This window comes from Amblyomma maculatum, chromosome 11 (genome assembly GCF_055883805.1).
Source record: "Amblyomma maculatum isolate TAMU_Amacu chromosome 11, ASM5588380v1, whole genome shotgun sequence".
Lineage (NCBI taxonomy): Eukaryota > Metazoa > Arthropoda > Arachnida > Ixodida > Ixodidae > Amblyomma > Amblyomma maculatum.
The window spans coordinates 74,076,309-74,148,397 of record NC_139354.1 but is presented as its reverse complement, the minus strand read 5'-3'; the positions used below and the strand labels follow the sequence as shown (position 1 = coordinate 74,148,397).

Sequence of the window (72,089 nt, the reverse complement as noted above, 5' to 3'; positions counted from 1 at the left end):
TTAAGGTTTTCAAGCTTTAATTCCAGTACAATTGCTGTCTTGAAGGTGGTTTTAAATTTGCGCTTGAAATATACCCATGACGCAAACCAGATGTAAATTGGCAGCAAAAGCATTTAGGCCTGAAAAATAAACGCATGTATTAATGAACGACTCATATTTAACTCGAGATTAACTCACTTTTGATTATAGCGGTGAGCCACCGTCAGCAAATATCTCCCTGAGATTAGGCTACCACCGTACATCCGGGCCAGTGGTTGTCGGACTTCAGCAGCGAAGAAAAACCTGACAGGTGCCTGAAAAAGAACGTCACAAGTGGTTTCTTCAAGGCGATTAGTAAGCATTCAGTGCGATACTTCACAAAACAATGTCGGAAACGTGCCTGCTGTAAAACAGCTTCAAGTGCAATGAATGACAGAAGATACTTTCTATACACACGATAAATGCTTCTTATTCTTAGAGTAGAGGCAGAATACACGCTATAAAGAGGCCGCAACCCTGAAGAAATGAGTTGAAAGCTTTACTTTTGTGTTTTTTTTAACAGCACATTATTATTGCTAGAAAGCGAAAATTTGTCTCGCAATAAACAAAAGTAAAACAATTATTCGCCACGCCGTGGTGCTTGGCTGCTGTGCTTAAGGATGCGTGATCTGCCGCTTTTCGATGGCGGTGAAAAACAAGGCGCCCGTTTGGTCAGTACGCGTTAAAGAACCACAAGACGTCGAAATTTTCGGAGCGCTCCACTACAGCGTCTCTCATAGACTTAGTCGCTTATGATGTTTATTCTGGCGAAATTATGAGCCCTCTGAACGCGAACACTTTAATTAAACCCAGGAAATATTCGGACTGTCTCTCATCCCAATATTTGCAGAAGGAAACTCATTAATTCGGTGTTTTTTTTTTGGCCACCAATAAAGAAATATTAGTAGCGGTGCCATTTTTTACTTGAATGATAACTACACCAGAAATTGAATTATACAGCCGTCGCTTCGACCTAATCAGCAGAGAACTGCACGCCACATTTTTAAGACGTGATGCCCTAACTACGGCCATTTTTTCTTACTTTTTCTGCTTTTATTTGTTCATAATTATACTCTCGCAATAGTGTGACGTTGAACATTTCCAATTTTATTCATTTTGATCCCTACATCGCTTGCCTGTTCCTTCGTTATGCCTCTTGCATTCCCCCACTCTTCGAAGAAAAAAGAAAAAAAGAGGCGTCGCCACTTTCGAAACTGAATAAAATATCTAGCTATATGCCACGCTTTATTTATTATTTCGGGCCCTGAAGCCACTTGCAGCCGCACGTTTTACCTGTCTTTCAAAGTTAGAACATGCCCTAAATTTCTTCTATATACCGACACCCAGTGTTGTTCGTACACCTCGTAGGGCTTAATATATACAGGTTGTAAACAAAACTTTCTTTCTCGAATGTATTAACGTTTCGGACGTTTTTTTTTTCAGCTCGCTCTTTGGCACCTTGGCTTCCAGGTCACGAAAATCTGGTAGTCTTTGTCGATATAATATACGGCCCAAGGGATTCGCTTCCAAGCACTGTAACTGGGTCCTGTTAGCAATACTGTTATATAAAGCTTAGCTAGAGAAGAATGAGGTTGAGATTTGTCATCTATGACATTTTGAAACGCTTGAGATGAGTTACGAGCCCCCGTTTCTGGGCTTAAAAGAAAACGTTCTGGGCAGTATACTTTAGCAAAAGACTGTACATGTTGCCTGGCACAAAACGGGAATTTCTCCGTGTAAAGGTTGTTTCAGCGACGTGATGTAACATTAACAATTGTGAAAAAAAATAAAAAGTTGAGAATTATTCAAATATCAAGTTTTCCTTAAATTTAATGCAGCCACCACTTCTTTTTTCATTTCGTAGAGAGGAGGCTTGTGGTGACCTGTGCTCATCGCAGCGTGGGTCACATGTGTAACGGGATGATTTACGTCTGGTCCTTTCACGGAGCTCTACCTTAGGCGCGCAGCACACAGGCAAAAAGTCTTGCTCCCTGCCAAAAAGATGTTTGTGCAAGACTGCATATTAAACATAAGAAAAGTATTGTCTCAGTCGTGGAACATCGTGGACTACGCTGTGCATCGCTTGTTGTAAATGCTGCTGGAACGCGCTAAGGATCATACTAAGAGCTAATGCGAACTCAAGTCACATAAAAGCTGGATTGTGGCCGCCTTTAAAATTGACAGTAAAATCCGTGCTACACGAAGGTTATTTCGTAAAAGGAATGCATGGGTGCTTTCCGATGTTCCTTTGGCATAGAAAAGAAGTGATTGTCAGGAAACTTAGTTGCTGTCGCGCAGGACAGTGAGCAACGAAATAGAATCACTAAGATAACATACAAAGTTTATGCCGGTTAAATAAACGTGTCGTGAAAAGATATAATAAATACAATATGATCTTCTGGTAGCGGCTTCAAGTGGGTTATTACAATATTAATGGATCATATCGTCTTAGCAACTTAGGTGGCAGCTAACGATTGGGATATGCGAAAGGAAAAAAGAAAGGTAGTTCGAAAATGTGAACCTAATTACCGGATTACAAGACTACATTTTAGAACAGTGGTGCCATCTGGTGGCATTCAAGCAATTCAAACGATATTTCGGTGCACGTTGGGTGGGTCACATACCCCCGCTTATCTAGGAGTAGCAATCCATGGCGCGCAAACTATAACAAACTTTGGCCTTCGCGGTTTCTTCACCGGCATTAGCAAGTAAAAATCACTACTCGCAGTTCTACTTCTTCAAGTGACACTATTTTTGAGTAACGCTTACGAGAACACACTAGAATTTTCAAAAATCCTCTGATAAACCGTGATTTGATGGAATGGCTAGATACCTCGGTTGTTAAACCATGACTCAAAATGGGAACAGATATGTTGGAGTTAAATGCATTCCTGCTTAAAAAGGAACAAAATTTGGGTATGTTTCTGTGTCATCGTATATCATTTTCGTACACACAGAATGACAACCTCGTCATCGCATGGCATGATGCTTGCAAATGTTCCATGCTTGTGAATGTACCTACCTAATCGTTTACGTGAAGCCACCGTTACTGCTCAAGCATGCTCGAGGTTTTACTTCTGTGAAAGGTCCCACTTGAGACTGAATCTCACAGCAGGTCGTGGGGTCGAATCCCAGAAAAGGCATTAGTGTCGAGCCCAAAAGAAGGTCTTGGACTCGTGTCCGAAAGAAGGTCGTGGATTGCCGTGGAAGGCCGTGAATGAAGTCCTGGGCTCCAACCTCTCGCACGCGTCGTTTTCGAGCTATCAAAAAGGCATAGCGCGAGCGATCATCCGCCTTGGTGAACCTAGGTGGTCTTAAGTGTCTTGAAATTTTTGCAACGATGAATACGGTTATAACACCAGTGTGCCAACCGAAGCACATCTACTATATTTTAAATTAGTAGGAGAATATTTAGCATATTGCAACAGTACTGACAAGATCACAATGCCATCTGCTACAGATATTCCTAGGTAAAGTGAAGAGACGAAAATCTCTTCCCCCACTTCAAGCCAAGAGCATCATGAGCTAGGCTGCTTCGAAGGACCCAGAAAGCGGCCTCTGCTGAATGGAAATTGCAATGCAGTAAATGCAATTAAGCTTTCTTAAATTTTTAATAAAGGCTCTGCCAATGTAATTCAGATTTCCCTAATAATTGAGATAGACCTATTGTCTTCACGCTGTGTTATCGCTTTATGACACTTTGCCCACACGTAAGAGTATAATCCGCTTTAAATTCCTCAACAGCGTAGAATGCTGTCATTTTGGTTAATGATGAGCTTATTTAAATGGCATATATTATTTATCAACAATTATTCAAAAATTAAATATATTTATGTATAGTTAGACTAGCCATTAGCCATTTGGCTAGTTAAACTTAGGCTAGCCACGTTTTATCATTTCGTACCCATGAGTAACAAATTGGCAATAATTATAAATACTTTGATATATAGCAAGCTGCATCACCCTCCACCAGCGTGGGATATGCTGACACTGTCGATAAGGTGATTTGCAAGAAATTCAAAACACCTCCCCCCCCCCCCCCTCTGCTTTGTTACCTTGATCTCCGTCTCCGTTTGTATAGGGTAGTTAAATTATTTTTCTGGAAAGCACCTCGCGCTTGCTTCCTTCCCAATGTTTTGGAATCTCCGTTTTTGTATGGTTCTGGGGTTTCCGTTCGCTTGAATCTATAATGGGTACTTCTGGAAAGATTCATTCGTTGGTTTGTGGGGTTTAACGTCCCAAAGCGGCTCAGGCTATGAGAGACGACGTAGTGGAGGACTCCGAAAATTTCGTCCACCTGGCGTTTTTTAATGTGCACTGACATCGCATAGCACAGCACACAGGCGCCTTGCTTTTCGCCCGCAGCGAAAAGCGGCCGCCAAGGCCGGGATGCGATCCCGCGTCCATGGGAACATTAGTCGAGCAGATTTTATGTAGGCCGCATGCAAAGATTTTGTGCAAACATTGCAAAATCATTTGTAGTGAAAATTGGTTTCGATGATTCGGTTGATACTTAACAAAGCCGCTAAAATGGCGTATTATCAATTTGCTAAGTATTCCACTTTCTGAAGAAGCACATCTTAGTTATATACGACAATTACAAAATAAAATTTTTCACGTAATTTTGTTGTTACATCAATTTGCAAGTATTTTATAGGCCTCGATGTCTTTTGTTGCTTGCACAACCCACAGTATGTCTTTAATGCCTGTATATATGATCCCTGCATTCGCAGAACGTACTTCTTGAGCAGAAAGGTTCGCATTGTATGCTTCTTAGGGTATTTACATATCGATTTGTTTATGTTATAATTGTAACTTGATTTTGTCGTTCCCCCTTGCTATTCCGGCTTAAAGCACATAAGTAGAGAAGACAATATTGTTTTCACCCGACCACTGATAACCTTTTGTATTTAATAACACCTGAATATCGCAAGTTTTAATGGTAATATTATTATTTTTCAGCAAAAAGGGATGGAAACAACTCTTTTATTGTTGAGCTGAATGCAGTCGCACCATGTTTTGCTAGTATCATAAAGTTCTAAATGTTGAGAGGTGGTCTTGTGAGCTCGATACGATTATGGGGGTCCATCAATTTTGCCATATTCTATGTATACCTATATCACTGGCTATGACAGAGGGTGTGCGCATTTCTGTTGACGTGGTAATATTGCACATGCTGTAAAACCTACACATGTCGAAGTAAATTTTCCTTTTTCATTGGAGTAAATGTTAAAAGGTTCGTTCGTGTTCGAATTTCGTCACTATTCTTCGATGGCCTGCTCTTCTGCTCAATATCGCAGATATTTTGCGGACGCTAGAAATTCAAGCAATTTCACATAGTGTCGCCTTGTTTGCGATAGTGAATATTTGCTTTTTATTGAAGCTTTCCTTTACTTTATCCTCTGTTATATTATGCTGAGGTAATCTGCTGTTTTGGTAAACTGCCTGCTTGTGCAGTGAAAAGTATGATTTAAAAGGCGATAGCCATTAATGGTTCATGTTCGTGGTTCGTGTCCGTCCTTCCGTAAGGCTTCCCAGTCGAGAAAAACTACAGAAAATTTTCTGATGTTACGACAGGATTTCTGTGCGGTTTTCGACAGGAATCCTGTTGTGACAACAGATCATTCTATAGTAACATCAAAAATTTCTGTAGTTACAACAGATAAGTACTACAGAACTACAGACAACAGAAATATACTACAAAAAACCTACAGAACTACAGAAAAATTTCATGGTTACGACAGAACTACAGGATATTTTGTCGTATTTCTGACACAGTTCTGTAGTTTTTTCGACTGGGTTTCGTAGCGTGGGAGGCAGTAGCCTCCACGGCCGAGCACAAACAGGACGTAAGGCTTCCCGACATTACTTTTGGTAGGAACTGCCAACTCGGGCCTCTCCCTTCATATGGAAGGGTGATATCACAATCAGCCTGCCAAGACCTTACCCCGTTATCCTTAGGCCACGCAGGCACGTTCATATGACTCTCTAAAGCGGGGCTCTATATGTTGGCTGGTAACATACGCTATCGCGTCATCGCGAAATTTCGAGCGAAAGCAGAGAGAAAGAGATACCATAAAGGAAAGCTTCGGACGACCTCGCGCTATACTCTTTCGCCTCATCGCAGTTTAGTGATTGAAAGTGTCCCCTAGATTTTTAAGGCGAAAACCTTCAATGACTCATACTGTCGTCGAAAGGTCATCCTCATGAATAAAGGTTTATGAATGACTGAATGAAGTCGTTGACAAACGCTGTTTGCGTGAGCTGTACACCTGATTGGCTGACAAAGAAGTGACGCCACCAGCCTACAAATTCGAAGCGATCAACCTGAAAGCTCGTCTTGTCTAGCGTCCCTGCCATCTGCAATGCCACACTTGAATGCCACACTTTCCGTGCCAAGGAAAGGCACGGGAAAGGAGCGATGTTGTACCGTACAAAAGCACACTTGCTGGTAATTGTGTGACAGATACTGCGCCTTTCTTCTCCTGTGAACAATTATAATTACATGTAGCACTGCAACGCACGCCGATAAAAGGCAAACAATGAGAGGCAAATGGTAGGAAAGGTCTAAAAGGTAGGAAAGAGGCGTCTAAGAGACCCTCTGATATTCTTTTAACACCATCTTTTTTAGACTGCGGATACTTTCTGGCATCTATGTGCGGAATATGTAATTTTCGTTTTGTAACCCACCACTCAAAAACGCTTTTTTTTTTGTTTCAGGAGGTAGTACGCAAAATGTGTACTCATATCCTCCAGGCTGCATACTTGAAGACACCAGTCGGAACACAGAGGTTTCATTCAGGTTTAGGTGGCGTCACACAAAATATAACATTAGGATTAAGTAAAAATTATAAGCCATTAAAACATTTGTTTACACTCTCGCAATCAACGGTATCTCATATTGCGTAATTGACTTCCCACCAACGATCCTGCTTAATTGAGATGACACACCGCATCCTGCAAAATAGGACCAGTTGTTAATGCAGTTGTAACCACAAGGATATCATATTTCGATGATCACTGGGAGGCCTCTTTTATGAATGAGGAAGAGCAAAATTAACTGCACCAAAAAGGGGGGGGGGGATACTGATTCAAACGTTTTAGCAAGCATTTGCCAGAAAAATAAAAAAAAAAAAACATCGACATATTTATGGCTTTGATGTGCTTAGAAAACGAAGAAAGTACAGTACAAAGAAAACTAGATAAGTAACCGCGGCTTTTGAATTGAAAGGAGTTTAGTTGGTTTCATTTCTACATGGCTTACCGAGATACTGGTACATTTACCGAGTAGCGCATTTTGCTGAAACTGAATATTCCTATAATGCTTATTTTTCGATATTCGTGGAATTCATGAAGAATATTTTATGTCCTCCGAGAACGCATCAATAGGGCTTCAGTCGCAAAATTAATTACTAAAGACGCAGTATAGTTAAATTACATTTGGCTCTCTGTGTTTCATGCAGGACAGGCTTTTTTATTTAGTTGCAAAATATATGTATCGTGCTATCAAGAAGGGTCGTTATATAACCGGGGATTGAGTATACAGAAATAATTAGCATGAGGTCGAAACAATTGATGCTTTATAAGCGTCTTCGTCGTAATTGAAAAGTGCATTGTGTCCGCTGGAAGCGTCAAATATCGGAAGTTATTTGTGCGCTGAACGCTTTACGACGCGAAACATACGGGTGATATATGATGTCGGGCGTATGGCTTGGGAGATATTGTTGGTTTGAACAATTAGAGACTTTCAGCTAGCCAGTTGACAGAGGGCCTGCTTGCATTCTTTTTGACGCACTTTAGGAGCGGAATGGCTTACATGTCTGCCTTTTTTTTTCACTCTTTTAAGAAAATAGGCTCTACACCCAATTTGGAAAATCTGTCGAATGGACCAATAACGTTTGTCATCTTTTTATCAGTGCATCGAAAGGAAAGTGTGTTTAAATTTCATAAACAGGTTCGTGGTGTTCGCGCGTCGCAAAAAACAAGCAGCAGTATGAAGGCTGCTAAGTATTTTATTGAGCGGCAGCCCGGCAGCTTTCAGGCTGCGCTCATGCAGGTGCTCCCTTTCTGTAGAGCCCGTACTGACATTACTTGGCGTGTCACTTATCACGCCGTTAAAAGATTGCGGCTCCACGGGACAATGTTGTCAATCTACTTCTTAAGATCCAAAAATATCTACTTGAATGTCTAGGAATTCTAAGAATAGAAGTAGCATAGCTATAATGTCACCAGTAAATAAGTAACTTGTGTTCATTTCATACCGAAAATCTTTTGATGAGAACATGCACCCTTCTTTGTCTTGAAGAAATAGTGAGAGTTTAGTCAATTTCGATGGCGCTATTGGCATGTACAGCCTCGTAAACTTGTAGCTATAACATGGTCACTGCATTCAAAGCGCCATTACGTCTCAACTGTTCGCACAGTAAAGTTAACTGGCAGTCCATGTGAAGCAGCACTTCCGGTTCCCGCTGTGCTTGCATCACTTTGCATCGATATGCACCTAGGTTGGACGTAATGTTGCTTGGAAAGCAGTGACCGTGTTGTAGCTAGAAGTGGATGATCCTGTACAAATCTCGGGGCGTAAAAAGAAGATGAGAACTCTATCTAAAATACAGCATTCATGAGAAGTTGAGCAACGATGAGCAATAAATTTGTGCAACATAGTTATCTGATATTTACCGAATACTTCTAAGAAACGCTACATTGCTGCATAAGGATTACGGTTTATTTTTATAGAATTATTGGCATGACAACGATGGATATTTTGTTCGGACGTTATTGTTATGCATCTTTAACGTTTCATGTGCACTTACCCATCTCTGCACAATTTATTCTTTTATAGTTAGAGATAGGGCTCAAATCTCAAACCTACAGGCTTCTTTTAGTAATTAGATAGACATATTTCCAGGCGGAGATAGCAAGGTAAGTAAAATTAAAAAGCCCTCAATATCATGTGGTATGACTGGCATCAGGATGCTTTTGTACCTAGGTAACGAGCTCTCGATGTTGCAATATTTTATAAAATTCTCGAGAGATTATAGCACAGCTAAATACAAATCTGAAGTGGGAAAAGGGTGGGTTATGACATGTGCATTTGGGACAGTACTGAATAGGTTGTCTAAAATAACGTGTTTAAGAGGTGAAATGATTGTTACTAATCTTGTATTGAAAAAGATGGCAAGTGAGGATAGACATGAAATGGGCTGTTCATATCCTAGTTGTGGGCAGTGTTTCTTTTTTTTTTTTCATTCTGATGCAGTAGCACTTATGGTCAACAGGTTATTGTAGGAAAGCTGTAAACTTGAAAAGCGCTCTTGTGCTACTCCGCGCCGCGCCTTGACTGGCTCAATGTTCTGAGTCCGATCTTGACGCATTGCACCTAGGATTACACTTTTTCCATGGAACGACTAAAAAAGATCAATTTCACACTCTACTTATGGAAGCACTGCTAACAGGCTAAAAATTGGCAGATGTTAAATGCTGCACAGAAATAAAGCCATTTTTCTCATAGAAAGCATAACTCAGATACACTTTACTATAGAACTTGCATGCAGCTGAACTACTGTTTCGTGTTTATGCAAAACAGAAAGACCCATTATTAGAATTCTTATTGCAGCATAATGAACTGATAAGAGACCCGCTTAAATACAAAACGGTAACTTTCAAAATGCAACGGACAGCTAAAAAACATCAATAAAACATTTAGATCAAATCACGATTATTTACAGCATTGATATTGCCTAAACAGAAACTTTTCAGAAAGTGCAGAGAAATTGGATTGTATAACAGCACGTCAAAGAGTAATTCAAATTTAAATTAGGTTCACACAAGTGGTAGATTCTTGCGTATCGTTGCCAAACCGCGTTTGCGTGTAATTGTACGTTTTAGAGAAGACCAGTCGTACAGTTCGTGTTGAATAGTGTAAGGGTTTTACTACATACACAGCATTCAATTAGAAAATCGGATCGTGCAACCTTGACCTTTAGATGCCGTAGCGCCAGAGGCGATGCTAAGAACAGCACATACCAGTGTTGATATTGCAACTACGCGATTCAGCTGCATAAAAGAGTCAAAAGGCACCGATCTTCTTGTTTGCAAAACACACAATAGATATTATTAGAATAAGACGTCTTGATAAGTATCCCAAACGTACTTAATAATATCCCGAGTTATCGCCCATTCTCGCTTAGGCGAAATATCCCGTACGTCAAAACCATCAACAAACTACATCGACAGCTAGGCGTTAATTGCAGCTTTGCAATTTCTGAGAAGGAACACTCCCCAACGTCGCGAATGCAAAAACAGGAGAGACAGAAGTTAATAGAGCACCTTTTGTTCGCAGCCTTTTTGTTGTTTTGAAAGGGGTTTTACTGAGTGTTTTAAAAGGGAATATAGCTCTCTGTAAGCAGCACGGCGAACAACACGAGAACCCAGCCAGTCTAGGCACACACAAGCGAGCTTGGCAGCGCAGCGGCACTTCGTTGTTCTCATCCTCCTCATCCTGATATCCTCTCATAGTTCCCTACAATTTTCTTTTTTTCTCTGTTCTCTACGCAAATTGCCTCATGACGTCGCGCCTTTGCTAGATTAAAACGAAGAAGCCAATCTCTGATGACTCTTGCCCGACTGCTTATTTTATTATTTGTTTCTAACTTTACTTCCACGTTTTTCGTTTCTGTTTGTTTTTCTCACTGCGTCCATTCCTGGTGCAGGCTGATCGCACTCAGAGCTTCGAAATGTGCTCATCTGGAACTGCCATCGCGCGACGCAAGCAGTATATTTCACTTTATATAGTACAATGGTTGCCGCTGATTAAAGTTGAGTGCACGTCTTGTGAAGTCAAACAAAAAATGCGCAACTTCCAGCTCTTCATTTAGTGCACTACCAGAGACAGGCCCACCCCTCTTATTCTATCAACTTGAGGTGGCGCAAGAGTAAGCGGCGACTCGGATTGTTACGATAGGGAAAGCAATAATCAAATAAAATGTCTTTAAAAATACGGAGAGGTCACCACAGAAATAACGATTTCTAAATAACCAAACAAACCAGCGATCACTGCGTTTCCTTCCCCCGTACATTTTACACTATACAATTCAACGCAGTGCGACAATTCAATTTCATAACCCCGAAAGGCACGCATAAACATGTCTCATCCCTCAATTATAGCCTAGTTGCGACAGACTATCATGAACCTAAGAGGAGTCACTGATGTACCAAAACTTGACTGGTGTTAATTATAAGAATAAAACTTGGACCATAGCTAGAACACTAAGATAAAGGACCTTTTTTCGGGTATTTGTCATCTTGGCCACTTTTCAGTCTTCTGGTAGCACTCGTAATTGCCCTAACTGCTGAAAACTGTGACACAGCATTGCATTTACAGCGGTTTCTGTGTGTTTTAGTGCCTTATTGTTGATGCTGTCAATACAAGATAAGAATGTTACCTTTTCGAAATTGAATAGTTCGGACAATGTCAGAAGGATTAAAGCTTATGTCGGACACGGCCACTTCATTTCAATTAGGAAAGTCTGGCATAATTTTAAACAAGTTGCTTTGTGAATCAAGAGCAAAATGCGCGGTTAAGTTGTTCAACTGCTTCGCTCTCTGTAATCGGACGGCTTTGATGATCACACAATTGTAATGCTCGTGAGTGCTTTCTGTTAACTGTATTCAGAAAGCGTTCAGGATTAGTTGTTATCATGTTTGGAAGACCTTCAGGATAAAATTAAAGCTTTGATTTATTAATGAGTGATGTGAATTCTTGTTTTACCAAGTGCCTTGCAGGTTAGTTCGCATACACAGGAAAATAAATTGACAGTGCCTTATCTCAGCTAGGACAAGATATACGTAGCGATAGGTACTTTATCATGGTTTAGCTTTGTGTTTGGCTGTACCGGAAGCACAATTAAAGACAATTGCTTATGGGTATGTTCGTAAGGCACAAGCCTCGTGATTCTTCCCGTCGCTCTTGTTCTCCTAGGGGTTCGGCATCGGCTCGACGCATCTGTCGCACCGGACCTGTCCACGCAGCTAGCATGAAATAGCAGTACAAGATTGGTCAGCGAATAGGGTCAGTGTGCGCAGTCCACGAACCATGTCACCATGAAGCGTAATATCAAGTTGTCAAACGTAGTGCTCCTTCCATATTCGGTAAGCGTAGTTTTCTGCACTGTAAAGCTTCCTTTGAATCACATGATGCCGTTGGCACGAACCTAAAATTTAAGAGTACAAAGGCTGAGACCTTCATATGATGCGGCCATATTATCTCCGCGTAAAAGACCTCCGATTTCGGAAATAGTTTCAAAATGCTTGCTTTTACGCAGTAGTGGAATACTCCGCTCTACAGACACTTCGGTGTAGGCGTTGTCGGCGTTAGCCCAGTCGTAGTCGTTAGAGAAACATCATGGGCATGGATCTTTAAGGTGGCAGCTAGAAACTGATATGGTCAGGCGCTCTTTGGTGATAGGATATTTAGACATGATGCCAGCACGTCAAATAGCCTACTTGGCAAGGGGTTTCTACATTGACTTCTGAAATCAGATTAGGGACTGAAGAAAATTTCTCTTTCAAGGACCCTGATTCCGAATCGGCTCGTTACCTTAGGCAGCTCAGGTACCTTAGTACAGCTTGGAAAGGCGGAGATTTATGCGTCTGTCGGGTAGTGTACCACTATATATAGTGTCTCAACAATTTATGCTCGAGATAGTAGAACCGAAAGGGAATATGGATTAAGGTGATTTTAAAATTGCATGTACGTGAAGGGAGCATAGAAGGGGAGCCGTTAACGCTTTCGTGCCATACGCTCCCCATACTTCTAGGCGAAAGGTTTTATAAGCAGTGTCAAGAGTATATAAGCAGTGTTAGCAGCATCTGGGTGTTCGCAAGATGTGTCCCTGAGATTGCGAAAGATATTGGTAGGGTTCTGACTAACTTTAAGAATGAAATCATCCTCTACCGGGAATCGAACTACTACTCTTCCGATCACCAACAGAGCACGTTAAGCGACTACGCCACACCATGGATTTGAGAAAGACATCATATTTCTCCTTGTCAAGCGTTCCTGACGTCTTCATGCCAACGTAGGGGCACAACGACGACGCCTTCAACCCGGTCTCTAGGAGGGCGCGGGGTGCACGCCATCCGCCGCTAGCTATGAAGACCAAGTGCCGCAACGAGCTTGCGCCATCGCGCAATGAAGCTGCTCAAATGGAATCCGGCACGGAAGAAACAATGTGTGATTGAAGGGTTTCTGGTAAGTAAACGCTACCGTAGAACCAACCTCAAATGATTTCGTTTTATCACTTTTAGGGGGTCTTAACGACCTCAACAATATTTCTTCTGGATTAATCAGGAGCGCTCTGTTCTTCTCATACCCGAAGTACCGATTGTACCTTTAGAACGTCCTCAAAGGTTCGCCGACTGAGAGCCCTACCTTTTCCCAACTTCGACATTGTCTTTGTCAATGTTCAAAAAATTTCACTGATGTATATGTGCTCACTTCTTTGAACATGACCTTTATTTTTATAAAAAAAGAGACATATCACATCTGCTTTGTTTATTCAAAACAGATTATACCATGCAAAAATGTCGTGAATAATATATTGTTGCCTTAATACATGTTCCCCATCGAAACAAAATATGCAGCGGAGAAAGGAGCCGACGTCTCGACCAGGGGAGTCTTAGGAGGCCGAACAACGAAGAACAAGTAGTGAGATTCGAAGAGTGCCGAAGAGTGAGTGCGAGTGTCTTGTGGGCTTTGTTTTGACCGTCACCAGCAGGGCAGTGACGGTTCGCTTGGAGGCAACACATGGATAAAAACGTTTGACGCGGTTTTCAAGTGTACGCGAGCACCAGTGCGCGCTTTCCCCATACCTAAAGACTCTCTTAAGCAGAAAAACGGCACCAAATGAGGAAGTGCCTTACCTAGGCATTCATAATAACAAGTCCGGAAGAAGAAGAAGGGGTTCGGTTTATGGTTTATGGGGTTTAAAGTCCAAAAGCGACTGAGGCTATGAGACATTTTTACCACTCAGGGTTTTTAAAGTGCACTGACATAACACGTAACATGGGAGCTTTGCTGCTCGCCTGCATCGAAAAACGGCCACCCCATCCTCGGGCATGGAAGTCAAATGCCAAACACTGTACTACCGCGGCGAGGATTAAAAAAGTACTTCCTATAAAATGTCAGAAAAACAGAAAATGGCAAAGCTCCCATCTTTTGGTATTTAAAACTTTTTAGGCAAGTGCTCAGAATTCCGGGCGCCTATAATTGCTATTAGCTACGCCCGAGTTCGGTGATTACACTATTGTTTGGCACGAGCGACTCAAACGTTGTCACATGGGTACGCTTGATATTGACCACAATAAATTCATCGAGTGGATCACATTTTCACACAATATATATATATATATATATATATATATATATATATATATATATTCAGTTTTTGTTCTTTGAGATAAACCTCTAGGTGTATTTTAGATCTTAAAGGTTGGTTGGAATCCTGACGTCCATAACAGCGCAGTATCTTCCCACGATTGTATGAGAATAGCCTTTTTATTCACCTTAAAATAAATGTCAACTTCATCATCCGCAAATAAAAAATGAAATTCAGAATATTTGAAATAATATTTGGCGGTCGGGTACAAGAATTTTACAGTCAGAACTGGGCATGGTCTTACTGATTGGTTTCCAATGGAGAAAATAGTGAGACAAGGCTGCATAATGTCACCCTGCCTATTTAACCTATATGCTGAGTGCATCATGAGGAAGGCCGGTCTGGACGAGTCTTCAGCTGGAGTGAAGATTGCTGGGAAATGTAACAACAACCTTGGATTTGCGGATGATACCACTTTAATGGCAGAAAGTGAAGTGGAACTCCAGAGACTTCTGATGCGCGTACAAGAAGAGAGTGAGAAGTTTGGGCGTAAACTGAACATTAAAAAGACAAAGCTTATGGCGTCTTGCCCTATCAAGTCCTGGAGCATCAAGGCACAAGAAGTGGAAGCTGTGACAGAATTTCTCTTCTTGGGCTCCAAGGTTACCTCGGAAGGAGACTGCAGCCATGGAATTAGGAGAAGGCTGCTTCTGAGAAAGAAAGCCACGGCTAGCTTTGACCGCCTAGTAAAGAGCAGAGACATTACACTGCCAACCAAGATCCGTATAACTCGTGCTATGGTCTTTCCAGTTGTGATGTATGGATGCTAGAGTTGGACTGTGAAGAAGGCTGACCGCCGAAGAATTGACGCATTTGAATTGTGGTGCTGGCGGAGACTCTAGAGAGTTCCTTGGACTGCCAAATTCTACACTTAAAGCTCAGCTACTTTGGTCATCTGATGAGAAGAGAGGAGTCGCTGGAGAAAGATTTGATGTTGGGAAAGGTTGAGGGGCACCGGAGAAGGGGTAGGCAGCGAACGCGATGGTTAGATGGCATCCTCGAGTGCTGGAGATGAAGGTATGTGATGTTAGCAAGATAGTGAGTGACCCGAAAGCGTGGCGTGATATGGTCCATAAGGTCACGAAGAGTCGTACACGACTGAGCGACTGAACTGAATTGAACGAGATTGTTAACTCTCGCTTTCTCTGTCCGCTTTAAAATAAATAATAATGTTGGAAACTTTTTTGAAGTTTTCATACAAGGACCAGCTAATTGCCGCCACCGCATCTATAATATTATGCTACTTTTTATTGTCCTTGTTTCTAGGTTATCCTCAAGAATGATAAAGATTGAATATGCTTTCCTATTCCTCTCCGTTTGTTCATACATATGGTGTTCTGGATGCTTTTCGTTTCATCTTTATTTGTGTGCAATAGCTGACATGGTGCATGTATTCGACTATGTGTCTTTGTGACACTTGCTAAATCGCTTTGTGGTTAAGGTCTATCATAGCCTGATTTGTTTTGAGATCTTCAACCCATAAACCCTACCGAACGCGGACATTTTATTCTCTCTGGCATTGCGTTTATAACCTGGATTTCTTTCAATTTTAGCTTATCAATTGTATTTCATTTGAAGATTCCGTTGCTGCAGTAATTTACTAATTCAAAAGGGTAAATTTGGCTGCCGCAATTTACAGGCCACGCCTTTTTTCTGCTTGCTTAGTTACACCCGTGTAACCTTTTAAATAGGGAGGACATTGCATAGAACAATGAAACCTATGTAAAGCCGAATACGAATACTTTTTGTGATTTCTGAACACGACTTCACTCTATCGGCTGACCCTGCTGTTTTTTTTTTTGTATTGCTGCCTTCATCGTCCGGCTCACAAAAAAGACCTAAAAGGTGCCACAAATAACAAATTCACGGAAATAATGTAGGTTGCTCGAGGAATGAAGATGGCTTATTTTGTTGTAATAATATGGAGCACAAAGGGCATCATTAAGGGGTGCTCTTATCAAAGATGCAAGAGGTAAACCAGTTTTGAAAATGTTTTAGAACGGAAGCCCTGCTCTACGTGTGCTCTTCATGGGGCTTCTCCTCGCCTCTTTCTTCATCTTAAGCCTCTGAATGATGATAAGGATATTTTCTACGAGAGCCCACCTCGTCTTGTTCTAACGACGCAAAGTGGTGATAAGGATATTTTAGAGCGGAACTTCCTAGTTTGGTGGAGCTCGGCGAATGAGTTTAAAAGTCTCGCAATGTGAAACTAAGAATCTTTCTATATGGAGGCGATTTGGCTGGTCTGCATGTAGGGTTTCATGCTCAAAGCAAAATACCATAGGAGCAGATTCGAACCTGACGGGTTCGAACTCAGGTTCCCGGGTTCAGTATCGGAGTGTCTCAGGCATATAACCACTGTGGAGGGCGCTTCCTCTTGGTATTGATTGGTTTATATAAGGTTAAACCTGGACCATTTTCATTTTTCTTAGAGCCTTTGAGAACCTTTTCTTGGTACTTATTTTATTTGCTTCCTGCTTTTTTGTTTCATTGCGTCATCTTCGCTAAGGTGCTTTACTCTTCTGCAGCACTATATAATTTTTGCGTTAACCTTCTGTTCTGAAGCAATTTGTCTTTCCTATCCCTACTGAAAAACCAAACGTTCTACGGGGCAATAACCTCATAAAATCGCACCTAATGGCATAGACTCTCATACGGTGCACATCATTATCATAAAATATCGTACATAATTTATGATAATGTACAAGAAGCTATGAGATCTTATGCAATAATATGCGACTCATTTGTGATTTGTTATGTGAAGTGAGTGAGATTGTGCGAGAAAATGTGAGGTTATTGCCTCATACAATTTTTTAAGTAGGGATAGTAGCCATTTTGAGGTTTGGTTACGACAGAGGAAGTAGCCTTTAATTTATTTTTCGTGAGGAATGTATATTACAATGGTCTTTTTCTTATGCATATGAATAACGAGATTTTGAATCTTTTTCTCTTGATGAAGAGTTAATTTTCTTATAGAAGTGTATCTTGTCACTACGATTACATTTTTCAAGACAACACAGTCTTGCAGAACCGAATTGGTGCAAAGAAAAAGATACTCTTTTACTCTTGTTCTCAGTCTCTAAAACTCTGCGTTATACATATTGTTTCTCGCAGAAACGTAATATGGCAAGTACACTGCACATAAACCTGCACCGTCGAAGTTTGTTACTTCCAAATTCTTGCACAAATCTTGAACACACAGGCAAAAAAATATAAGCAGCCTTATTATGTGAATTGCCGGCCTGCTGATGGGCCTGAGATCTATAAAAACAATGACCAGCTTAACAAGATGTTCGTGCATTGTATCCTCATAACATAAAACTGACTTTCGGCATAATTATATGTATTAACTGATCTACGCGTGCTTAAAATATTGTTGCGATTTATGCGTAAAAACATGCAAGTGATCAGCGGCAGGTAATATTTACCAGAATCCCTATGACCGGGGGAAAACAATTTCGCTTTTTTATTCACTCAGCGATCAGTATATTACACACTTTGTCTAGCGTGGAAAGTAACTTTCAGTTCGGCATGTTCAAAAATTTCAATTCCACAGCGAAATCAGGATCGTGCGGCCACATTGAATCGATACGTGAATAGAAAACGGAAGAAAAGCAATACAATAGGTCCAGAGGAGCATAACATGACATTTCGTGTTAGTCCGAGAGTGCTCAGAATTAACAATGCGCCACTCACCGGCGGATGCAACAGTAAGCAGGGAGAAACCGCCTTTTCCAGCGTCTACAATTGAATCTAAGCAGGGACCTCTGGGAATCTACTAGTTTAAACGTAACACACAAGGTGAAAAATGGTGCTATGCATTTGTTTTCACCTTTTACAGACTTCTTCATAGGAAGGGGCCAGGGGAAATGTATCGTTCACGATCGATGTTGTTTTCGTCGCACAAAAGCGCTGCCATATATATCACTTGAAGAACGCGTTTTTTGCTCTTCTGGTGTTCGCTAAAGTTTTATGACTGTTAAAAGGAAGAAACGATAACTAAAGTTTTGTTGCTGTACACAGAAAAAGGCAAGTAACAGGTGGTACAAGGTGCGCGTTTTTGTTTTGTTTCCCTCTGAGTGAATCATGACAGTGACAATTCTGGAAAGTTTGTGTTTGAACAAGGAAATCACTGAACCAAAAATTGTTTTTCCTTTATTCAGCATTCTAGAGCCCATAGAAAAGGGTTTTAAATGAGATGCTTAATATATGGACTAAAAACGTCTGGGATGTCTTTTTTCGTATAGCAAAAAGTACTATGGTAGGTATCATGAACGTCCGATAAATATGCACCTGCATGATGGCTTCACGACAAGAGATGTAACGACATCTCTTCACACACAAGGCATGAGTAAAGAAAAATACTATGGAGTTCTGTCTACCTGAGTAAGGAGGAAGCTTAGAAGGGCAGCTACATTGTGTTACTCCGAATGCTTCTTTTATCGATCATCATTCATTTCTGCAAAAACAGTAATACCCCCTTCAACCTAGGATGTTGTCCAATTTTCTTTGTTCCGCCGCTCTGAACAGCTAATCTATTTGTTGAGGTCACAACCACACATCCTTGAGCGGGAAATAAAAAACTAAGCTCAGTACAGCAGCTCAGACATGAATCTAATAGACCGATCTTTCAACTTCACCAACGAGTGATGGAGCGCATCTTTGACCGTTCATTGACAAAGGCCAGTGCTCTCACACTAACAGAAAGGCAGTTACAGGCATTTAGAACACATTCGATTAGAGTCCTGGTAGTAGGGTTTAGTAGAAACGTTTCTTAGCGGCTCAGCTACACTAATATGTTCCTTAATGCCAATTTCGAAATCTCATTTTACTAAAAAAACTGATTCGCCACAAAAACAAGACATGACTTAAAAACCAATCCAGCCTCACATCAGGATGCGAAATAGCTTGTGCTCGTTATTACTCCGCATTATAGGAACACTGCGCATCTAACTCTGGAGGGACATGCGCGCCAACCTCGGCGCCTAGCGCTTCCCTGTCATGAGGGCTAGGGCAGACGACGACGCCCGCAGTGCTCTGCCCTGCTGTGTGCGCTGTCACGAATGAGCTCTACACCTCTTCCTTTATCACAAATGCCGCATAAAAACAGCCTGACACGTTGCTGTGTTGTCAGTTCAGTTCAGTTCAGTCGTTCAGTCATGTCCGACTCTTTGTGAGCCTATGGACCATATCACGCCACGCTTTCCGGTCTCTCACTATCTTCCTAACATCACATAACTTCATCTGCAGCGCCTCGAGGATGCCATCTAACCATCGCGCTCGCTGCCTACCCCTTCTCCGGTAACCCTCAACCTTTCCCAACATCAAATCTTTCTCCAGCGACTCCTCTCTTCTCATCAGATGACCAAAGTAACTGAGCTTTAACTTTAGAATTTGGCTCTCCAATGACCAGTCAGGGTTTATGGCCGACAATATCGTCCAAGGAACTTTAAAGAGCCTCCGCCAGCACCACAATTCAGACGCGTCACTTCTTCGGCAATCAGCCTTCTTCACAGTCCAACTCTCGCATCCATACATCACAACTGGAAAGACCATAGCACGAGTTATGCGGGTCTTGGTTGGCAGTGTAATGTCTCTTCTCTTTACTAGGCGGTCAAGGCTAGCCATGGCTCTTTTTCCCAGGTGCAGGCGTCTCCTGATTTCATAGCTGCAGTCTCCTTCTGTGGTAATCTTGGAGCCCAAGAAGAGAAAATCTGTCACAGCTTCCACTTCTTGTCCATTGATGCTCCAGTACCTAATAGGGCAAGACGCCATGATCTTTGTATTTTTAATGTTTAGTTTAAGCCCAAACTTCTCACTCTCTTCTTGTACGGGCATCAGAGGTCTCTTGAGTTCCAGCCCCGCCGGGGTGGTGCAGTGGTAAGACGCCCGACTACTGTGCCGGAGTACCCGGGTTCGAACCCGACCTCGGCGGCTGCGTTTCGATGGAGGCGAAACGAAGAGGCGTCGTGTGCTGTGCGATGTCAGCGCACGTTAAAGATCCCCAGGTGGTCGAAATTACTCCGTAGCCCTCCACTACGGCTCCTCTTTCTCTCTTTCCCCTTTATTTCCCACCTTCCTCCCTTCCCTTAGAGCGCGGTGGAGGTGTCCACAGAAAAAGCAAGTGAAACATTTACCGCGCCTTTCCCTTCCTATAAATCAATCAGTCTCTCTCTCTCTTGAGTTCCACTTCACTTTCTGCCATTAAAGTGGTATCATCTGCATATCTAAGGGTGTTGATACGTTTCCCAGCAATCTTCACACCAGCTGAAGACTCGTTCAGACGGGCCTTCCTCATGATGCACTCAGCATATAGGTTAAATAAGCAGGGCGACCGTATGCAGCCTTGTCTCCCTCCTTTCTCAATCTGAAACAGATCAGTAAGAATATACCCAGTTCTGACTGTGGCCTCTTGCCCTTCATACAGGTTCCTGAGGAGACAGATGAGGTGAATTAGAACTCCCATCTCTTGGAGAGTGCTGCGTTGTAGTCTGCTGCAATTGATAATGAAGTCGCCTGCTGGGACAACATTTTACGGCTTTCGAACGCGACATTCGGAGATAGAACGACGGCAGAGTTCACCTTGTTCGTCGCGAAAAGTAAGTTCAAGCTCCGTTTTTTACGCACATGTAGCTCTAGATGTAAGCGCTTGATGAAATCTTAAAATGAGCAAAAGGTACGTTTTTTGATATATGCCATGCATGCTGCCCCTGTAACAATATGACGTTGGAGAAAGGCGCCGTTGATTAATCATTGCATGCGCGTAGTAGAGTGTTCTGCTTATTTGTTTTTATGTTGACCTCGGCAGCGAAGATGGGAAGGATAAAGTGTCTTCGACGAAATCCAAGGTATGCAGCAGTCATTTCGTGCGAAATGTAAAATGAAATGAAGAAGGGCATCGGTCCTTAGACACAAGTATTTTCCCTTCAGTCTACAATAGAGCCAAGTTCCCCCATACCATGGAATTTCAAATGGCGGACGTCACGAAAACGAGCTGACGCCATAGCGTGGTGGCCATAGACTGTGAGAAATTCCAACGCATGAATGGCGTGCAAAAAAAAAACAAAACAGTTTGCTGGGTACAGATCCGTGCTCAGAAAGAAGATATTTGCTGGAATAATAGTAGTTGGAAGGAAACATAAACCTGTAACCAGGTTGCCATGGACATCGTGCTTTCGCATCGTAATCACCTTTACAGAGATAGCCCCTGTCAATCTTTGAATGCTCACTTACTAGTTCCTAGAGATAAAAAAGCTCGAGTTTACCATCATACATGTTTCCAAGGCTTCAGACTGAGGCTTCAAGTAATCCTCGATTGGTGACGTTTCCTGGTGGCTGTTGCTCGGACGCGGTAACGTTCGTTTACATTGGGAACACAGTCGAAAGAAAAGATAAACGCGCACTGAAGGTTCATTGCAAATAACTCATATCGCGCATTGTTTGCGGCTACTTTGCGACGTCTCACTTTTAAATAAATGTATGTTTTTTGAATTCTGGAACTGGTTCCGATTGTTCTCCTCTACACACTCTCATTAAAGAGCATTGCATTTTATATATAGAAATAGTATAAGGGGTTGTCAAAATATTTTGAACAAAAATGGAATGCTCCGAACGACGTGAAACAATGTGAAATGAATACATATCTGAACATATTCGCGTCCCGAAAACTTTGTAGCAAAAACTGACGGCGCTATCAAGAACGAGAGGATAAACGAAAAATTTATCATACCTTCGCAAGTTTCGTACATCTTGAGAAGAGCCCTGCATGGTTCCGAAACTGTGCTTAGCTGCTCCTTTGCTAAAGGAGGTGCTCATTTAGGAAACTAGCCGTCGCTGATGCAGTCAAGCATTGTGATGTATGCATTATATATTTATACCTAAACTGCACTTCCAGGTTAAAAAAACAAGCACGGGGTTAAAACATTGCATTTATTGCAGCTGCGTACTTCAATCTGCTTTCGCTTTCCTTCTTTATGGTTCGTTGCTTGTAATGGTCTCGTTGGCTGCGACGAGAAACATTTTGCAACGTACCAAACACCCTACAACATATGGTGTGGGGATGAAAGGGACCAACTGGTACTATAACCACAATGGCCATAACCGAATAGCAGTGGGAGACTGCTGTCAAGCCCCAGCCTGGAGGATCAGCGTAGTCAGGTCAGCCGGACTCGGGAGATGGCTCACTTCCACGGCTTCCTGAAGTGAGGAGACTGCCCACCTAGGGCTGAATATTTCACGCCTGCTCATAATAAATGTTTTTTTTTCTCTCTCTCTCTTTCGGGCGCTGCAGTTGGGACATAGTTTGCCACACAAATATCATTTATGATATACGAGAGCACTCTGTCAAGCGCAAAATACTAACTATATCATGGACGATCGAGTTCGGCATTGTTTACAGTGCCTCGGAGTAGCCGTCGGAATCGAGTGCTGGGCGAGTGCTTAGCTCTTGCTTCTACAGAAAAAATTTATTTCCGGTCAGGAAGCGAGGTAAGGAAGCAAGAATCCAGCGTTTTACCAGCTACTAGAAAAATAATGGCCAAGAGAGGCCTTTATATCGATTCCTAAAAAAAGCGTGTTTTAATGAAAAGCGAGCTGTTGTTATTAGGATCTTATTACCACTGAAAGTGTTCCTAAAATTTGGCCTTAGGACAAACTATTAAAAATCAATGGATCTATGGATCTATGGATCGAAACTATTAAAAACCGAAATAATACCTGAACCAAAATTGGTTTTAGTTATTTTTGTGCAGTAATATCGCAGACTTTTTTAATGTATATTTTGCTTTCCCAACTAAAGTAAAAACTCGCGAATAAGGACGCTGTGTTAGAAACTTGATTCTTCGTTTCAAACACTCAACTCTCGCTTTTGTCTCCAGACCCAGTTCGAAATACTGAAAGAGATGATTTTTGTTTTCAATGAAAGATAAAGAATGCAAATAGCGTTTGAATGAAGTCGCCATGTTCATTCTTTATTCACGACTTTCTCTGGGCACGAAAGCTCAAAACAAAGTCGGTTTACCCTTTGTGCTCATTTCGTTAGGCTGCACACTAATAAACGTATTTACGTTGTTTTTTGCTGTGCTGAACATTTTAATTCTCGTGATATACTCTCCCAGTGGTGGCATTTACAATAAAGGCGTTAGAAAGACTGCCTGGTTTTCATACTCTGCAACTAGATTGGTGCTGAAGCAAAACTCAATATCAATACACTTCATCGCTTGAGGGGAGAAAGGGGTGGCAGGCGAGCTGAAATTTCGATGTTGTTATTCAACTATTATAAAGGGGGATCTTTAGACGCCGTGGATCTGGTATTGAGACCGGTAGTTCATGATTACAGCAGCCAGCCGTCGCGATTTCATTGTTTGCATTTCACGTGTGAATGGTGAGCTGAAAACCATTCAAACATCAACGGTTTGCAGGGGAATGCAGGTGGGCAAATATTGAAGTGCAGTTTTAACGGTCTTTTATTTCAGCTACAGTCTAATATACTACATATATTCCATCATGAAATTAGATGGAGGTTGGTTTTTTTATCTATGACGTGCTGACAGGTACCCTGATCTACCTACTGAAGTAAGTTAGGGGGATAAACGAATGAAAAATAAGGTAATGAATGTTGCCTTCAGGCATTATACTCATATCGAACTTTTAATGTTTTTCCTTAGCGTCCAGTACAAGTCTGAAACTTATGTACAAGAGTTTTCCAAGATGTTCTTATTTGATTGAACTCTCGCAAAGCGTATGTGTACTGACACCCCCAGCTCCGAGCTTCCAACTGTATATTTTAAAATTCGCAAGCAAAACTCTGACATTGGCGCGAAATACCTCCTGGCACGCCCCGACGTTCTGCCAGCGAACTACGTCAAGTGAGCAGTAAACCAAATTACTGCTTGTCTATTATTTCGGGGTGTCAAAATGAAGTAATCTCCGACGGACAGCTTACTTAGATACCAGGAAGGGTTCTGTTGTGCACCCGACGCTTTCCAAGCGGAATATTTAAAATTAGGAACATTTGGCAATCGACTGAGTATTATAATAGATTCGTGATAATAATACGAGCATGTTTTCTATAGTACTTGAGTATACAGAGTATTGTGTCTCCACGCCATAAACCTACCACAACAAACCGATTGTTGGTTACGCGAAAGTTTTTATCAGACACATCAGTAGAGCTGTGCGCAGATATAAACTACACAGTAGAACAATGGTATATATAGTGGAGTGACATATAAGAAATTTGAGAATCGTCAGTTACTGTCGACGTCTGGTCTACCTCTCCTAATGTTTTAGATCTAGTTATTTTGCTGTCATCACTAAAGGTTAGCCGTATTTTAGGCTGTAAACTTTAATGCTATCCGTACTAGCTAAAATATTATAGTAGCTAAATAGCTATTTCATGTAATTTTACAATGCGATGTTCACACAACTTGCATTCTGGTGTTCATTTCCGATGATTAGAATTACTTATAATTGACAACTATCCTAAGCTCACGAAACGTCACCAGCTACGCCATACCGTATACATGCAAGCACAGCTAGCGTTATTTTGCCAGCGCCAGAATTCGCAGTAACGCAGGTAGTGTAATATTATTTCACTTCTTCGAGAAGAAACGTCTCTTAGTTTGTTGGCAACTATACAGCTATCCCTGATCGATGGGGAACCAAAGGTCGGCAGAATCCTTCCTGTTTCTGCTCCCTTTGGCTAAATTACAATCATGATGACATCATTGTCTCAGTTATCAGTGCATGGGGACTCGCATTCGGATCATGCCCTGAGTTGTGAATGAGTCCAGAGCCACATTAGGGACATAATATCAGTTTTGAGTGAATGTCGATTTATTTTCAAATCATTATTTGAAACCTGTTTTTGTATTCTCTTTGAGATCATGAACTGTGTCGAAAGTCAATCCAGGCTCAACTTGGTGTCATGATCACAGTCATGGGTCCGGATACTCGTTAAGATCATGATTTGATTGATGAGCACGGCATCGAAATGGCCGGTGTTTTCGTAACGACTCATTTAGTGGTAATAAAGGGAAAGGAAGATTGCCGCGACAAAGCACGCTTGTAAGCCCGGTGTCTTCGCAATACCTGTCAGTGACCGGGAGAGAAAGGTCTTATGAATTACAGCCTGTTACAGCCCCTTATGGTGGCTGACAGTATTAATAAATGAAATGAAATGAATTCCTTAGCTGCCTATGCTCCTTTTCGTATTTTGTGCATTTTTCACATAAATACCACTGCCGCTGACATACATTTTAAAGTGGATAGAGGCCTAGTCAAGGGTTTCCAAATTGTTGTTTATACCTTTTGACAACTTATCGTAATAAACTTTCCTTGCATGATTATTTAATAATCATCATGCTGTGATTCACTCACATGTAAAATGGTCAGCCAATTGAAGTAAGAAAAGAAGCCTCCGACATAAACATTATTGTTTTGGCCAGATCCACTTGGTCTAAAGATATTACTGGCTCAGTGAGTCAGGTAAATCTTGAGTCAAAGTGAGTGAGTGAGGCCAGGTGAGTCATAATTCGAGATTGGTGAGTGAGTCCAAATTCTTCTTGACTAAAGTAAATCAAAATGAGTGAGCCCAGAGGAGGCATGAGTCTAGATGAGTGAGTGAGTCGAAATGATTGATGAGTTGAAGTGAGTCGTGAACCAAATTATTGAGTGAGCCCAGATAAGCAGGTAGTCAAAGTACATCGAGAGCCCCAACTAGCGGTTGACTTGGAGTGTGAGCAAGACCCAGTAATTTATTCTAAATGAATTTATGATTACTAGTTTGATGAGCCTGAGCGTGTGCGGGTATGAATTTGAGTGAGCACTCATCTTGGGCAAAAGTTCATGAGTGAGCATGAGTGAACAGTCGTACCTTGGCCGAGGTTTGTGTGAGATAGTCGTGTTGTGGGTATTTTATCTGGAGAGGCTCAATATGCCTTACTACCTGTGCTTTCTCATTTGTGATAACAATCAGCTGAAACCTGACGCGGTCATTGCCTTTCATCTGTTCGAGTGAATGAATAATGTACACCGATGCCCTTCGGCAGGTTGCTACAACACAAGTGCAACAGAAGCAGTGCATGTCTCTGTTTAGTTCACTAAAGATAAGATTTTTTTTATTACGCAAGCGTGCTATAAGGCATACTATAAAAACGCATGAAAATTATTTTCCGTATGGAACTAAAGGTAGTAGTCATATCAAGAGGAATCCATATAAATGTTATTATCTACATCATTATCAGCAAGATTGCATCCTCAGCATGGGAAATCACTTTACTAAATTCAATATTTATCTCAGTACTGATTCAAGGGCATCCACGTATTATTTCAAAAATCTAAACTCCACTGCCCCCTAAATTTCCGCCACTATAATTGTGCTTCCCTGCGTTTATATATCTGTTCTTTTAAAATTGCCAATGCGCAGACATCTTGCCTTCGCATAATAATTAGGTAAGATACACGATGTTTCAGCGAACACTTCAAGTGCTTGAAAATATTGCGTCTGTGATGGAAAAGAATGTTTGCCAAAGCAAGTTGTGTGGCGCGGGGGAAAATATTTGCTGTAAAATTGTTCTAAGTATATAACCACGATTCGCCGACTGAGCTCGACATCGTCGCCAACTTCATAACGCAGATTATAAGGCGTGCTATGGCTTTTTCCGAAATGCACTTTTTACACCTATAGGCCGTCTTACTAGCTTCGAAGACCCCTATCAATTCCCACCCTCCTAGAAGAAGTTTGTCAAGCAGACGTAATTCCGCACATTTCATGCGTCATCTACTAGGGGCACGAAACAATACCGTTATATTTTGCCTAAATGGGTCATGTCAGCAATGCTCCTACGAGGCGCATGTTTCCATTATTCAAAGTTTTAGAGCTTTAAGTGAAATTACAAAAGTTAAGGGCGCTGAACTCTGCTGAACCGATAGTGGAGCAAAAGATTTGGGTGCAGGCGGGTAGTAGAAACTAAATAAACGATACTGACTAAGTGCATGTCCGCAAAACATGGTCAGTAAGGGAAGCCGGAGATCGGGAGCCATTGGGAGCTGTCGCATTCTAGGAGAAGAGAGGAAGAAGCATAACGTTCCATACCGACTCACATGACGCCAGAGGAAAGGCTGCAAGATCTTTAAATTATTGGATTCCAACCATGCAATTGCATCGTGCGGCCCTCAGGCGACTGTCGTGGCCGGTTGTCGCGGCCGGGAAAATGCCAGTGTCCTCAGCCACTGACCGGCTTTAGCCGTCACCACCGAGATTCTAACAAGGCCATCGCATCACCTTCTCTCCCATGAGCGAACGTCACGACGAGCGGATGGGCGATCAAGGATCAGCCAATGAATCTGCGTGTTCAGTTCAGTTCAGTCGTTCAGTCGTGTCCGACTCTTCGTCACCCTATGGACCATGTCACGCCACGCTTTCCGGTCCCTCACTATCCTCCTAACATCACATAACTTCATCTGCAGTGCCTCAAGGATGCCATCTAACCATCGCGTTCGCTGCCTACCCCTTTTCCGGCGACCCTCAACCTTTTCCAACATCAAATCTTTCTCCAGCGACTCCTCTCTTCTCATCAGATGACCGAAGTAGCTGAGCTTTAACTTTAGAATTTCACCCTCCAATGAGAAGTCAGGGTTTATGGTCGACAATATCGACTGATTTGATCTTCTGGCAGTCCAAGGAACTCTCAAGAGTCTTCGCCAGCACCACAATTCAAACGCGTCAATTCTTCGGCGGTCAGCTTTTTTCACAGTCCAACTCTCGCATCCATACATCACAACTGGAAAGACCATAGCACGAGTTATACGGATCTTGGTTGGCAGACTAATGTCTCCGCTCTTTACTAGGCGGTCAAGGCTAACCATTGCTCTCTTTCCCAGAAGCAGGCGTCTCCTAACTTCATGGCTGCAGTCTCCTTCCGAGGTAATCTTGGAGCCCAAGAAGAGAAAATCGGTCACAGCTTCCACTTCTAGTCCATTGATGCTCCAGGACTTGATAGGGCAAGACGCCATGATCTTTGTCTTTTTAATGTTCAGTTTAAGCCCAAACTTCTCACTCTCTTCTTGTACGCGCATCAGAGTTTTCTTGAGTTCCACTTCACCTTCTGCCATTAAAGTGGTATCATCCGCATATCTAAGGTTGTTGATACGTTTTGCAGCAATCTTCACTCCAGCTGAAGACTCGTTCAGACCGGCCTTCCTCATGATGCACTCTGTATATAGGTTAAATAGGCAGGGCGACAGTATGCAGCCTTGCCTCACTCCCTTCTCAATCGGAAACCAATCAGTAAGACCATGCCCAGTTCTGACTGTGGCCTCTTCTCCTGCATACAGGTTCCTGAGGAGACAGATGAGGTGAATTGGAACTCCCATATCTTGGAGAGCTTGCCACAATCTGCTGTGATCTACGCAGTCAAACGCTTTCGCATAATCAATAAAGCAGAAGTAGGTGGGTTTCTGGAACTCTCTTGCTTTTTCCATGATCCAGCGAAGGCTAGCAATTTGGTCTCTAGTTCCTCTGCCCTTGCGAAACCCAGCTTGCACGTCCGGAAGCTCCCGATCCACATACTGCTGCAGCCTTCCTTGGAGGATTTTCAACATCACCTTGCTAGCATGCGAAACAAGCGCGATCGTGCGGTAGTTGGAACGATCTTTGGGACTGCCTTTCTTTGGAATGGGGATGTAAACTGACCTCCTCCAATCCTGTGGCCACTGCAGGGTTGTCGAAATGTTCTGACATAAAGTATACAGAATGTCAACAGCGTCATGGTTGAGGTTTTGAAACAACTCAGCTGGAATGCCATCAATTCCGCTAGCTTTGTTCTTAGCAAGGCTGGCTAAGGCCCATTCAACTTCACTCTTCAGTATGCCCGGCTCGAGATCAGTAATCACAACCGTCTTATGTTGGATTTGCACATTCGGGTCCTTCTTGTACAGTTCTTCTGTGTATTCCTGCCACCTCTTCTTTATCTCTGGGGCTTCAGTGAGGTCCTTGCCTCGTTTATCCTTTATCACGCCCAGCTTAGCACAGAAGCTTCCTTTGATATCTTTGATTGTCTTATACAGAGCTCTTGTGTTCCCAAATTGGCTGTTGTCCTCAACTGCTTGGCACTGTAAGTTCAGGAAGGCATTCTTATCTCTCCTTGCTATTTTCTGAAAATCCGCATTGAGAGCCCTATATCTTTCTCTTTCCCCCATACCTTTTGCCATCCTCCTTTCCTCAGCTATTTGCAAAGCCTCTTCAGATAACCAGTTGGCTTTCTTGCATTTCTTTTGCTTTGGAACTACCTTAGTAGCGTGTACGGGCCTGGGTAAAGTGGCCAGAGGACACCACGTGACTCGACTGAGATCTGCGCTCGCACCTTCATTTGCTGGTACTTTATCGCCCATCCACCTGTCGTGACGTAGGCTGCTGGGGTGCTCAGGCCTTGTCAAAATCTCGGTGGTGACGCTTTAGCACTGATCACTGTAGCAGGGCCTAGCGTATATGTACACACCGGTAGCCCCGAACAGCAGGTATCTTGGCTCAGCAGCGTTCAGAGCAAGACTGCCAAAATAGAAAATATCTGTGAAACTGGACGTCTGTTTCCTTTTTCCTAGTCGCTGATTTGCTGTTCAGTAATATGTGTCTGTTTGTGCGTCATTAGAGGCTGCTTTTTGAGTGACAGAAAGAGGAGACAATCACGCTCATTTTTTTATACGCCTATTGGGTGACAGTTGGGAATGGTGATGAATTTCGAATAGGCTCCACTTGGACTCATATAAGCAACTCTTGCGACATAAAATCTCATAAGTTCCAGAAGAGTGTTCAACAAATCGAAAAATTGCACATGCGAGATCATACGAGAATCATTCGTTGAACTAGCAAATTAACCACTATGAATTGTAAAAAGGCACAAATTATGTTATACGAGATCGCGAGAAGGAATTAATGACGCCCCTTGCAATTTTAACTGTGTTGAACGAACTCTCCTACAGTCCGGTTTCTTCACCCTAGTCAGCAAGCAGGCCTCTAATAACGATCTTGTGCAAGGCAAAATATTGAGCGCTGTGAGGGTCATCTTAGCTTTACAGGGAAGAACGTTCGTAGATTAGGAACATGCGAACATTTTACTCTGTTCTGAAGCGCCTCCTTTTTGTGATTTTAAATAACAATCCTTACTTTGAAAACAGCGACTCTTTCTCAAGTGTTTCGAGGACCAGACAGCTCATGGAATTGTGAAATCAAAAAATTTTGATACTTTTTAATTCACTGAATCTCTGGTGATTTCCCTACGGTTACTACGAGATAGAGCATATGCCTCGTACGGCAAAAATGGTAGCCGTTGCTGTAAACCAGAATTGAGAGACACGCCCCAGAAAATCCCGTATAGCGTCGGCATGCAGCAGCCCCCTGAACTGCAACAATTTCTGATACGTCGTTTCCAAGACAGATGACGCCTACACGTTGAAAGCTTGAAAGCGGCTTTTGAGGTGAAAGGAGACGTCTATGTCAGTTATTCAATGCGGGAGCACCCCGTACCTCAAGCCGCTATAGTGTCACACTATCAAGGCCGAGCGCAACTGCCCCGTTAAATTTTCCATTCGCTTGATAATATTGACCGGTCGTTCGGGGCCTGTTCACTCTATAGTGCCCCGCGCTAGACTGCTGTACCGAAGGATGCGGGATCGAATCCCAAACCGTGGGGGCTGCGTTTCGATGGACAGGAAAACCCAATCAAACGTGTGCTGTACGATTTAAATCTATCTTATAAATCCTCAGGTGTAAGGCATTCCTCACATGTTTATTGCAGCGTCTCTCACAGCCTGAGTCCTTTTTGCACGAGTTCTTACCATCGCCGACATTGACAGCTAAGCAGCGACATCTTCGTTCAGAATTATATATCGCCGGGAACTGTTCAAATCTTTATTTGTTCTTTTTCGACAGCCGCCAGCACGCGACCTTATCACCGTGATTCCAGCGAGTGGGTAGCTTCCGTTTTTATTGTTTGTTCATGCTCGCCGTGAGACGATGATTTCTCATTTTAGTTACTGCGAAATATATGTCGAGATGCATCTAGAAGATTCTAGCCACTTGCGTGTGTTTCAACGTTGTTCCAGGTTATTCTAGTCACCACTTACCGATTTACCTAATGTTTCTTTGCCGCCTTTATATTGACCGTTGACACGTGCGACGAGCATTCTCAGTTCGAAAAACAGAAAGCACGTTTCTTTCTTTACTGCACTCCCAGATTCTTCAATTGTTGACATCGGCCTTGTCACAACAAGATAATATATGAAATATAGTGTGGTAATCTTCGTCTTCATAGCCACTGCCATGCATCGCGTACTAGCGTACTCGAGGACGAAGAAGTTGGTCGCTGCCTTGCTTGTTCTCCACGCCTGACGCTCCGCTGCGAGTTCCCCCTGAGCGGCTGGATCCATCTGGGTTCTCCGAATAAACACACCCCTACAATTGGTGAAGGTGCTGGGTACGTTCCCGTCCACCCTAGAAATAAGAAGCCGCACATTGCCATCTGCTTCCACCATGCCGGACGATACTGCCTCGACATCGCCGCCCCTCCCAACTACGATCCTGTGTTCTGGAGTTCTACGGCAGCGTGACCCATGCCTCTTCAGTGGCACGGCCGATCAAGACGTCGACGATTGGTTGTCGGCGTACGAGTGTGTCAGTAGTTACAACCGATGGGACGACATTACCAAATTAAGTAACGTAATATTTTACCTGATTGACGTGGCGAACCTCTTGTTTTGCAACCATAAGGCAGACCTTCCATCTTGGTCAGCATTTAAGAAGAATTTTGCGGAAGTGTTCGGCCGCCCAGCAGTTCGCAAGCTCCGAGCAGAACAACGCTGGCGCAGCAGCGCACTCAGCAGGCCAAAGAGTCGTTCACCAGTTACATAGAAGACATCGTTGAGCTCTGCAAGCGTTTCCACGCCTGACGCTCCGCTGCGAGTTCCTACTGAGTGGCTGGATCTATCTAGATTCACCGAATAAACACACCCCTACAATATATATATTCTACCTTGAAGAACGACAGTCCACCGCCCGAAACTGTTGGAATAATATAGATAATCGGGAAAGTTGTGTGAAATCCTGTTTGAATTTAACTCTGGCCCATTAGTAACAAGCAAACCATGTCTATATATATATGTATATATATATATATATATATATATATATATATATATATATATATATATATATATATATATATATATATATATATATATATATATATATATATATATATATATATATATAAGATGAGGTAGGGGCGCACAAACGAAAACAAAGGTTTATTTCCGACGTTTCGGCGGGGCCCAGCCTTCGTCAAGGAATGCGCAGAGCAGCCTATGCTTTCCGCTTATATACATGCGCTATCGAAGGACATGTGACAAATAGTGACACTGTAATGACAATAGAATAAAATGCGCGTAAAACCACAAATAATACATTGTCAAAGAGGTTATATCATCAAGAGGTTAGTACATTTTCGGCGTGGCATGAAGATACATAACAATTCGACACACAATGTCCGCTCACATGCGCACAAGGTAATGATTAATGCGTATTGCATCTTTTAAGATATTACCAAGAATCATACGCAAGATAAGTAATCATCTTTTGTAATCAAAAGATGTTAAAATCAAAAGCAAGATATGTAATCAAAAGATGATTACATATCCTACAAACATTACAAAGATTACAAAGATGATTATATTACGGTAGCGACGTGGGGAGGCCGTGCTGGCGGTTGTAGCAGCCACTAAAGGAACAGGGTGCGAGGAACAGGGAACGAGGAACAGGGGGCGGCACGGAGCTAGAGGAGAGGCCGACATTTGCAAGTTCCTGGCGGACAACGGCCTGTATCATGGCAACGATGTCGGGCAGCGGAGACGAGAGTGGTGCAGGAGTTAGAGCCTCAAGTTCTCTGCGGACGATCCGAGTCACTGTCGTGGGATGGGAGGGTTGGTGCAAAGGGGTCAGGTCATCGCAGGATGAGGTAGCCGCCGTGTTCGGAAGACGCTCAAAGCGATGTACGAGACGTCTTTGTTTAGCCTGCTCGAATTTTTGGCAGACTTGGAACACCGAGTCGACGGTAGAGCAATCCATGTAGAATAGGATGTGGAATGCATCATCCGCGATACCCTTGAGGATATGCCCTACCTTGTCACTTTCTGGCATGGAGGTGTTAATCTTGCGACACAACGCAAGCACATCCTGAATGTAGGCGAGGTAGAACTCCGTGGGGGATTGAACACGAGAAGAAAGTTCCGTTTTTGCAGCCAGAGCGCGTCCAATTGGTTTCCCCAACAAGTCCTTAAGCTTGCGCTTGCAGGTATCCCAGGTAACGAGCTCTTGTTCGTGGTTTTAAAACCATGTTCGAGCAGTTCCCGCCAATTAAAATATGATTTAGCGAGCATGATGGTGGCGTCCCAGTGGTTGTTGCGGCAGCAGCGCTCATACTCATCAAGCCAATCGTCAACGTCTGGATCGTCGTCGCCATTGAAGACGGGAGGGTGGCGTATTTTCGTTAGAAAAACTAGCTGAGCCGGTGTTCCCGCGGTGGTTGGGGCTGTTTCGGAGGTCATCGTGGCTGTTTGAGACGTGGTTGTGATCTCAGGTAGGTGGCGGCCGCTTCGTAAATCCAGCTTTTGGCAGCGTAAATGGACTAATCGGCGCGTACGGGGATCTTGATTCACCTCCACCAAGATGATACGTGGCAAGGCTAGTCCACGAAGGTTAGTCCAGGCTGGCACCGCACACAGAACAAAGAAACACAGCAGCGTCGACCTTATTCTAGCATCAATCGTTGCTACCACTTTGTCTTCTTCTGTGTCACTGTTGCTGATCGTTTTCATCTTCAACTTCCAGTGATTCAGGGCATATATGTCACAATATATATATATATATATATATATATATATATATATATATATATATATATATATATATTGGCCCCGGGTATTGTTACGGACGACAAGGAAGAAGAAGCGGGCAGTGGCGCGGGCAGGAACGCTCGTGCTAGGCCCGCCGCGAACATTCATTAAACGTCATCTACCATCGTCATCGGTCATGTTTTGTCTCCTGTCTTCATCGGCTTGCCGCTTCGTAACATTTGGTTGGAGGTGCGGCGTACGACATCCCCATCCTCGCCTTGGAGCATCGACGCCATCTTCAAGCCGGGACCATCACCGAGGGGCCAGGTACATCGCCGAGCAGCTTCGCCCCAATCCTTTAAGCCCAGACCTGAACAACTACCACCGCCCAGCCCCCAGCCCGGACCTGAAGACAAGGAGAACATACATACCGATCAGAACCAAGATAAAGGACCCGAAAGACCCGAATGACTCGAAGGAACCGGTGGACACAAGCACGCAACCCCCGCCTTAGGTGCCCTACGTGACCTCGAGCCATCGCTCCCATGGACTCTGTCGACGGATGGTTGACAGCTCCAAGGGAGGCGGATCGCCCACGCATCAGACATCGTACCGGCAAGCCGTTCTATTCTTCCTTCTTCCTCTTCTTCTTCAAGCATCCAGACACGCCCATCATCGTGACATAAAATCATTAACATCGCTAAACTTCCTCGTCCACGATCGGGACGATCGCTCGGTGGCCCCGGGTATTGTTACGGACGACAAGGAAGAAGAAGCGGCCAGTGGCGCGGGCAGGAGCGCTCACGCTAGGCCCGCCGCAAACATTCATTAAACGTCATCTACCATCGTCATCGGTCATGTTTTGTCTCCTGTCTTCATCGGCTTGCCGCTTCGTAACATTATATATATATATATATATTGAATATTGACCTAGACGAGCAAAGTGGTATTCTTCAAGCGGAAAGTATGCAGCAGTTGCTCCTTCGCATACTCATTTATGCATTAGAAGCTATGTTCTGCTTCAGATGAGGACAACGCAGATAGTTACAGGGGACTAAAAATGGTAGGTATACAGTTAAGAGCTGGGTAGTGTGCGAAATGTTCAGGAATTGAACTGGAATTACTTTCATTCTAGTGGAAACGAACAACAATAAATGTGCATCGGCGTGGCATGGAATACGAAAGTGGATCGAAAGTCATCCTCCTCCTGCACTTGGATTTGGCCGGAAGCAGCTTTTTCTCTTTAGCCCTAACGCTTACTTGAGCTGAAGTAACTCATTTGCAATCTCGTGACCTGAGGTTTCCCACTTTCCTAGAGGCTGTAGTCACCAGGAGTTTAGTTCACTCAGGAAGTCACTGAATGAGGAATTTTATCTACTCCTATCCACCTTCCGCAAAGCTAATTTACTACACGAGCGCTTGTACGTTGTACAGAAGACATGACGCAGGTCTTAGCCCGATTGCCTACACACCCTCTCACTAGATACTGGGGCAGCAAACATGATCAGAATGCCAAAAGTAAAATTTATTAGCTAGTTGGTGTACCTTGGGGTCGTATGCGTTGCTCTCTACGCCTACAGGAATAACAGTATATAGCAGCAGTGTTTGTACCAGTCCGGTTTCACAGACAAGAATATACACTTCGAAAGTAACTGTCGAATTACTATAGCCTGGTAGCGGTGGACGATCATTAGGTGTAACAGATTAGAGTATGAATTTCAACTTCTTGACATACAGTTTACCATTCCGTGAATCTCTGTCAAGCCTGTCGTCTTCACTTTGCAGCACAATATTCGTCTGCCGCCCCAGCTTAACTACGAATACTGAATGCAAATTTTTCATCGATTCGTGGCTTGAGAACTACACTTTTTTCAGACCTGAATAGGGATCCACACTGCTGTAGGTTAACATAGGCATTGCTTTACGTTTTTATTCTTGTTAGCTAGTTAGCCATGGGGCACTGATAGCAAAACAAATTCTAGATAAATTAAACATACCATAACCTTTTTTGATGACTTTGTGATGTGATTGGTTAACTTTTGCTGGCGGGGTTGAGGGGAGGAGACTTTGAAACGGTGTTTACATTTTCATAGTAGGCGAAAGTGCTGTGCGAGCACTATTTTTATCTTCGAGCCTCATGCCGACTCGATGTCACTGCAGGCCCACTATTCAGCGCTGAAAACTGTTGGTCAAAGCTGTGACCAGCAAACAATGAGAAAGATGCCGATTTCTCGTGGCTTCTCATGGTTTGGTGCATGACTAGACACTTCCTGTTTTATAAAGAAACATTGTTTCTTAGATGTCCTTCACTCAAACCTTGCGTTTGCTACAATGATATGTTTTGTTTTATATCTGAATTTTTTACTACCATTGCCGATCATAAATTTATGCGGCGGACGAATCGTGATCACTGCGCGACAGGAACCCTGGGAGGCAGGTGGCTCTCATTCTTCACGCGTCACGTGGGTATCAATGAGCGTCGTGCAGATGTCGCGCGCAAAAAGGCATTCTATAAACCCAGAACAAATACATGCAAAGAAGAGCTCAAAGAATACTCGATGTTAAGTGCGCCATCGCTCCTCTCGCGTTCGGCGAACGTACCATTTGCAGTATTCATTCATTTCTATACTCCGGCTCAAGTAGGTAGGGTTGCCGCATGGGGCTCTCAAGTATGGAATCTTTCCTGCTTCTCAGTACCTGCTTGTTCGGCGCCTGCTTCATTTACTCCGTAAGTAGAACTCCATATGTCACTCTTTTTGTTGTTTTTTTCACCAATTTATTTCAAGATGCTGTAAGTTTAAACCGAGTCTTTCCTAAGCGGCCCCATGTAATTTAGAGGGTTATTAAATTCTCGGAACAATACAAAGTCTCAGCTGTTCACTCATCTTACTTGGGCAGTGGGAGTAATTAGTACTCCAGAGGTGTTAAATTACATATCGAATAGAGGATATGCGCGCAAGGTGGCTGGGAACATTTGCTATTATGGTGCGCATGATTATGATCTATTCGCTTTCCTAAGTTTCCAATAGAGACCTGGCTAAAAGGTTATTCATAGTTTTTTTTGCGAAATGATAAGTTGGAAGGGGCAAATAGAATGTACATATCACGACACCACAGGTGAATGAAGCGGTGGTCTCAAGACGAATGAATACCTAAGAAAACTGAGAAAAGCCTACGTTTACAAAAATACAGTGCGCCCCTTATAGGAAATCAGAACATATATTCATCTTCACATTACATCTTTGAGCGAAAGCCAACTACCAAATATAGTCGACAGACAGTTTCTTTGAAAATGCAGATTTCTAAAGGCCTCCTTGTTTGCACTGAATGGCTCAAAAATTACAAGATATATTTGTGTCACGTCTCTTATAGATACTTGCGTGATGTTATTCTTTGAGAAATTCAAATCCAGGCTCATGCAATGTTCGTGATGAATTTGGAAGGAAAAGAACATAGAGAAATCTTTAAAAATATTTTATATAACGTTGCTTTTTGTGGAAATGAATGCTTAGTATTCGTCTTAGCGTTTTTAACTTCGCCCTCCTTGTTGCCTTCATAAATATACAGTTTTCTAAAAACTGTATTTTGAGGAAGAAAGAGTCCTTTTCAATAGAATTCCCCTGTGGAAATTTTGGCTCGGCTTGCGAACTGAGGTTACTCATCAACCATTGTTCAGTGCTCTTTCAGACTGTGTAGATATCCTCCTCTGGTTCTACCCTGCCCTCTTCCTAGAGATGCATATGTGGTTAGTTTGGATCCATATCGCAAACTACGCACCAAGGTAGCTAAAGCATTAATTCTCAACGAGAAGCAACATGCTATGACAGCACCCTAAACATGATACAATGTGCGATTTCGTCACAGATTTGATAAGACATAAAGCCCGCATTTTTCCCGCGCAGTATGTTTTTAATGTAGGTTACGATGATGGCTATCGATTTTGGGGCGAAGACGCTGTCTACTCGTATTTAAAAAATTTCGAGAGAGCGCTTAAGAGCGGAAGTGATGAATGCCTCTTCACTGTAATACAGTGGAACGTCGAGATAATAATTGACAGACATGATTGTCTGTGTGTGTGTGTGCTCGCGTGTGTGTGCGTGCGTTCGTGAGTGCGTGTATGTGCATCTCCTATGCGTTGTCACCTATGTGTTGTCACCTATTCTGCTGCGTGTTTCATCATGCCTCTTTACGGGAGCGTTTTCTTTAAATGCGTCCCATTTGTCATCGCTCTTATCACGACTAAATTCTTTCATATTTTGTTTCTTCTAATTTTGACTCGTTACTTTTAGGCTCTCGCTGATACCATCAATGCTAAAGGTGAGTTGATTTCAGGGTAAACTGAAGGGAAATATTTATTCGTTTATGGAGGCAGTTATGTTTACGTGTTTGCTTAAGCTTTATAACCTGCATGTCACTCGGAGACTCCTTCTCGTTTATTAGGAGTTTGTCATATCCGATACATGTTTTTGAAACAATAATTAAGATATATAAGTTCCGAAATAAGGCAAAAATGTTTAACGCGACCGAGTTCAACGCCCTAATGGCAGAAAATCCGGCCTTCGCTTTGTCGCTGCCGGCGTGCGATTAGAAATTCCGGGTATGGTTCTGACACGTGTCCGACTCCACGTGACATGGCCGAACCCTTATTCACGAATAGGGTTTCCACGTAACAATAACTATAGTGTCCTAATGCGGGGAGGAGCGGACAACTCGGTTTTGCATCCATCTAGAGTTCTTGGGTGCCTAGTCACGTAAACTACTCGTAGGCCATGCAGGTATACTCGTACGACTTTGTTAAATCGAGTTTTGCGGAAAGGTAGGGTGGTCGCTAAAGTCAAGTACCTTGATAACGGACTAGCTCAGGATTATTTTCTAACAAGAATGTGTGTTATATCAGAGGCACAATGAATGAAATAGGTAATTAAGGAATATAAAATATTTATTCGGGAAGTGGAACGCAAGGGAGCCACAGACGTTACAAGTTTTGCTATCCCGTGACATCCTTTTATTTTGGGACATTTTCATGCTATTGATTTCCGGAAAAATTGCCGCCGGCATGGAGAGCGAAAAATCACTCGCTTACTCTTTGCCACGTGATTTTTACTGGTGAGATGGCCTAACGCGATATGGTTGGCGGGTTGTGTGACCTCACAAGATCACACAATTTGGCGAGTAGACGGGATCCTTAAAAATCGGGCAACTCACTGAAAGTGGCAGGGAGAAAGAGAAGTGGAACATCCAAGAACCCTTGGATGCTGAGTGAGACACTATAACTAGGCTATGTAGATTCCTTCATGTACCTTGGTTATTCTGGGAATGTATGTTTGTTGCCTTGCACATGGTGTAGTTGCTTAACAGCGGTGGTTATGGGTATTTGCAAGAGAAATGAAGCAGAAATGAAAGGATTAGGATATAGGTGAGTTGCGAAATTGATATACAAGACAGTAGTCCTAAAGGTTAGCTGCAGACTGGAAGCTTTAAATATTTGCCATACGCCCCAAGAGAGCCTTATTATTGGCCGCTTTTGCAAAACAAACTTTGTTTCGCTGCAACACTGATTATTTAGCTGCCAGACGCTGGTTTATAATGCGGTATTATATGGCTTTTGTTTATCCTTACAATTTCAAATCTGCTTAGAGATACTTTTTCAACAATACATCACTTCACGTTGCAGCCTTAAGGTGAATTTTTAATGGCCTTTAACGGATTAATCGTTATTGCCTAATATCTACAATTATTTTTGTACAGTCGTACTCGATGTAAGGAAAACAGCTACTGCGGAGACATTTTACGTGCGTACCATGCGTCCACAGAGTGTTCTTACTCATAAATAGGTGTTCATAATACTTATTATATAATATATCGTTACTTGGCGGCAAGCAAGAAGACGGCACAACATGGCGACAGGATGAATGATGATTTAATGTCTGGCCTAGTGCGAGGGCTCCTCTCGCGCCACTGCCGATCTTCTTCTTCGCAACACTTCCCAGGGCCAACGAGCGATCGTCCCGATCGTTTTGTAGAAGTCGATGATGACGTGATGGCGTAGATGTTAAAGAAAAGATAGAAGAGAATAATGCGCTTCCACCACGATGACGATGAACACGATGATGCCAGGGTGATCCGCCTCCCCTGGAGCTGTTCAACCATCCGTCACCAGAGTCCATGGGTCCGATGGCTCGAGGTCACGTCGGGCGGCTGGGCGGGGGTTGCGTGTACATATCCGGTTCATTTGGGTCCTTCGGGTCTTTCGGGTCCTTCGTCTCGATTCTAGTTGGTCTGTCTGTTCTCCTTGTCTTCAGATCCGGGCTGGGGGCTGGGCGGCGGTAGTTGATCGGGTCTGGGCATGCACGTAAGCTGCTCGGCCATGTCCTAGGGACCTCGGTCGATAGTCCCGGTTTACAGAGGGCGTCGATGCTCCAAGGAGAGAATGGGGTTAACGTACGCCGCACCTCCCACCAAAATGTTACGTGGCGGCAAGCAAGAAGACGGCACAACAAGGCGACAGGATGATTTAAGTGGCTGGCCTAATGTAATGTCTCGCCTAGCGCGAGGGCTCCTCTCGCGCCGCTGCCCATCTTCTTCGCAACAATATTATTGTGTAAAAGACGCAAATGAGCCAAGTAATTCCACGCATAAGAATGCTTCGTTGGCTGCACCGAACGCTTCCAAGCCTTAGCCATATCCACTCTTTGGCAGCCGGCCGCTCTACCAGGCTCCACCCGGTCATATAGGCGGATATGCGAGACTTCTGCTCCAGCAATATTATGGCGCATTCGGTTGGGGGAAGGAGAGGAGAGGCGCCGAGCAGTACAGAGCAGTACAGAAGCACGCCGAGCGAGGGTCTAACTGTCTTCCCAAGTGAACGCTTTCGTCGTTTCGAGAGTAGGGGGCCACGACCATGTGACTGCACATCTCTCCCTAGCATTCTCTGCCTGCCCGCAGTGGCGGCAATTGCAACCTGAGGAGAGGCCAACGCTCCACGTAGAACCGCTTGCATTGTATGCTTTTGTTCCCACACCGCAGCGATCTGCCTCCTTTGGCCCTTTCATTCCAACGCCAGCAGCGACTCTCAAACATGCATAGAGCACCTGAGCAATGCTTTCTGCTCGCCGTGTTCCGACGCTTTGCAGCCGCCATTTTGAGCGTCGCCGACTCAAGAGAAAAACAATGGCGCGGATATGACGCTTTATGTGATGTGACTTCCTCTACTCTCACTTTAGACAAGGGAGCAGCCGGGAGTGCACTCGGGTGCTCGCAGCGGAGGAAAAGCCCTCCTCCTTTACCATTGGAAGCCAGTGATTCTACTCCTGCTCTCCCACTGGAGGTCGCCCGCTTGTCTAAGAGCACTTTCGAAGTGCTCTTGAATGCGCCTGCTCTGCCACTCGAATTCGCGATTAGTATAACCTCCTTATGAGTGACTACATTAATCAAGGGGTGGTATTAGATGAGAAGGAGCGTAGCTATTCACAACATCTTCAATGCGCGAGGGGAATTACTACGGAGATAATCTGTAAATAAGGAGGAGTGGTTAAAATTGCAACTTACTGAAGTAGCTGAAATTTGAGTTGCTATGAACTACAGTTTTAAGCAAACTACTTCACAACAGTGAGTCGTACCTTCATGCCGAAGATGAGCATACCACGGTGTAATAAGCGAGACTTGCTGGGACGGTTATGGAGCCCTGTGTGACCTTAGCTTAGCTTAAAGGTCAAGTTGACAGGAGGAGGCATATTATGAGCTTCTGCCGTACAGACATTGCTCAAAATAGAGTTCCTGTCCAAAATATTTGGTATTTTTCCTATACATTAGTTGTATTACATATTTGCGAAGCCAGTGCTTTTTCCGACTGTCCCATTGATAACATAGGGAAACAGAGGCTGCGCCGCCTGATAGTATTCATAATAATTAACCCGCGTGAGAACCTCTCGGAATCATACGACATGTTTGGAGGATATATAGGGACCGCAAGCGGAAATTAAACGAAAAGGACGCATCATCTTCACAGCTTCCGCGTGATGTAGATTCCAGACTTTGAAGACTTCAATATGCGCGCGTAGCTCGCAGAAAAGGCTTCAGAGGGGCGAAACTTCTCAAAAACCGCTTAATGCATTTTAGTAATAAACAAACGTTGATCATTTTTGGGGCATATATACATTGCAAGTAAAATGTTTCTTTTTAGTGATGAAATATTGCACGGTCAAGGCTTCGGAAGCGAGAGACGTGCATATACTGTTATTAGGGAGTTCACACTGTTTTTAAATTACTGGGACCACGTGGAATAGGGAAGACTGTTAAGGGTAGATGGGCTCACAAAAACTGTAAAAGAATTGCCTTTCTTGATTTTTTTTTTTGCTAAACGCGCATAAAACAAGCAGTGGCAGATCTGGCAGATAATACGCCACCGCGAGGGAAAGGATACTTGACGAAACCAAAAACACACATTCTCTTAACCGAAAATGTGGTCGTCATGTAAAACAGAACGTTTGTTTTCAAAAAACTACATTAATATTTGTTGTTTACACCTGCGGCTTACTAACAAATCAGTTTTATTTACGAATACATAAAAGACGCAATATTTTCGGGTAACAGAAGGTGAACGTAAGCTGCTGAAAAAGAAACTGCCTGGCTTCCCCATATCGCTGGAAAAACCACAATTCTAATCGGCTTTCTTTTTTTATGCATTATATTGTTTTTCAGGTTGCGGGCAGGCCGCGTTTAGAAAACGTGCATCCCCTGGGCAGAAAGTTGACAGACAGCTCCAACCTTGGATCGTGGAAGTATTTTTCATCTCACTAGCATCTTTGTTAAGCAGGGCATCTGCGCTTTGTTGCTTGCAGTCACTTAAATATTGAAGCGACATATGTTATTTCTCCAACCTCCTTCTCATTTTCAAGAGAGCCTTCGTTTATTGATTTTTGCAAAAGGAAAGCAATGCATTACACTTTTTACAGCATTAGATTTGTCGAACCCATTAATACTATGGTCCTTTGTTGAAAAAGTGCCTGAAACAAGTTGACATCGCACCTCGGCGTTATTTGGGCTAAAATAGTATAATAACTATTATGCAACTATGCTACCCTTTATCGCGATACTAAAACTAGTAGTTTAGAGCATTATGAAAGTGTTGCCTGTGTTATGTAGACATTAGCTTTTCAAGTGGATTTAATAATGATTTTCGGGTCGAATAAAGGCTTTCTATAACGCCTGCTGTTCATCAAATCAAATCATTTTAAGTTACTGCTTCGAGCAAATTTTTTGAAAAAGTACAGGCCTCCAATGTTGAAACTAATATTTACTAGACATGCGCCGATGCTTTTATTTAATTATATTCTTGTATTTATCGTGCATTAAAATAGATGAGGTTATCATTGTGTTATTTTGACATTTCTCGAAATACCTGGTAATATGAATTGTGCCCTTTTGCTTAGAATCCTGCTGAGTGGTTCCGCCTACTGACTACATAGTCTCTTTCAGGTGTACATTTCTACACACTTTGATGTAAAAGACGGTGTCTCCTACGGAACATTTAGTTGCGCCGGCAGCATTATATCGTCCAAATTTGTTCTTACGTCGGCTCATTGCTTGACAAACGGGTGAGCAGACTTTTGTTCTTTTCACTGTACAAAAAACAAAAACTTGCTTGCCCACCTCTGGATTTAGGTTGCTTCCTGGTAGCAGACCGCATTTATGTGCAATATCTGAAGGTTCTTACGCGAACACAAAGTGCGCGGGGGTTTTCTTATAAAGTCCTACTAATTTTCTGCTACGCATTGCGGTTCCTTACTTCGATTTTAGTTTCTCGCTTTTCCAGTTATTGCCTTCGAATAGTGACAATGTCTTGTTACCCTCGTACTGGTGAATGTCGTGACCTGGTGCCCAAAGCTAAATGGAAGGTTTGTACTACAGATTGCGTTTGTTTTCAAAGCTTAAAGATTTTGTATGTCCTGACGATATTTATAGCTTCGGCTAGTGTAATGAATGGGTTCAAAAACACAAGTTTTCAAAAGCTCCCAGAGGATTTTCAAACCCTTATACCTGAACTGATTTGATCGCAGAGATTTCGCCATGCTTAACCGGACCTTGTTGGTTTGTCATAAAACTGATTGCGAAGGAAAGGCCGAATGAGTGAATGAGGAGCCGGAAACAAAAATTATTGACTCGATCAAGCCAGGCTCTTCTTAATGCAGTGGAGATGGCTACTGGAGATGGCCGAAAGGAATTTTGTACATGCAGATAACTTGGCTTTTAAATTCGATGCTTAAATTTGCGTGCGTGAATATTATTGAGGTAAACAACACATGTACTCAAAGTCATTATTCATAGTGATCTGTGATAAACTCAGTATGTGGCAAAAGCTTTCGTTACTAATCATCAATGCGCACTGTACACTCATTTCTTATTGCTAAGTGCATGGCCTAAACATAATATAATTTTTTTCTTGCATTTCAGTTCTCTGTGACATTTCAGTGATGATCGAGTAATTGCTATGAAGCGTATAGCTGTAAATTGGCAGATGTATAACTGTTATGCGTATCTAGTTTCGCAGATTGTTTCAGTGTTGCAAAAAGCACGGCTTTCTGCAAAGCGCTGTTGCTGTAGTATTTGATATCTCTGTGATACAGACAGCAATTAAACAAGTTGATTCACTAATCAATGTTTCTCAATCAAACGTTCAAAATTACGCAAGTGCACCAGTTGGTTACAACTCAATGCTTTTAGGACAACTGTCAGATTAGCGCCTTTCTAGGTATGCTGGAGATTATTTAGGACATACACCCGGCGGCAAGATAAACTAAACTTCGTGAAAATTCGTTCGAGCAAAAATAACGTAGCGCTTAAGCCTTAATGTAACTTTCTAGCGGAACATTCATGCACGCAGCGATGCACCTGCATGGCAGTCTTCGGAGATTAAATAGATTCTTATTCAATTTGGCCTGTTTCTCCTCAACATATCCTGCAATATTCAGTAGATATACCACAAAAGGTTTGGTGCGTTATTTCATCGTAATCGTTGTTTAAAAGTAGCTACATGGCTGTTTTCATTCAGATAGACAGTGCAAGTACAACATCGCTGATTTATCATCAAGAAAGCTAACTAATAACAGCTAGCTATGCCGCTTTCTTTAATAGCGCTCTCTCGAATGCTTCTGTTTACTGTAAAAATAGTAGTAAGAATAAATAGAGTAGATTTGAGCGAGCTAAATTATCGTTGAATTTATGTTTCTTTCAGATTCCTAACTAATGTTTGAAGAAATTATCCGAAAAAAGTTTTTTTTTTAAAGAACCTATATTGTGTGCTGCCAAAGGCAGCTGTCGCAGAACTGACTCTTGTGACAGTAAATTTCTTTGTACTGGTTTGAATACATTTTTCCTATGGGAAAACCTTAATCGACATTATTTCACTTCTGGAGATACCGAGTGAGACACGCGTTACGTTTTGACAGCAGCGTATTATTGTTCAAATGGCCAAGATTAGCACGGTCAGGGAACACCACTCCTGGAACATTATAGGTATACGTTTAATTGAATAATATGGATAATTAGTTATGGTACTATCGCAGAATGAGGCAAGAGGAGCGAAGACGGGCATGAAGTACTCAGTACCGTTATGTCTGAAGATGAAAATAAACTTCGTACACTCATTCATATGCAACATTACTACCGGCAAAAATCGCTAAAAACGGTTGGCTAGTTTGTCGGGTTTAACTCCGGAAAAATTAAGCACTTGGGGTTCCTTAACGTGCACTGACATCGCACAGCACACGGGCGCCTTGCTTTTAGCCGCCATCTAAAAGCGGGCGCCGAGGCCAGAATTCGATCCCGCATCCTTGGGAACAGAGGTCTAGCGCCTTAACCCCTGCGCCACCCCGGCGGTATGTAAAAACGGCATGAAAAATTACCAGGATTATAAACGACTGCTTCTTGATTGGCTTTTTCAGACCGTCGAACTTTGACCATTTACGATTTGCCCAAGTACACTAACCAAGAGGTACAGACTGCTAACTGTGCCAAACAGAATTTTCTTAGCTGCCTGAATTTTTCCCATTCTACAATAGTTTGGGGGGACTGTCTTCTTTATCGTTGTAAACAAACATTTAAAATTTCACGCTTCACTTGCCTCTAAGAGGGCATGACGCCCCTAAGTCAGGCTACCTAGCCCCACAAATCAACCACTCATGCAAACGTAAATTAAGTGGCAACGAAGGGGAGTTCGCATTTCTAGAGTGCGGATGCACCGCGCCGACGCGGCAGTTGGCAGAACTACCGAAACTCTCAGCGTGCATTGCGGCGTAAGCAGCACAGAGCCCCAGGGGATGAAATTGTGCCATTCAAAATTATGTTTCCGCCCGTAGATAGCATTACAATGCACTCTTTTGTCGTCACCAAACTAGAAACCAGATGAAGAAAGCACTCAACAGCGTTTGCGTAAAATGTCGCCGTTGTTGACCAAAGGAAATGACATGATGGTCATCACAACTTTGTGAACTGTATTCTTGAGCCTTATAAGCTGCAGGTTAATACGGAATAGAGCCACATATTCAATATATGTTGGCTAGCAATCAAAACGAAGGTAATACGGTTAAGGCGTGCATGTATTGAATAACCCGCTGTGTTGATGCCGGAAATGTTCATATTATATTTGTCCAAATTGCTAATGGCTCATTCAACCAGTTTTTCTTTTTTTAAGAACATACTGCCAGCCTGAGTGTCAGGCGTTTAGGCCGGAGCAGGCATACAATGATTTGCAAAACATACAATTTACACAGTGCATATATAGTGTCAATACACGGAGCCGTACCTACTCATCATAAATACAAGTCAACGTTAGATCAGCAAGCTATAACACAGAGTGTAAAATAGAAAAAGAATGCGAAGTGAAACGTGTTGCAAAAAAAAAAAGAACTCAAAGGATATTCAACCCGACGCCACGATGTGAATACAATACAACAAATGTGTCAATATATTCAGGACAGCGCGTGACAGAATGAAGATACACTTGTGCATTCGACAACATCAGCAGGTAAGGTATTCAACTGGCGAGTCGTTCTAGGAAAGAATGCTCTTTAAAAATGTTGGTTTTTATCAAAAAGTAACATCAAAATATATTTTTGTGGTGTTTTTATCCACGAAACATTATGGCTGACAATTTTTTTTAATGCTCTAAATCAACACGAGAGAAGAAAAGGCAGACAGATGGTGGTAGTGAAAAATTAAACAAGGACACGTTCCGCTGTTCATTTCACCACAGAAAAAAGGAGAACCGCTCCCGTGGTCCGTGCTTCGGCCTCAAAAATCTGTTACGGCGATTCGTGTCTTTTATTTTTGCAGAAAATGCACTCCAACCCTCGTGAATGTGTTCTACAATACCACTATGGCTGAGAGAGGTCCATATGTGTCTGCCAGTAACGTATTTTTTCATCCAGATCTTGACAGCAGGATGTGGGTAAATAACGTTGCCCTGCTCCGGGTAAGTTACAACTGCGAAACCATGGCCTTCTGTTCCATTGTATATTATCTAAATGCCATCAAACTTAATATCTTTTAGCTTTTCTCGAGTTCTGGAGTGTGTTTGGTTTTGATTTGGGAGTTAATTCAATAAAAATTGCTTAGCGTGGCACATTTAGCACGGTGTTGGTCGAGTAAAGATATGGCCTTAACTGTACTAGAAATCTATTCCGAGTTACACACACACATACGTACTTGGTTGCTAGAGTTCATACACAAGTGAAAAAAAGCTTCATACTGATTCCAGCTTTACTTGGAGTCGACGTTTCGGCAGGAGCCCTGCCTTTCTCAAGATTCAAGAAAGGCAGGGCTCCTGCCAAAACGTCGACTGCAAATAAATATATATATATATATATATATATATATATATATATATATATATATAAATATATATATATATATATATATATATATATATATATATATGAAGGGGGTTGAAGCTCGAATGGGTCCGGTAGGGCATAGACTTAAGGTAGGTGACACACGGTAGAAAAAACAACAATTTATTCCGACGTTTCGGCCGGGGTCCGGCCTTTGTCAAGGAATTCCTTGACAAAGGCCGGACCCCGGCCGAAACGTCGGAATAAATTGTTGTTTTTTCTACCGTGTGTCACCTACCTTAAGTCTATATATATATATATATATCAAACATTTTCAGGCCAACTGGATAAAGTAGTATGTACAAAGAGGTCACACTGAAACACTTAAAACATATTTATGTCGATGTTTCGGTCACAGCACGACCTTTGTTGAGAGCGACAGAGGCCACAGAAAGGGAAAATGATGGGGAAAATTGACGACAGGAGCGGAAAGAAAAACAAGGAAACGTGTAGGCATTTCGCCGCCACGCGAATAAAAAAGGGGGCGAACACAACAAGAAGAGGATGCGCGAGGAAAAAGAAAGGGGGGGGGGGATATGAGCAATCAACAACAATGGTGGGTGGTAAACAACCCAAGAGGGAGACCAGGAGTTGCGATGGGTGTACACATTTGCGTTGAGTGCAGAGATTTCGGAGCCTTTGAGAGACGCAGGTGTACCATGAGGCAGATAAAGCCGGTAAACTGCACCCAGGAAGTAAAATGGAGAAGGAGGACAAAAAAATTAAAGCGGTAGGAATAAACGAAGGTATCACTGTAAACGCTGTATACACAACTTTATTGGAGGAACCACGCTATAATGGATTGACTGAAGGTGTCTGAAAAAAATGTTACGAAAGCACATTTACATAAATATAAATTTCATCGAGTGAGACAGTGCCGAGGATCAAAACAAGTTGTCATTGTACAAACATCAGAGGCTGGTACTCCACAATAAGGAAGTGTTCAACGTCAATGAATAAATTATTTAAAAACAGCAACGATAACTGTGTGTAAAAATGAAGTCCATAAGCGCATAAGCAGCCACCAGAAACAATAGTCACAACGCTTGGAATTTCCGTGTAAAGATAGGAGAGCTTGCCAGAACTCTCAATATTGCGAGCATTCAGGGTATTGTTTTTGTATATTAAGTACGACTCGCAAGCTTCTCTGTGATTATGTGTTTGGAAGCCTTACTGTAGTATCGTCATCCTGAAGGATTCAAACGAACGCCTTTTGTGCTTACATGTATCAAGGTAGGAAGACTTGGGAATGATCGTATATGATCTCGGTGGTTATTTATTCTTAATTGGAAAGGCGTTTCCATTTTCCGCATATATTATAATGGCACACGCCGCACTTGAGAAGGTAGACCACATTATTTGTGTCAGAGTTGAAGTCTCCTATAATTTCCAATGAAAAAATGAGGCTGGGCTTTAGACTGTTGTGGCTGTATTATTCATTGGACAAACCTTACAGCGAGGTTTGTTGCACGTCTCAGATGTCTGAGCATGTAAACCGTGCAATAAACCTCACTTATCATTCGTTGCAACTGTTCCCCTGAGTTACTTAGCAAGTCATCAGCGAAACGCAGCCTACTGAGATATTCTCCATCGACCCTCATACCTAACTGCTCCTACGACCTTTTTCATTTCCAGTGCTGGCCTTCAGGTTCGTCGAAGTCGGACGGGGTCATTGAATACACACACACACACACACACACACACACACACACACACACACACACACACACACACACACACACACACACACACACACACACACACACACACACACACACACACACACACACACACACACACACACACACACACACACACACACACACACACACACACACACACACACACACACACACACACACACACACACACACACACACACACACACACACACACACACACACACACACACACACACACACACACACACACACACACACACACACACACACACACACACACACACACACACACACACACACACACACACACACACACACACACACACACACACACACACACACACACACACACACACACACACACACACACACACACACACACACACACACACACACACACACACACACACACACACACACACACACACACACACACACACACACACACACACACACACACACACACACACACACACACACACACACACACACACACACACACACACACACACACACACACACACACACACACACACACACACACACACACACACACACACACACACACACACACACACACACACACACACACACACACACACACACACACACACACACACACACACACACACACACACACACACACACACACACACACACACACACACACACACACACACACACACACACACACACACACACACACACACACACACACACACACACACACACACACACACACACACACACACACACACACACACACACACACACACACACACACACACACACACACACACACACACACACACACACACACACACACACACACACACACACACACACACACACACACACACACACACACACACACACACACACACACACACACACACACACACACACACACACACGCACACACACACACACACACACACACACACACACACACACACACACACACACACACACACACACACACACACACACACACACACACACACACACACAATTACACTAATTAAATTATATATATATATATATATAATTTAATTAAATGACCAACAAAATTTATCATTTTATCATTTAAAGCTCTGGTGCAGGTATTTTTATCAATTTAATCTGCATGCATTCGCACTGTGTTAAGAATATTATAACTAACTGTTATATCCAACTGGTTAACGAAGAATCCTGATTGCTTTATTCCTTGAGCTGAAAAGTTCTGATGAAATGACTACAAGAATATCTTGTACGTTGTCAGTTTACAATGTGGTATAAAGTAAAATGCGCGACTTAATAATAATTATGTTGCACACACGGAGTCCTTATCACGCATATTTTAAATTTTCAGCTCAGTGAACCTCTTCGCTTCGACAACTACGTAAAACCGGTGTGCTTGCAAGATCGCAGCCTGTCGCTCGAGAAGCGAGAATTAGCTGCACCTAGCTGGGGACTGAATTCAGGTATGTGGTGCGTACTGGCTTAAGCAACGCAGGCGGCTGCTATATTTAGGAATATCGGATCCATAAGTCAAAACTCATAATCTGCGTTTGCACTGTTAACTGTGTTAGGATATTATTTCAAAGTAAACATGTCAAAGAGATGCCATCAGTGAATGTTATAAGGTGTTGTAGCTTGGACAATGGTGCGTCCAGACCGGTGCACTGTTCGACAATACGCAAACAATGGAGTCCAAATCAGAGGTTACAGGCCGCTGCACCGTTGCAAAAATACAAGTACAGCATCATTAGGATTGATATAGGAAATATTGCTAGGCCTTCTCGGAATAAACACCTCTTTGTTGTGTGTTATGATTCGCTAAGTCACGCTACCCAGCTGAAATTCGCTTCACCAAGGCATCAACGTTAAAAACTAAGCTAGTAAGTACCTAATCGAAATATATAGTAGGGCCATTTTTTTTAGCCTACACCAGGTGCACCAGTGTAGAAAATCTCCTATACGTACAATGGATTTTTGCTGCACTGGTGTAGCTGGTGTAGGTTAAACAAATGACACTAGAAAAAACATGCGCTTAGTTTGCGTTCAGACACTTAAAATTTTAAATGATAGCTTTCGAAAATCTTCTGCGAAGTACAGAAATAAATTATATATATTCGAAACTCAATGAGCATTGCGAGCAGAATTGTAGAGTGTGAAAGCTTTTTGGAGTTTTAGGACGAAGGAAATATCAGCTTGGTAAACAAGATTGCTTTGCACTCTAGACAGCAGCGAATGATAACAGTAAAACTGAATTTGACCGACGAAAGAACCGGGTGTGGAATTGTTCGCCTTTAATCACATGATAATACATGGTTAGTGATATCGTCTGCGCATTTCTTTGTGGAGCTTGAATTTAGGACTTTGAGACTTCAGTAAGCACTGCTACCTACATTTGGCCTCTACTATCTTCCACATGCTTACTAGTATCCCACAATTCAAGCTATAAAATACTCTGCAAGACCTCCGTACGTACAGCCTTTGTCAAAAGTTTAGAGCCCAAATGGGTTTCTTTTAAGCCGCATATCACTGCTTCTTTGACGATCTTGGAAGCCCTAGCCATTAGAGAGGTTAGTACAAAAAATATTCTTGCCTTCAGCAAGTTTGGAAACCTGGGAATGCATTACGAGCCACATGGTATATCTCAGAAGCAGATCCCCTGGACTCTAAACGTTTGCAAAGACTGTATTGTCTTTGCCAAAAGTAACCGAGCAGCACAGCCGGCTGGCGGAGCAGGCACGGGGCCGAGCAACGGCGCTACCGTCGCCGTCGCTGGCCACTGCTCTCCGGCGGCGAGTGTGAGCTAACTGACGTAAACATGCTCCCTCGCTCTCCTTCTTGGGATAATAAAATTAAGCGAGTATTATGCGCGGTGCCTGATTTGGCGCCTTCAGAACGCTGCGCTACACAGCTGGCGCTCCGCACAGCATCACTCGCTCAATGGTCCTTTTTCTAGCGCTGTGAAGCTCGCTCTTCGTTAGATTGCCTCCGCGTTGAATATCGGTACAGTGCTCTCGTAGTTGCAACGAATAAACAAATACACGCTTTTCTACTCGTTTGGATTGTCCGGAGAGCATAGCGAGGAATTGATTTCGAAAACTCGATGCGCTTTTCCTGAGGTTCCTAGTGGCCTATTGTGACCACTACAGAATTTGTTGCGGCGCTAAGTTAAGAAAAATAAAGGCTTCCAGCTGTTTCATGTGCCCCTCTTGCTGAATACCTCTTTACTGCTACTGGAAACGTACAAAAAGCACGTAGTGTTTTCCGCTTTGGTAATTACGTTCGTGCGTTAGCCTGCTGCTAATCTGTTCGTTTATTTAGTGAACTGTATAAAAATGTAATTCTCACACCTTAAACATATGTCACCCATTTTCTCAATACGTGCGGCTGTTTCTTTTTTGTTTGTTTCTTTTACGAGGAAACACCATGCGGCCAATCTAACAGCAACATGTTCTGGAAGTGAAAATAAATCCGGAAGCGCAGCACTTGATTTGCACTGCAAATTAATTTTTTGTTACAGCCTATTACCTAGTGACTTTATTGGTAGTTTAGTGCGCGCTGGCAGAGTGGTGCATCGGTGACTCGATAAACAAGTTACTGGAATAGAACCTTAAAGTGCAACACAAGATCACGCTTGCAAACCTGAGAAGCCCGTCTTTATTTAACTCGCTGGCAGCAAAAAGGAAGCTTAATTCGGAGGGAACGGCATTGCAAATGGGACCAAAACGTCTTCATGGGCATCCTTTGCAATAGCAAGGCTTTCTTGGGGCATCATGCAGCTAGGGAACAATTACATCACTCATTCGGTATTGCCAAATATGTTTTTGAAGCAGTTGCCATCTCTGCTCAGATTTTCGGCATACACTTTGGCGTTGCAATCGCAAAACCCATTAAGCACCTCTGTGCGTTAACAAGCGGCGATGCCAGCCCAAAATCAGCGTTGAGTTGTTTTGCTGTGCACAGCGCCCTCCATGACTAGCACAGCGTTCTAAAGGAACAAAACTGGGCGCCGCACATAGTACCCGCTTACATTTTATCGTCCCAAAAAAGCCGTCGAGCAGCGGCCACCGACGGCGACCACCACGCCGCAGCTCGGCCCTGCGCTTGCTCCGCCTGCCGGCTGGGCTGCTCGGTTACTTTTGGTAAAGACGGTACATATATTGCCCTGCCGTATTCAAGCCGTATGAGCGTTCCGACATGTCATCGTGGCATCAGGTCGGCCCCGGTTTCAAGTTTCTTAGGGGTAGATACCAGCTATTCATTTTCTATAAGCTAAGCGCTTTCTTTAGTCCTGTACTTGGTGGAAAAGCTTATCACAAAATCATTCCGTATATTATTCATATTTTACTTTATTGGTCGCTTGTAGATGTAATGAGCACAAAAGTGATAAATCATCCGGTTTTCGTGCTATCGGCATGTCCTTGTGCCAATGCAGCAACTCATATAAAATTTCTTGATTGTTTTTAGAATCTTAGAGTCACTATTCATCCAACACCTAAGACATTTTTAGCGGTTGTCAGAAGTATGGCATTCTTTATCTATAATATACGTCATATGAAATTTATTTATTTCCACATTGACGCGTACAAGACTGGGACGGCCCCTTCTCCAATTAAATTGTTGGTGCTTTTAGCGTCAATGAGGATGGAAATATTTCATCATGGACGAAACTTTCAGCTTAGAAGAAAAAAAAAATATGCAAGGAGACGTTGGAAATTGCAATGATATAGTACCTCCTAGTAACGAATGCTTTCCGCGGACTAAACGTTTGCTGGGGTGACGTTGAAGCGAATAATTATTACCGTCCAGTGACGTTTTGGCAACTAACTATACTCTTTCTGATGGTAACTAGTATGCATATTATACTTTCAGAAGAACGATCTTGAAATAAGATGAAAATAATACCATTTTGGCGAACATTTTATAGGATTTTTTTGCAGAAAAGAAATCGCCAAGTTTATAACCGTCATTCGAGTGCAAAGCTGGCTTTCCACAAACTTTGCAACTCATGTCAACTATTATGCAGCGATACAAAACACCAAAACAAATATGATAGAATGAAAATCCCCAAGCAAGTTACGGAAGCCGCTATAGGGTATATTACAGAAATTATTTAGCCCCTGCTATATATTTAATAATTTAAAAATTATGTTTATTATAAAAAATATAATATAATATAATATATTATATTCGTAATATAATATAAATTATATAATTATATAAAAATATATTGAGATTATATTTTTTCTGGTACTGTTGTGCTAAAAAGGCTATGGAATTTTTCTACAAGTAGCTTTGATTACGGCCAGCATGTGAACGTTTACAAACGCCTAACAAAATAATAGATTTTTTTAACTGAGACAACCCTTAGTGCAGCTATGAACTAGCGTCGCGCATGCACTACCAGAAAAATGTCCTCTGCAAAGGCTTATAACCTAGAAAAAGAAGCGAGAACCAATATCTCCGAAAATTATTTTCCAAAACGATGGGCCAAAATAAAAGCAAAATAAGATTTCGCCAAGGCTGTGTTTCCGCGTTTCGAAGAGATACTGAGAACCCCAACTTGAGTTATGCTCTACTAACCTTTCTTGATGCCTGACTGCGCATAATGCTGAATCCTTTCATTCAGCTCCAAAATGTCTTAATGTTGGAATATTTTTTTGCGTTAATTCTAAAACACTGTTTGACATTACTGAAATGTTGGTTTCAATGTTAATATGCAAGTAGACCCAATTGCCCCTCACACGAAGGAATGTAGGGAGAGTGTTTTAGCATTGTGTGGATAAAATTATTTAAAAGGCTAGGTTTTCTATAATTATTTAGAAATCAGAAGACATAACAGCTATGGGCCTGCGGTGGGGTGGTGCAAGCAGGCATTATGCATAACAAGTTAAAAGGAAAATAAACACTTAAATATTACGAATCAACAGCCGACGCCGTAGGTCAGCCGGTCGGGCACCGGAAAACTAAATTCGGTGGTTTAAAACTCTGACCCCGGGGGTGTCATGCGGTGTATTTCTCCCAATCTCTAATCAATTATCTTTATTTTTACATTATTATTTATTGTCGATCAACGAGAACATATTCATTATGCTTTTTTGGTGTCAATGAATGTTGCCACCCTTCGTATCTACCTCAAACATGCCCATCCTTTTCTCGGCATTTATTTGCCAATAAAAGTTATCTACCTATAATGAAAACCAGTGTATGAAAGGAGCATGGGCTATTTACTGCTTTCATTCAATTATCATTGTTAGTACTGCAGAGACGATTGATTCCAAGTGGGTGAGTTTTTGCCAATTATGGTTCTTTAAAATGCTGCACAAGTTGTATGCCGTCGGAGATGGTGTACGATGCTGCGGAGGTCGCTTACAGATAGTATAGCGAAGACTTGACTACAGAATATTATGAGAGGAAACACAAGCTTCATCTACAGAGAATATTTACTAGAGAGATGTGAGGTGGAACTCGTTAACAGGGAAAGCTTCTTCTTAAGCATATCCTTAAATGCACAACATCTAATTTCAGTCCACAACGGCGGACTGGTATCTCGTGCTTGCTCTCAAGCCCTCGGGGTCCAGACCCCTTTTAGATAACTTCCAATCGCCGCGAACTTAAACAGGATTGCTTCGCGGCTGTGTACAAGCCCCCGGTCAATTTTGACAGTATGGTTTAGTACTGCCCGCCGTGTAGTAGTGTCTTTCCACAGTTTCGCCCCGCTTGCAATCCGAGAAATTAGAATGTTCGTGAGCCTTGACGTCATGGTAGTGTTGAGAAAAGGGCGACCTTATCAATCAGCTGTCGCCGCAAGGGCATAAATTTGTTCTATGCTCGCCACCAGTCTTCGCCCGGTGCTGCACAACACCCGTTTGTACGAATGCGGCTGTTGCGTGAACAGACGTCTTACCTGCAGCATAGTTTCGGTTTGGGTAGGCAGGTGCACACAAAACCACTTACTTTTGGAATTCATTGAATGGCCACCGCTCAGCAGCACACAATTTGTTCGGCAATTCGTTGGGCATTCTTGTCGGAGTGTCGTCGTTTACACTCATACTATAAGCATAGCTGCCACAAAATGCTGGGTGCACAACCACTTACTTTTCTGGGCCAACCTGTGCGAACCTGTTGTACCCGGCGGTCCCGCGCATTCCTGTCAGCGTTATTACCGGCTTCTATTCATGCTAGAAGAATACTGAGACGAAGCGATAGAGAATAGCCGTACACTCTTAAGGGGCATCTACGCTAACCGTTGTGCCCATCGGTCTATTAGAGTGAGTGGGCACGAAATAATGCAATAAAATATCACAATATACGAAGACATCTATATATACAGGCACTTGATTTGATCCTACATATATTACGTTAGGCTTATAACATTGTATAACACATTACCAAGTCAGACTGTCAAGGCTCTTAAATTAGCAACAAACGTTTCATCGTTCAGGCCATCTACAACACACTTCGGTGATTTGTTTGAATTCGCAATTGCGTAGAGAAACAGGGAGTCTTTAAATGTATTACTTCAGGCTCGAAATAGTTGAATTATTTTTCAACCTTTACAATGCGAGCGTAAGCGGGAAACATGAATAACTGACGAATGACTATTGACCTTTTGATATAACCAAGAAAAGTGGATGGTTACACAGCATGAAAGAGCCCTGAAGAAGGCTTGTGGGGGCACCACAGTTTGCGACCCTTGTTTAGTGATTTTAATATTGATTTTTTATTGCATTCTAGATAAAAGATTTGAGTCCGGAATCTGTGCGTTCCGCCTGAGGGGATGCTTTGATAAGCAAATTGATATTTAAACCACGCTCTCTATCTTGTGTATTGCAAATAAAATTGGGTAGCAATAATTTGTATTTCTTTAGGTTTTTTTCTGTTGCTCATATATCCAATAAACAGGGCGTTTACTAGAGGCAAGACCGCACCAAAGCATTTGGTCCTCCTCAAGATTTACCTGCATAACAGCTTGGTGCAACTGCCAACGCATAAATTAAAGGGAAATATGGGCACTCGTGGATATATTGTCGAGGCGCGTATCGCAGATAAGGTTGTTAGTACATCTATGTTCTCGGTATTTCACAATTATTATTCAAGTCAGCGCACGTCCGTTATAATTTTTGCCTACCCGTCGCTATCATTCGCCGGTTACTATTCAGGAATCTTGATTAGATTCTTAACTGTTTAATGGAGGCGTTTACGAGTAGGCCGGATTTTATGTGGTACATGAAAGAAGCTGAATTAAAAAAACATTTAGAATGTTTCGCTAGAGGAGAAAGATTACACGATAGACAAATGAAATACGGGTTAAGCTACTAATAATAACTCGTTTTCTTAATGTATTATTGAAATGTATGAGCAGAAGTTGTAAAATATATAGAGCCATGGGAACGGCTAGACACTTTGACACTGAAAACTATTCACTTTCCTGTGAAACTTATAGTCCGGAAACGTACCAAAGCTGCATTTAGGTGGCCAAGTTTTGTGCCCCTAAATACCCAGCGCTTGTCAGAAACCCTGAGTGGAATTATAATTACAGCAGACCTACGTGTTGTGCATAAAGAAATTTAATGTAGTCAGTGCAATTAGTAACCTTGGCATAAATTATTGTTATCCTAATTACACGTAGCTCCTATGAAACGTTTGAAAGCATAATAATGACGGATTTATTTATTTAGCGCTGTAAATGTCGGCTCCGATTGTCAAAGGAAAACGAGATGTGGTCTACCGCATGCTGTGTGATTACTGCATTTCTATTTGGGGCTATTCTATAGATCAGCAAGCGTTTCCTTCTGCAAAATATTTTTCTTCCTCTGAAGAGTTAATGAACACGACTCAGACCGAATGTTGAGTACGTGGAGGATAGTTGGTGCACAGCGTCTTTATCTGTGAGCCAGGCTAAGGATGTTAATCTGCGTGCTCTTTGTGCAAGGCGAGTCATGTACCAACTAGTCCGATAACTTTCCACTAAGCATTGTCTATATGCATTGCTATGCAGCCCTGTCAGCTTTCATATTCTCCTCCTTTCCCTTCTCCCTCACATCTTCAAGCATCACCTGCCCAGGTTAGGACCAGTAAGAAGAGCAATGTGTTCAGTTACGTAATGTACAGTGTCCAGTTTTATTAAAATGATTTTTCACTCACGTCTGCCTTATGTTCCAGATGATCGAAGTCCTAAGACACTCCAATACTCCGCTGCCCAAGTTTTGCCTCAGAGTTCCTGCACAGCACATTTCAAGATGTTAAAAGGAAAGGGCGGCAAATGGCGGAAGACCCTGCTGTGCACACAAGCGCAAGGAAAAAACATTGAGGCGGTAAGCTAATGCAAGTGAACACTGTTTAGATGATGGTGACAACTTTTTTATTCAGCTAGAGCAGCTGTGGTGAGAAAGCGCCATGGCCCAAAGTATTTTATATCTCTTAAAGGTGTAGAACACATCTTTTCGAGCGTATCGACAAACAACAGCCAGATAATTGGCGAGAAGAACGTTTTTGCCAAAATGGTCCCCGCGTTATAATCTGGCAGCAGTAGGGACTCCTGGCGCCCCCAGCCGCATATGAGGTGGAAGAATAGACAATGAATGCACAAAAATGTTATGAGCGGAACCCCGAGGTGTGGCCATAAACTACTAGAATTGCGGAAACATTTATGATATTCGCAATGTTTCTGAGGAGAAAAAAGATATGCACGTCGTCGAGAATTTGTTTCGACATGGATTGTAGATATGTTTCTTTTTCTGTGCGTGCAAGTTTCATAGGTTCTTGCAACAAATAACACACACACACACACACATATATATATATATATATATATATATATATATATATATATATATATATATTGTGAGCACTGTGTGGCGCTTCATCTTCCACACTGCTGAACGTGCTGCTTCATCTTCATCCTGCTCCCTCTTGTAGATACCCATCGTCATCGCGGAGTGTGTTTGGCTGCAGTGTGCGACCAAGGCTTCAGGTCTGTAATAAAGCCTGATTCCCCAAGTCCGACCTTCGCGTTACCTTACACGTGGTGGAGGTGCGCCTTGATTTCCCCGCTGCTTCGTCACCTGCATCCACCTGGAGCTTCGTTCTGGCCGCCGTTTGACCCCGACCACCATCGTCATGACACAAGAGGGCCACTCCGCTATTCCGGCTGCTACCAACTCGACTCCAGCTCCCCTTGCCACTTGGACTGTCAGTAGCCGTCAGCGCGACCCGCAGATGTTCGCCGGTCTCCGCGGCGACGACGCTGATGACTGGCTCGACAGCTACGACCGGGTCAGTGCTTTCAACCGATGGGACGATTCTCTTAAATTAATTAATGTGTCCTTTTATTTGACGGATGTGGCCAAAACGTGGTTTCTAAATCATGAGTCGACGATTCCGGACTGGGCTACCTTTAAACAAAAGTTACGCCAGATTTTCTGCGCTCCTACTGTTCGCACGGAGTCCGCCAAGAAGAAGCTAGAAGCCCGACTTCAGCGGCCTAATGAGACCTACACCTCTTATATAGAAGATGTACTTTCACTTTGTCGGCGCATCAATGACACAATGCCAGAGGCCGAGCGGGTTCGGCACGTCCTTAAAGGTATTGGGCCACTCGCCTACAACGCCCTGGCCGTGCAGAACCCTACCACAATCGATGCCATCATATCCACTTGTCAACGCCTTGACGAACTACAGTCAATACGCCTGCAGCCTGATCCCACTTCATTTGGTTTCACTGCCGAAGCTGACCTCCGTGTGCTTATTCGCGAATTAATTCGTGAAGAGCTCTCGGCTCAAGGTAATTTGTGCCGCCCTGCATCTGAGCCACATAATTCAAGTGCCGGCCTGCGTAGCATTGTTAAAGAAGAGCTGGCCTCAATGACCTATTCCCCGCCAACATCGGTCGCTCCTACCATTTGTCAGGTGCCAACGTACGCCCAGATCACGTCCTTGCCGCCCGCAGTTGGCGCGCCTACGCCACCGGCGCCTACCACTGCTCATGTCGCTGCATTGGCACCACCTGCCGCAGCGCCGACATACTACCCCAACTGGCGCCCAGCCCGCCCTGTGTGTTATTACTGCGGGTACCGAGGCCATATTTCCCGCTTCTGTCGTCGCAGGCTCCAGAATGAACGCCGCGGCTACGAATCATTTGAAGCAGACTACCCTCCTCGCTTTTCCGGCTCTAACCACCGTTCATTCCCCGATTATCCCAGACGTTCATCACCCCCGCCAGAAAACCCCGCTCCGCCTGCTGGTTACAGGCCTTCAAGACGCCGTTCTCTTTCGCCTTTTCGCCGCTCAGCCTCGCCTCTCCGTCAAGCTTCTCTGACGACCCCCCGCCTGTCGGAAAACTGACCACTGCAGTTTTAGGAGGGAAAACTGCACTCTTCGGCCATCCCAAAAATCCTCCGGAACGTCCCTGGAATATTATTTTAGTGCGGGTTGAAGGATTATCTGTTGAAGCTTTGGTTGACACGGGCGCCGCTGTTTCTGTGATACACACTGACTTGTGCTCCCGCTTGCGAAAAGTGAAAACGCCTTATGATGGACCTGAACTCCGTGGAGCTAATGGTGCAATAATTCGGCCTTCTGCTAAGTGTACTGTGCGAGTTTTTGTTGACGGTGTCCGCCACCATGTACAATTTGCCGTGATGTCACCGTGCGCTCACCCAATTATTTTAGGCTGGGATTTTCTGTCTGCCGCATCAGCCAGCATTTCGTGTCGCGACAGGATCATTTACATGAACGAGAGCGATCCGTCTTCTGAACATCCCGAGCCCCGTTATCGCCTGCTTGCCGCTACTAACTCAGTGTTGCCCCCTGGATGCGAACAACTTGTCGCGCTTACTTCTGCTGACATTGATAACGGAGATGTGCTAATCGTGCCTTCTGATCGCCATCTGACCCGCGGAATCGCGCTACCACCAAGTCTTGTTCGGTTTGAGCATGGCACAGCGCTTGTCGCTGCTTCGAACACTTCCCCAGAGCCCATTGTGCTGACTAAAGGGACATGTTTTCCTTGTGTCCTGGACATTCACCCGGTGTCCCTCACCACCCTTACCGCCCCCTCTTCCTCACCAGCAGCTTCTTCCGATGCTTCTCTCTGTGTTCTCTTTGGCACCATCAATCCTGACCTTCCTGCGACTCACCGCCAAGCTTTGCAGGAATTACTTCGAAAACACCAAGCCTCCTTTGATGTCACTTCTCCGACCTTGGGCCGAACGTCTTCTGCACAGCACCGCATTATTACAGAAGGTACTTCTATTGTTAGCCGCCGCCCTTACCGTGTTTCCTTATCAGAACGTAAAATCATAGAAGATAATGTGAATGATATGCTCCGGCGAGACATTATTCGGCCATCAGCTAGCCCCTGGTCATCTCCGGTCGTCTTGGTCAAAAAAAAAAGGATGGGTCCGTGCGTTTTTGCGTTGATTACCGCGCACTTAACAAAGTCACTCGAAAAGATGTTTACCCTATGCCACGAATTGACGACTCCCTCGACTGTCTTCAGGGCGCCGAATATTTCTCCACTTTGGATTTGCGTTCCGGTTACTGGCAGATACCGATGCACGAAGCCGACAAAGAAAAAACAGCATTCGCTACTCCCGATGGGCTTTACGAATTCAATGTCATGCCTTTTGGACTTTGTAATGCCCCCGCTACGTTTGAGCGCATGATCGACACTGTTCTTAGAGGACTTAAGTGGAAAACATGCTTGTGCTACCTGGACGACATAGTTATTTTCTCTGCGACTTTTTCTGATCATTTATGCCGCCTTGATCAAGTATTAACGTGCCTCGCATCCGCCGGTCTCCAGCTGAACACAAAAAAGTGTAATTTCGCCAAGAAAGAAATCAGGATCCTGGGCCACCTCGTCAGCCGCGATGGCATTCGACCCGACCCTGACAAGCTTGCTGCAGTTTTGAACTTTGCACGCCCTCAGCGGACTAAGGAACTACGCAGTTTCCTTGGCCTGTCTTCGTACTTTCGCCGTTTCATTCGAAATTTCGCTACCATTGCTGCACCGCTCCACCGCCTCCTTACAGACCGTACTACTTTCAATTGGTCCGAAGATTGCGAAAAAGCTTTCCAAACCCTAAAGAATGCCCTCACTTCGGACCCTGTTCTCGCTCATTTCGACGACACTGCTGCCACCATTCTTCACACCGATGCCAGCAGCCTCGGTATCGGCGCCATACTTCTGCAACGTGATACCGCTTCTCGGGAAAAGGTAATTGCGTTTGCCAGTCGAACTCTAACACTAGCGGAACGCAACTACACCATCACTGAGCAAGAGTGCCTAGCCGTCGTTTGGGCAGTTCAGAAATTCGGCCCCTACCTCTACGGCCGCCATTTCACGATCGTTACCGATCACCACGCCCTGTGCTGGTTATCAACCCTCAAAAATTTGACTGGACGCCTGGGCCGTTGGATTCTGCGTTTGCAGGAGTACCACTTTGATGTCATATTCAAATCGGGACGCAAACATAGAGATGCCGATGCTCTTTCCCGCTGCCCGCTATCAGAATTGCCACCTAGTGCTTCCTCGAGCCTTCCTGCGTGCACCCTCGACGTCCCAATGTCGTCCAGAGCCCCAACCTTAACCTGTGCTACTCTTGCCGCTGCTCCAGATCGCTACGCCATTATTTCAAACCAGCGAGCAGATCCCTACTGTATTTCCCTAATCAACCTTCTCACCGGTGCTTCTCACCCTCCTACCGCTAGGATGCGCAGGCAACTCCAAAAGTTCAAACTTGACAACGGCGTGCTCTCCCGTTATATTTATTGCTCCGAAGGCACCCGTTGGGTCCCCGTTATTCCGAGAGCGCTTCGCACCCGTATCCTGGCGGCTTTCCACGATGATGCTACAGCCGGTCACTTAGGCTTTCATAAAACTTACCACCGCGTGAAAGCCCGTTTCTTCTGGCCAGGCCTCGCCTCAAGTGTGGCAAAATACGTCGCCTCTTGTCTGCCATGTCAGCGCCGCAAACGGCCCACTTCTCCTCCTGCTGGCCTACTACAGCCGCTACCTTGCCCTGCTACTCCTTTTGCCGTTGTTGGCATAGACTTATACGGGCCACTTCCATTGTCCGCACGAGGTAATCGCTGGATCGTCACCGCCGTCGACCACCTAACACGCTACGCTGAGACCGCTTCCCTGCCTAATGGCTCAGCACATGAGGTCGCGACCTTCTTTTTGGAATCGCTCGTACTGCGCCATGGGGCCCCTCAAGTGCTTCTCAGCGATCGTGGTCGGACATTTCTGTCGAAGATTGTAGCCGAAGTTATTGAAGCCTCAACCACACATCACAAATTGACCTCCAGCTATTACCCGCAGACCAATAGGTTGACTGAGCGGTTCCACCGCACGCTTTCTGACATGTTGTCTATGTATGTCGACCAGGACCACCGAAACTGGGACGTAATACTTCCTTTTGTTACGTTCGCCTACAATACGGCTGTACAGCGGACCACAGGTTACACCCCGTTTTTCCTCGTTTACGGCCGTTCTCCCGCTACCTTTCTTGACACCTCTTTTCTTTCTACACATGCCAGTTCCTCATCCTCTCTTCCTGACCAGTTCCTTTCCCGAGTGGCCAAATCACGCCGGCTTGCTCGCGTCAACACGGAAGCTAGCCAGGAAGACCGCAAGTACCGCTATGATGCAACCCATCGCCAAGTTTCGTTCCGTCCCGGCGACGAGGTGTTACTTTGGACCCCATTACGCACTCCTGGCCTTTGTGACAAGTTACAGCACCGTTACATTGGTCCTTACACAGTTCTTGCAAAAACCTCCCCGGTCAACTATCGCGTCTCCCCTGTTTACCCTCCTCCGGACTGTCGTTACCGTGGCACTGAAGTTGTCCACGTTTCACGTATGAAACCTTTTGTTTGGCGCATTCCTGCGGACTAATTGCGGCCAGGCTGGCCGCTTGAACTGCGCGGGCGAAATAGTGTGAGCACTGTGTGGCGCTTCATCTTCCACACTGCTGAACGTGCTGCTTCATCTTCATCCTGCTCCCTCTTGTAGATACCCATCGTCATCGCGGAGTGTGTTTGGCTGCAGTGTGCGACCAAGGCTTCAGGTCTGTAATAAAGCCTGATTCCCCAAGTCCGACCTTCGCGTTACCTTACAATATATATATATATATATATATATATATATATATATATATATATATATATATATATATACATTTATTTACGTTGATCATTATCACGCGAGCAAAAATTAATGACCTTGGTGGATAAAAAAATATCCTACGTTCGACTCAGAGAGCCTAGCGCTTCAGGTAGCGTTGAGGATAATATATGGTGGAAAGATGCAATAAACGCAACGCGGACAATATTTTTGAAGCTGTACTCCAAGGGTGCTTTTATATTTATTGAGATGAACGCAAAGAAAGTATGGAGGAAGAAAGGGGAAGCTTTAGTACAAAAAAATTGCTCATATGCATTCGATACCCTTTTCTAACTACTCAATATTACCGAGGACTATGCTATGCTGCAGTCGGCATCATCATATGATCTACTGCGTTGCGCCTTGGGTCTATTCTAAAAGATGCGCAGGAACCTTGCATGCTGCCTCTGGTTTAAAAACTGTGAGAAGCGAGACGCGCGTAAGCTATTACGTACGCAATGATACGGAAAATAAGGATCTCGTTATGGACAAAAATGAAAGCAGCCAACCACCCCCGCCGGGGTGGCGCAGTGGTAAGACGCCTGAACACTGTGCCGGAGTTCCCGGGTTTGAACCCGACCACGGCGGCTGCGTTTCAATGGAGGCGGTGGTGGTGGTGGTACCAAACGTTTATTGATCAAAAAGGGGTGGATTGATATATGAACATCCAGTCCTTACAGATACTGGGTGGGGTCCCTAGTACGGGACCCCAGTGGCGTCGGCCGCTGCCCGGGCGCGCTCGACCAAGGCCTTTGGGCCTGCAGGTCATAGCAGCCGAGCAGGGTCGCCTCCCAGTCCTCCCGAGTGGGGTTGGAGTGAGGAGGAATAGCTAGCTGGGTTGGATGGGCAAGCCCACACCATGTGGTAGATGTCCGAAGACTTCTCCGCCCAATGCGGACAACTGCCCGTAAAGGAGGGATTAAAATGTTTTAGTGCTGCCGGGCACAGCAGAGTGTTGGTATAAAGACGGAGTAGAAGCCGCTCCTCCGTCTTAGATAGACCTTTACTCGGGCGAGGGTAAAGGCTGTGACAAGATTGATAATAAAGAACAATGTCTTTAAACGAATACGCGGGTTCGAATTCAAGATCCTGATCTAGGGGGTCGAGATGGGAAGCCCGAAAAAGTGAGCGCGCGGGCGGCGGCGTCGGCTGCCTCATTCCCCTCGAGACCCATATGAGCAGGAGCCCATACTATTTTCCGGTAAGCGGGGTCCCCGGTGTAGGTGCAATTTTGATGTAGTCGGTAGGCTAAGTATGGCACCCAGCCTTGCTCGACATTCCGACAGGCCCCTCGCGAGTCGGAGATAATTGTTTTTGAATCAGTGTGGGTAGCAATGGCCAGAGCAATGGCGACCTCCTCCGCGTGGTTTATGTCACGGGCGCGAAATGTAAGCCCGTTAAAAGTTTTGGACTGGTGCACCACTGCGGCCGTGTACCATCCCCCATGGTGGGGGCCGGAGGCGTCCACGTTGTAAATGCCGGTTTCGACCCATGATGGCGGCCCAGGGCTTCCTCCCGCGCCAGGCGCCGGCCATTTGTGGTCTTCACGTGTCATGTGTTTAGGAAGAGGGCGTACGTGGAGGGCGCATCTCCACTCGAAAGGGAGACGTACACGATCTTCCATAAGGGTGGTATGTTGGATGTGTAGCCGGGCAAGGAGGCGGCGACCCGACAGTGTCTTAGAAAGACGAGTGTATTGGTTGGTTAAGTGAGCCTCTCGGATCTCCCAGAACGTATTCACCGTGCCCAGGCCCAGTAGACGCTGGTTGGAGGTGTTCACGGGGAGATCGAGGGCTCTCTTAAAAATTTTGCGCAGGATGACTTCGAGTGCATCCTCGTCTTGTTTCCGAAGGTGGAGGTAAGGAGTCGAATACAAGATTCGACTGGTCACGAATGCATGCGCCAGCCGCAAGGCGTCTTTGCACCGCAACCCCCCACGTTTGTTAGAAACCCGGCGGGCCCCCACCTTACGGAGTTTCGCCAAGGTAGTGTCCGACCGTCTATGTTGATGAATGAAGAGCCCCAGTACCCGGACCTCTGTGCTTTCAGGAATTGATCCTGTCTCTAAAAAGAGCTCAATTTTGGCCGTGCACTTTGGTGAGGGGCGTATGTGTACAAATTCAGATTTTTGAGGGGAGCATTGAAGGCCGCAGCGGCGAGCGAAACGAAGTGGCGTCCGTGTGCTGTGCGATGTCAGCGCACGGTAAACATCACAGGTGGTCGAAATTACTCCCTAGCCCTCCGCTATGGCTCCGCTTTCTCTCTTTCCACTTTCACTCCCACCTTCCTCCCTTCCCTTACGGCGCGGTTCAGGTGTCCAAGTGTGACAGATACTGCGCCTTTTCCCTTCCTGTAAACCAACCAACCAACCAACATTCAGCGAGGCGAGAATCAGCACAGGAGATTGTTTTTTTAGACCCTTTTGTTGTTGACATGAATTACAACTGCAATATTTTCCAGGGTAACGGTAATTAAGTCCGAACTCTCAGACCAAAAAAGATGCCATTTTTCGGATTCGGACTCACCACAGCCGAATATCGTTTTCGTGCCCTTAACAACTCAGCCACAGCGACGCATATCCACTTTTTTTCCTGTATCCAGCTCCCGATCTGCATCTAGATCTTGTTCTCAATCAGTTTTTGTTTAGCAGGACGTTCAACATCCGTAGGTATTGACTACGTGGTTCTGTTGTTTTTGGCTACATGTAATAACCAAAAAGTAGGGACTGGACAGACGTCGTTCTACTCATTTGGTAAGCGCAGAGGACGTGACATTCAAAGATCGGGAGTTCAGACCATACCAGACGATGTTGTTTTTTCCAATTTTGAATTTTCTCCTAGTACATTCTAAGTCCTAAATAAAATGTCTGCTGAGCCATGTCAACGGCAACATTTATTTTTAAAAATACGGGGTGTTTTTCTTTGCAGCGCTCAATGTTGGCTTATTTTATTTGTGCATCATAACAAGACACTCAATTTGGCAACTTTTTTTTTTCTAGCAGAGACCTGGGTTTCAGTGGTCTTTAAGCTAGAGGCAGCACAACAGAGCTTCCACAAAGCTCCCTTTCTCTCTTTCGATACGTAACACTCGCTGTAATACAGGTTTCAACTCTGCCAGAGTGAATGTACTGTGGCGCTCGTGAACACTGTCAAGTTTAAGCTTTATCAAACAGAAATTACTACAAAAGTACAAGGTTTGGACAGCCATCGCTGCAGTTCATTCGATGAGACTACCGGACGCGATATTCGGAGGCTAGTGGCTTCTTTGTTTGAGCGGCAAAATATCAGTCATGTTCGTGATTACTTTAGCTCCATCAGCACGTTTTATGCGCTTGCAATCTTCGCGTTGGCATGCTATACATAAGCAAAAGCGGCTTCTTAGCAGAGTATTTTGTGTGCACCAACAACAGACTCTTGAATAGCCAATGTTTGATTTTGCGATAAACTCTTAATCGCATTTTTTTTTGCTTTAAAACCCTCGTATTAAGCAACAAAACGCTTTGCAGACAATTGTTGTTTTCAATATTCGTCCGCATCCTATGGAGTGCAAGGGAGTTCGAAAGAGTTGTTTCATACCAATCTTGCTGGACATTCTCGAGAGTCTTTTCATTTAAGTTGTTATGCTTCGGCTTCATCAAGGCACTGTATCTCAATATTCAAGCACATGGTGCACCAACTTAAGTCAGAGACACTTATACCCAGTTCAGCTACGCCGTTTCTCTCCTCATATTCGTGACGCTTGCTACTTCTTTATTTGGTTTCCATGTCCTGCGTGTCAAGACGCCTTTCATCGTAGCAAACCTTGCATGAAGCATCGTTAGTGAGCTCTGTACTTCTTAAATTGAAAATAGAAGTCGATTTTTGCATAGTTTCCGCAACACTGTTAAGGTCGGCAAATGATTTGGAGACCAAGAATGTGTCTTTGTGGCGACACCTTTTGCTTCAAATGGACATCTAATCGCTGCACAATCCAAGCCTTCGAGTTCGACTCACATAATTAAAAAACAACGTTATTTCGCTCATGCCAGAGCACTCCGCGCCCACTCAATACATTTGATAAAGTGTTGACAGCCTGCATCTTTGCAATGCTTTTTGCTATACACATGTAAAAAAAACCAACTAGCAGTTTAGGGACAGCGGCCGAGGTAAGGAGAATGCACGAACTAACAATTAAAACAATTAAACACCCTACAGAATAGAGGATACAGCAATTATGCCACGTTCGTCTCACTTCACCGAATGCTGCCAAAATGCCGGACGAAGTAAGTTCCTTGCCGCAAAAGTTTCGTTAGATTTTGCCACAGCCATTGGCCGTGAAAAGCCACTTCACATAATCAGTTACCACGCAGTGTAAAATTTTCGTTATTTTATTGCAGAATATATATAGAAATGCTAATATTTAACTCCTTCCACGCTTTAATTTCTGTCCACTACATTTCTTCTGCTTGAGTTATGCTCTAAATCTATTGCTTCAGTTGTGAAATTATTTTATTTCTTTCTATTTCTCTTCAAAAAGGCGGCAGCAGGTGGACCGCTTACCCTCCTTAACGGTGGAAAGCGAGCCGTGCAAGTCGGAATCGGTTCCTTCACATTCTGCACCAAAAGCCAGCGGCCGAGCGCCCAAGCAAGTGTGCATAGCTACACACCGTGGATAAAAAAGGTCCTAAGCCTCTGTGAAAAATGGGAACGACGCAGCGCTTCTCACTAAGCAGTTAGGAAGATACTTCGTCATTGTATTGCAAGAAGCAAAGTCTTCGCAAAAAAAAGTGTAATGTTGAAAAGTTGCTCAAGGCTATTCGGAATTTTTTGCTTTGTTCTTTCTTAGTATCACCGGCCTCAATTGTGCAATTCAGAGAAGAGGAATACATTTGAATTCAATCCGCATTGATTAATATTACAAATACAATGAAGAAAAGATTAAAAAAAATATTAGACAAGAATTTAATAGACTTCGATGACAGGCAAACACAGACAGAAGAAAATGACTGCTTGCTCACCTTGGAGAAGTTTACAAATATTTATCTACATGCGCTTTTACACAAACGTGGTTGCTCTCCAAAATTTTGTTTTCTGTTCTATATCGCGCATATGCGCTAAAAGCCGAAGTTCAGCGTCATATTCTTGCATAAGTTGGCATTCGGCAAAGAAGTAACAGTTCTGGAATAGAAAGACTTCAATTGAGCAACCAAAGATTCTGGGTTATTGGGCATCGTGACGATGTTTAATTTAACAGAATAAATGCTTTAATCCGCTGTATGCTATTGCCATGTTATGTTCCCCTGGCCCTTTGCGTGAAGCGTTGTGCGTATATTTCCAGCCACAAGTATCCATCCGTATTCTTCTGGCAAATAAGCTTCCATTGAATGATTGATGGATTCATGGGTTTTTAACCTATGGCATTTAAATGGATTGCTCAATCTTAGTTACTGTGTTGGAGAAAACTATTGATGCAAGGGAAACATATTACATAACGGCGACGGTTAAGAATAGAATTTAAACCACCTTAACCAAGGTTACAGCTTAAAACACAATGCCTTTTGCTCAATACGAACTGTATTGTTCAAAACAAAGGAGCTAGCTCTCACACTTTTTGTCAAATATTTTCGGAATCAGATTTCAATAAGGATGAATGTTACAACAGTACCGTCCCTAAACACTTAGTTCTCAGCTAGTTCATGTTAAATTCACATATATATGAGCGAAGTAGCCAACAGATTTAGGTCTGCAAAAGCAGTTTTTGTTACTGCTCTAATTCTTAGCGCGCCCCATTCGCTTGTGCATGCCATTACGAAGGCGAAATAGAAGATATAAGCTGGTCTTGAAGAGAGCCTCTGTATGTCCAAGCATTTACCGGTTGACCCTACTACAATAAGTGGTACGGGCAGAGGCTCTTTATTTTTCTTTCCTTCTCATGCCTCAACATAATATATGTACATTTACGTGTTATTCTAAAACATTTTTAGTGAAATAGTAATTTATAACATACACAGTAACAAGAATAAAGCTTAAAACCCATTGATGTGCCTCTACTCGGAATGAGCAGTTTTGCCGTACGTGTTAGCGTTATTATGCTTTGTAAATGAAGGTTAACATGCAGACGTCAGTGGTACTAAGGAGATACCTGATTAAGTTTGTGAGACGCTCTAAAGGCAATATATTGTGTATTGCGAAACATAAGTTTGAAACTACGAATGCAAAAGATGCACATGAAGTCATCATTATTTTTAATCAAAGCAGGGATCAATAAATAACAAAATATGATGACGGCTACATTTGCCTGGAGCCTATTTGAATAAAAATATCTATGACCGGCAACATACACATACTTGTCCTTGTGCTTACTTCTAGACACACTATTGTGGCAATGTGTTGGAGAACAAATGGTGCAAAAGTAGGGAAATACTAAATGGCGAAGACAGTAAGGCTGATAGCGGTCAATTGATCTTGTCTTAGCAACGTTCCCTTGCTCTGCGACGGCCTTTTCTACATGGATGCCTAAAGGTGGGTTTGTAGAATCTCTGTGGAAGGCATAACACATACTAAAAAAGAGGCAGAACAGTCAGCGCTCAGTCGGCACACTCAGTAACCGAACTTGCCCAAAGGTCAATAGAAACATGTGATGTGGATATTCAATGGTGGCACATGTGGAGCTGTTTCGTATATGCCAGTCCTAAGTTATATTTATTTATTTTTAATTTATTTCTTATATGAATACTGTAAGGCCTCATTTAACGGTAATTGTACGGAAGGAAACTGAGAAAATATTCTTGTGCAAATGAACGAACAAATCACTTTATTATGCACTAGAGCAGAACACAAAAAAGCAATACAGTTACCACCTCTAATAACCCACCTGCTACAGAAAACCAAAACAATTTCAAAAGCACTCTAAACCGTACACTGCGCAAATGCGAAACCTGAGAGTTCCTACTGCACACTGTACATTACGTTGGCTTTAATGGCCATTATCAACAAATTGCAGCATCATTATCATAGCTACTCGCATC

The 72,089-nt window shown here is 43.5% G+C and overlaps 1 protein-coding gene across 1 annotated transcript; it reads left to right on the top strand.

Moving 5' to 3' along the window:
• Window positions 1-36,999: 36,999 nt before the first annotated feature.
• On the top strand, window positions 37,000-69,790 carry LOC146174172 (trypsin alpha-like). The gene is made up of 9 exons (XM_084585340.1): window positions 37,000-37,071; window positions 38,633-38,660; window positions 43,044-43,123; window positions 43,821-43,939; window positions 47,676-47,814; window positions 51,266-51,377; window positions 58,913-58,978; window positions 59,077-59,228; window positions 69,599-69,790. The coding sequence occupies exons 1-9, from the start codon at window positions 37,000-37,002 to the stop codon at window positions 69,788-69,790; spliced, it is 960 nt and encodes a 319-aa protein (XP_084441466.1).
• The last annotated feature ends 2,299 nt before the right edge of the window (window positions 69,791-72,089 follow it).

Coding starts and splice junctions, on each gene's coding strand:
- LOC146174172 (XM_084585340.1), top strand. CDS start 37,000: ATGGGGCTCTCAAGTATGGAATCTTTCCTGCTTCTCAGTACCTGCTTG. Junction 38,661..43,043: donor TGATACCATCAATGCTAAAG/GTGAGTTGATTT, acceptor ATTGTTTTTCAG/GTTGCGGGCAGGCCGCGTTT. Junction 47,815..51,265: donor ATAACGTTGCCCTGCTCCGG/GTAAGTTACAAC, acceptor TTAAATTTTCAG/CTCAGTGAACCTCTTCGCTT.